Consider the following 72,089-nt stretch of genomic DNA (forward strand, 5'->3'; position numbering starts at 1 on the left):
GTAATAAATTGCTTTTTTTTAATTCATTGAAACTTCAAATGGTTGTTAAGTGATCAGTCATAAACTGAGGATTAACTGTATCTGCATATGAAGAAGGAGATTTTGATCACCCTGCAGAAGAATGATGATAGCTCTTCCAGCCACACCAAAAATCAAACAGGACTGTGTTCAAATATGAGGAAGGAAGATTGTATAATCTGGGGAGTATGGATATTTATTTATTTATCTTCAACAAGTAAAATATTCCATAGAGAGCAACAGGTAAGATATTCCAAATTGTTTCCTCGCTCCTTCCACCTGAATCTCATTTAGGGGGACTCTCAACATCCCTAGAAGTGAATAGAGGATGGATGACTTTTTCTCAGAGTAAGTCATCCATCAAGGACCTAAGTGCCAGCCATATACGGCTTTATCAATAATCTCTTCAATCGATTGACAACCAACACAGTATGTACAACACTGGGGTTATATGAATTTGATGTCCTTCATTTACTAGCAAGATGACTGCTGCATTTTGAACTAATAGCAGCATCCAAGGTGTCTCCAAAACCAGCTCCCTATATCGTGCATTGCAGTAGTCTATCCTAGAGATCATAATAATATGAGGAGGGAGTCTTGCCAGTCTCTTTGTATCTTTACAAAGACCTTCAATAGGAAGAAAGCTTAGGATCTGAATATGAGGAGTCAGCATGGAATTTTATGTGGCATAAAAATGCTTTCAAATTGATTTTGGTGAATCATCAAAAATTGATTCTAAAAATAATTCATAAATGGTACAATAGTCTTTTAAAATTGCAATATAATAATCAAAGGATTTCTAGATTGACTATATTCATCTTTGTTGGGAATGTGTAGGAGAAGGAGTGGCAGAAGTTGGGGGTGGAGTTAAGAGAAGGAACAGTTTAGAGTTGCTAAGTAGCTACAAATGTACTATGTTCAACCCACCATGAATTCTGTTGACCCTTATCTAACTTCTAGCATGTGCTAACCATTAGTTGTGCATAGACATGAGCAATAATTCTGTTTAATTGAAACTTCACATGTAGTGCTAGTCTTTCACACCTGACAGAATATGCATTTAATTAGTCATTTTGATTTAATGTTTTCAGGAAATTTACATAAGTCTTAAAATAATATTGGTGTACCTTTATTGTGCATGCTTTCAAGGATATACAATATGGTACACTATAAAAATAATGTAATTTTTGTTGTTAGCTGCATAATTATTTTAACAAAACATTGGAAAATATTGGAAATAAAAATTATTCTAGTTGTATATTGCTGAATCAATAAAAACTGATGTCATTTACAATAATCAATTTAAAATAATATACCAGCCAATTAAAAGCATAATAATAATAATAATAATAATAATAATAATAATAATGATGATGATGATGATGATGATGATAATAATCAAAAAGTCAAAATGGAACATAATGTACTTTGAATTTTAATTCTGCTGTCCTTTCCAGATAAGAAAATCATATCTGCTTTTATACATTTTTTCTTCTATTTTACATCAATAAAATTTATTAATTCCTAATAAATTACTACTATCTAAGCAAGTAACTATAAATATTTTTGGAATATAAATATTGAACACAAATGTATCTTTTGTGCAGGTTATTTTTTGCCATTTTTATTTTATTCTTATGCTTCTATATCACTTGCAATTTTTTGTTGATCACTGCATATTTTAACAAAACCGGATATCCAGAAGATTCTTGTAGAATTCAAAATAACATAAGAATCTATAAATGTAATAGATCTTCCAGAACAAAATTAATAGGTCAAATGTCATGTTATTTTAAAAAAACCTACAACACATGACCTATACTGTTCGTATAATATCATCTACTGTAGCTTGCCTCCAGAAGCTGTAAATGCTCCAACATTGGAAGTTTTTAAGAAGAGACTGGACAGCCACTTGCCCGAAATGGTGTAGGGTTTCCTGCCCGAGCAGGGGGTTGGACTAGATGACCTCCAAGGTCCCTTCCAACTTTACTAATATGAACATATATGAACCAATCTTGTACCAAGTGTGACATTTCAATTAACTAACTGTTTCTATCTGAATTGTTGCAAAGGTATCCAACAGATTAATAATATTTGTTTCTTGATTTTTAACTTAAAATCAATAAAATATATCTATTATTAAAATAGAAATAATATCTAAAATTCTCCTTACACTAAATGTTTGTGTGTGTGTGTAATGTGTGTGTTGAGAAATGGGTCATTTTTCATAGATGGCCACCCAAATCCATCCAATTCAATTCAGCATTTGGGATACACCCTCGTCTAATACACAAACTGAATAGATGTGTTTCTTTTAAACAACAAAAATCAATACTTTATCCATCTCTATGTATTAGAGCTGTGAAAAATGTTCAGCAGAGATATCCCATGAAGACATTAATGCAAATGAAACATTTCTTGTTGATCTATTAAAGCAGCCACATCTTATGCTGGACTAGCATAGTTGCTTTAAAGCACACATAACACACACAGAGAGAAAAACCCCACTATATCTTTATACTTGGTCAAGAGCAGCAAAGACTTCTGCTGTTAAAACAAAGTAGCTGATTTAACAATTCCAAGATGGTTGTTTTATTCATGCTAATGCAGGGGTGTCAAACTCGCAACGTCACATGACGTGTTGTGACATATTGCGACTTTTTCCCCATTGCCGGCAATGGGGTGGGCGTGGTTTTGGCATGATGTATCCGGCCCGTGGGCCGGCATTTTGACACCCCTGTGCTAATGGATCAATGCTTGCATAGGACTTAAATTTATATGTGTGTTTATATAAGTATGGATACCAACAATATAATTTAACCCACAACAACATTTTTAATTATCTTTTCATTACAAATATTTTGAGTATAATATTCATTGTTTGAATTTTGTAAAATCTAAGTATTATTTTTTATTTTAGTATTTATTTATATCCTACCTTTATTTTTTGATGAATAACTCACAGCAGCAAACATACCTAGTACCCTTTCCTCCTGCTATTTTTCCACAATAGCAACCTGGGTAATGGATTGGGCTCAAAGAAAAGTGACTGGTCCAATGTTATCCAGCCAGATTTTATGGCTAAGGCAGGACTAGAACTCACAGACTCCTGGTTTCTACCCTGATGCCTTAATCACTAGACCAGGGGTAGGCAATCTTGGCTCTTTTATGACTCGTTGACTTCAAGTCCACAAGTCATAAAAGAACCAAGGTTGCCTACCCCTGCACTAGACCAAACTGAAACAGCCTTTTGGAGTTATTCTCCTCCGTACTTTAGCCCATCTTCATGGTTCTGCTGATTTTTATTGAAATGTATTATCTATATTAAAGTAATAGTAACTTTTATGTAAAAGTGTTTATATCCTGTACTTTTAACAGCAAGTCTACAAGAGCAAGAAAGCTGGGAACTTCCAACTGAAAAGGCACACATAGAGGATTGTGTACATTTTTTCCCCCTAAACCAGGAGCAGCCGCTAACAAAGGGAAAGGATAAAAATGTGCTATAGGCAGAGAAACCATGCAAGGTCATGAATATGTCATTAAAATGCAATGAAAACATTACATATTCTGATGTAACTTGCAGCACTTGAACAATTTGTCTTCCTCCCTTGCAACTACTTTCTAAAGTAGTTGATACTATTACCCTTTATGACATCTGACAGCACAGGCAAAATTATGTTATTCTTGGATAAATAATGTTAAAGAATCTTTTTTATGATAAAACTCTGTCTGGGCAGGATCACACACAAAGGTTTATTGTACCATACTTTCCGGCGTATAAGACGACTTTCGAAAGCATTGAAATCGGTGCCGAATTCGGGGGTTGTCTTATACGCCTAGTTGTCTTATACGCCAGAAATAATGGTAGTTTCCGGTGTATAAGACGACTTTCTAGGCATGCGACTCGGCGCTGAAGTCAGGGGTCGTCTTATACGTTGGGTCGCCTTATACCCTGGAATATACAGTAATTAATTATCTAGTTTTGCTTTAATTCACATTCTGTTGAAGGAATCTCATGCTGTTTTATTGTGGTTAATAAAACTAATCCATTAAGCAATGTGATGAAATCTTAACATAATAGAGACTGAATCTGTGCCCCCTTAGGTTGCAAAAGCAATTTATATGTAGATGATACCCATTTTACATCTCTTTTAGTATAATTTAGCATGCATTTTCACAAAGTATAAATGACTCTTTATTTTTCCTCTTGGAGAACAGCTAACGGGTCCAAAATCCCTTTCTATAGTGCGCAATATGTTTTAAGGCAAACTATGATATTCTTTAGGGGTCTCATTAAAGTATGTGAAATGATGTAACTCCAAAGTCATTAAAAATCCACCTCACCAATCATAAGCAAATCAATAAAAATGGATTTTAATAATTCCTCGTATTTATAAGTCATTAGAAGGATAGATCTAAAATATTTTTTTCTGACAGGTTCAATTATATTTACTCTCCCAGGAAACTATCGGTAATAAACAATGTATCTGGGATGGATAATGCACTTGCACAATCCAGCATGTGAGTTTGTTACTAAAAACACTAAACTCTACTGCTTATAACCATATGCAAACTAAGTGTTCAGGTAAATGGCAGCATGGTGAAAAAAAATATATTTAGGAACAACAAACAACATACCTCTGGGACCACACAATACAACCACACAGTTTATGATCTATATCAGAACTAAAATCACAAGGCCTTCAGCATGTGTATATACACACATTATCCTATCATTAAGTAACAGACAGAGAATAGTTCACAATAATAATAGCACAGAGTTTAATGCAATATAGTAGTAGATAGGTTCCAATAAAAATAATAAGATATAAATAACTAAAAAGAAACTAAAACAATTATTTCAAATTTGCATTATTATAATATTATGATATATTATTACCACAACAAAGTCTTGCTCTGTTTAGTTCCTTTTTTCATGAGGCAACTGGACTTTCTTTTTTTCTCTTTGAAGACATTTCACTTCTCATCCAAGAAGCTTCTTCAGAGCTGAAGAAGCTTCTTGAATGAGAAGCAAAACATCTTCAAAGAAAAAAGAAAGAAAGAAAGAAAGAAAGAAAGAAAGAAAGAAAGAAAGAAAGAAAGAAAGAAAGAAAGAAAGAAAGAAAGAAAGAAAGAAAGTCTGGTTGCTTTGTGAAAAAGCACCTTTGGGATAACCATGACCTGGATGACTGAGAATCTCCATGAACATTTAGTGATGTTGTTACCTTTTTTCAAATTCAACAAATTTTAACAAAAAGCATTTGCGTGCTTTCCAGAACACTAAAAAAGGAGAGAAAGAAATAGCAAACTACTAGATTAATTTATTCAGAAGCTCCTGCTGAATGAAAGAAAGGATGCAGACTGCCTATATGTATACCTCACAAAAAATATTCCTCCAGCTGTAATTGTAAATCTGACAGAAAGAAGAGTGACAATAAATGTGAAACTCTATTAGGTTAATTCTGTTCCATTAATTTAGCTAAATGCAAATTGATTTGAATCATTATGATTGTTTTTTGCCTTGAGACAAATATTTCTTTAGAATGGAACTTGAGAATAGCACTCACAAGAGTAGCAATGAAAAACTGAGGTTAGCCTGCAACAAACTGAAATGCTGTATCTCAAAAAGTCAAGTACATCTGAGGTGACAAGGGAAGTAAAAATGCACTTTGGACACAGAAGAAAAAAATGCACCCCAAGATTGCTTTGAAGGTGAAGTTGGGGTTTAATAGAGGATGAAGTCATCTGGTTTTTTTTTTTGTCTTCCAGAATAGATTAGCTACCCATTTTGATGGCAGATAACTACAGAAAGGAGTCCAGATAAGTGGTAAGTTGCCAGCATGATTCCTACTGGTGTCGTATTCAGGAAAGCAGAAAAAGAAAGGGAAAATAAAGAAAGAAAATGAAATTTGCTATCCTGGCATTGTTAATACCCAGTGTGTGATTCTACTGCAAAAAGTATGCTATTGACACCACTGTTGAGAAATGATAAGATCATTGTTTTCTCATCATGGGAGAAAAGGAATAGTAAAACTGTATTCCAGTTTCTTTCATCTAAAATAGAGAGGAGAGTTTTGAAAAGTCATTTTCTCATAATTCTAGGTAGGATTTCAGAAAAGACTCCAAGAAAATGATTTAAGATGGTTTGGGGAAAATATAATATTCATGGATTTAGGCTGTACATTGCTCTTCAAAGTAAAGGAGCAACTGCAACCTTGTTCTGAAGGAAATAATGTCCAAGCACTGCTTGCAAGCACTATATATTATTCCCTGGCTTCCAAGATTCAGTTAGACAAATTGTTTTGTTTTCTTTCTTTTTTGGTCTGCAACCAGAATGGTATATGTTCACTTCTTCTTTTAGAAATAAAAATAAATTGTTTGGGAAGTAGCGCCTATATAGAAGAAATGCAAGAATAGCTAAAAAAAATTATTATCAAGTCAAAGTGTGCAAGGCTGAATAAAAAGAGGAAGTTTTCCTTGCCTTCTTGGTATTAGTGCTTTATCGATGTCACTTTATAGTGGGCACTTTCTGTTTTAATGATGAGAGGATAGTTCTCTCATGGGACACCCTTCCTTGGTTGTTTTAAAGGGAAATGGCTGTTCAAGATATTCACAAAATTTTGAATTTTTTTTTTGTTCCCATATGCTGGTATTGTACTGGTTTTAAAAAAGATGGATAGCAATTTTACAGGTGCTATGAAAAACCATCTGTTCTTGGAAGTGAGAAATTATCTTGTCCTTTCTAATATTCTAAGCAGGTTAATATAATATACATTTCCCCAGAAGTGATGTTCCTTTTCTTAAACCAGGAATTATTCAGAGACTACTGGATTCAAGAAAATGCCCATCAGATTAAAATTCTGATGTTCAGCCCAACAGTTTGGACAGCTGAGGGAAACAAGGCCAGTTGTAGGAAATTCATGGAAGTCATTTGCTTGAACAGGGGGTTGGACTAGAAGACCTCCAAGGTGCCTTCCAGCTCTATTCTGAACTGAAATTGTTCTGCATCTGAGCAGCCTCATGCCATTCATATACATTTCCATATCTTGTCTGGATTGGAAAATTATGGACAAAATCCTTATCCTCTTTTTGCACTCTGTGTGCCCAGATCTTTATGAGAGCCTAGTTTTTAATCATGTAATGTCATTGGCTGTAAAGTAGAACAGAACATTGTTGGAGCATAGTTCTTGGAGAGCTAAATAACCCACAAGATATCACAATTATGTGCTTATATTCAAATTGGCACATAATTACATTTTCTACATTTGTCTTTATGTATTTTTGACATATGCCCTTTTAAACTTGCTAAAAAAAATTGCTGTGATGAAGATGAAAATGTAGACATTACTTAACAGTACTGCTATATTCTGCTGATAAGCTTTTCCAAAGAAATGAAAATGGGCATAGCAGCCATAATCTGCTTAAATACTTTGTTCACTGTTTTGGTTCTTCTTAGGGCATTGCTGTTTCAGTTTTCTTTGATCACTCTAGGATGCCATTCAGATAGCTGACATTTGAATGAGCTTTCCATCTCTCTCTCTCTCTCTCTCTCTCTCTCTCTCTCTCTCTCTCTCTCTCTCTCTCTGTGTGTGTGTGTGTGTGTGTGTGTGTATGTGTGTGTGTGCAGGAATTATTTGGGCCATGGCGAATCAAAACTAATACCTTAACAATTAAAAGTTACCTAAATATATATTTTAAATAATTTAAAAAATTAAGTTCCACCAAACTAAACAGAACAGAGACAACACTAAATAAGAAGAGAAGCAACCTAGAACTAAGGAGAAATTTCCTAACAGTGAGAACAACCAACCAATGGAATAGCTTTCCTTCAGAAGTTGTGGGTGCTCCATCAATGGAGGCTTTTAAGAAGAGACTGGACAGTCACTTGTCTGAAATGGTAGGGTGTCCTGCTCATGCAGGGGGATGGACTAGAAGACCTCCAAGGATCCTTCAAATCTATTATTCTATGTTCTAATGGATTAACTCGGACTACCTAGAGAAGTAAAATTAATGAGTACATTACTGTACTAAGACATTTGGTGGAAAAAGCTCCTTCCTTTTTTTCTCCTGTATTGGGAAAGGAAAAGGAATTTTGTTTGAGCTTACCCAATTCACTTTTCACTGAATTTGGCATGCAATTTACAAGTCAATCCACTTTAAGGAAAAATTATCACAAATGTGCATTATATTTGGAGGAAATAGGTTATAAAAGGTTTGCCAAATAGAAAAATATTGCACAAACATCCTTATTATATACACAAACATATGTATATATATATGTGTTCATGTATGTGTATGTGTGTATATGTGGACATACATACAGAAATGCACACACAAACACATAAACACAGAGCTTTGGATGGAGGCACAAACCAGCTTAAGCACAGTTAAGGGACATGCTTACACAAAATGTAATTTAGCTACAAACATGTCCAGTGACTCCTCCCTCCTAGGTCTACATATAAACCCATTGTTTCTTTCAGACAGAAGAGTCCAAAAGAAGAAGCCATATTTTGCTGAAAATATGGATGCCATTCTCTACCTAGGGATATAAGATTAGGAAAGAAAACTTTCTGTACAGATATCAGTATGGCTGATTGTTCCTAAGTAATTATAATTATTAATGAACAGGATTTTTATAATTTAGGCAGAGAGAGAGGGGGGGAGGGAGGGAGGGAGGGAGGGAGGGAGAGAGAGAGAGAGAGAGAGAGAGAGAGAGAGAAGGAACCCTCCCCTCTTTTGAAATCTAAAATGTCTCTTAGAAAATAACCATATAGGTTTAACTCTCAAGACCCAGTGGGGATAGAGCCTATGAAAAATGCAAATTGTAAACATTAAGTAGTCATTGTGTACATTAATTCTCCATTTGTTAATTTTGTTCCAGGGAAATACAGTGCTTGAGCAAAGTAGAGAGGTTAAAAATGCTTTTAGGAGCTTTCATTCCATTCTCTAGAGTCTTCTTGATGTCTTTATGGTAATAAAACTGCTGTTACTTTGGCAAAAGGAGTTTTATACTACAGTACAAGCCTTCGAGTTATATCAGTGATGGATAAACCTGGTGATAGAGAGAAAAAAATGCATTTAAACATAACTAGGGTACAGAGAAATCCTGCTTCCAAGATTTTTGTCATTATTATTATGATTATTATGGTGGTGCCTATAGCTCCAGAAGTAATTCCAGTCTTAGCAAGTTGAAGCTAATTGAAACTGGTTTATTTTCAAAGTTTTCGAAGGAGCAGTTTGTGAGACAGTTGCATGCAAAAAGACATGTTGAGATGGAGTAATGATGCACATTTAAATTCTCTCCAGCTTTGAGGAAGAAATAAATTGTGGTGTGGTTGCCCTGCATAAAAATGATTAAACTATCTGCTAGCTTCTGATAATGCTGCTGTAATGCTTACTTGTATTAGATGCTTAATATCGTTTGGTTAAAATGTTTAGTTGCAACAAGTTGAAAAATAGTGACTCCTGGGATTCTGTTTTCTTTTGGAAATCAAAATCCTGGAGATGACTAAGATTTAAATAATGTACAAATATCAGACAGGAAACAGAGACCAATAAGCCTTGCTTCCTCCAGGTAGGTAGTTTTGCTACAGTCCAAGATGGTTGCTGTTTGGTTCTCAGCACTTTGCGGTATTTCTACAATTTGTCCAGAATGGTTCCTTTAAAAAAACCCTGATCTTTATATCAGTTTTGTCAAGCTTTTTTTTAAGATAGTCCATGAAAAAGATTCAGCAGCTAGGATGATTGATCTAGACAGCAAATTTTCATTTATCAACAAGGTGACAGCAATAATAAAACATAGGAAACATTAGGTCTTTGCTGCCATCAAGTGGTTCTCCAGATCTTCACAGAATAGAACTAGTAGCCCTAAAAAAAGCTTCCTCAAATCAAATTGCTTTGAACTAGAACTTCCATTTGCCTGCCCAGTATAACCAAAGCATTTAATTACCGAGAAATATTTCCCAACCAACTGGAGATGTCTATTCCAAACAGATGTCCACCTGGTTGCTAAAACTATCTGCTCAGTAAAAGAAGTGGTCAGAGGACAGCTCCTTACAACTGGGCTAAAATTTGCTTGATTGAAATGATGTCAGAAAAGGATTTTAGGCCTGGAATCAAGATAAAACTCATATGACCTTCCTTTTTTCTTTCTTTCTTTCTTTCTTTCTTTCTTTCTTTAACACTCAGTCCTTCCAGACATTTGCAGTCCTGTATCAAGTCTGTATTTGTATTCTTACTGCAGTTTGTATTGTAGTAAATTTGCATTTCATTTGAGACACAAAGTTAATGTGTTGGCTGTTATAAAATTACAACATTGCTATTTTGGGGGTTTTGTTTTGTTTTGTTTTTCCATTATTATAAGTACCTTTATCAAAATATGACTGCTGACAGTAAGGTAGTATAGAGGAAATTCTGAAATGAAGAAGTGAAGAGTAACATTAAAATGTGTTTTTATGGTTGGAAAATACATATAAAATTTTATTTCAGTATTGCTCAGTATCTACTGTTGTTTATACACATAAGGCTCTATGTTACTATTTTTTTTCCTTTAAAATCCAAACTGAAAGACAGCTGGGACCAATCGAGGGCAACATGCAAGTTGCCACAAAAGGCCACATTCAAAGGTCCAGAGAATTAGAGGTTCCAATTTTAATTTAAAAGGGAAGTAATAAAAGTGCTTAACTATATGTCCTCAAAAAAGACTTCCTTTCCCCCACCCCATCCTCCCAGTTCAGTTTTGTATCTGAAACTCAGGCTTTTGGCTTTTCAAAGAAAGGCTTTTTCTTTATAATTTCTAGATATAAAAGATGTTTAAGGCATGTTAAGCAGTCCCCTGATATTGACTGAAACAGTGAGCGTGAAGAGTGATTATCATGTTAATTAAACAGAATGAGATTTGTTTATGTTTTGACTCTCCAAGTTAATGGAAAGTACTAAAAGTGAAAGGGAGAAAAGAGGGCCAAAAGAGAGGAGGGTCTAAGGAGGGAAAAGAAAAGTACAGTACATTCAAAATAACCCAGGCTTGTTTGGTTTCAAATTGAGTACATGAATAAATAAATTCAACTTTGCTTGTCATTTGCCTTACCTTTGGAATATATTTGCTTTATCTGGGACAAAGCGATGGCTTTGGTTGGTTCTTGTTGCTTTGAAGGGCATCAAGAGGGCACATTCAGGACTGACTCCTAATGAAAGGCTCTGCCGGGAAAAATGGGGATGGGGAAAAGACAAGCCAGAGAGATTTGCCTTTTGACTTAGAATTATTTCCTGGGTAATGTGGTAGTGATACTCTCAGGCCTTATTCAGATATGCTTTGAAGAATATCTTCTCTTTTAAAAGAATTGGTTTATATATTGAGGGTCTGTTTTATTTCTAGCCACTAAGCATTTCTCAAAAATTCTTACTTACTGAAAGGTAGATTCATCCTATATATTTATGCAGTTGATATAGTATATTGATAATTATGATTCCCTTTAGGACTTGCATGTACGACAGATGCTTTGCTTGACTGGCTAAATCCTATGTAGACTATAGCAGCAATATTTTCCAACTAGGAGGCTTTCATAACTGCTAGTTGAGATCTTTTTATGCCAGTGATGGGAAATCATCCAATTGCTGAATCATTCCATCATTTTTCAGTGATGAAAGATAGTAGGTCCAGATATTCCAAATAGAACAAAACAAAAAACAAAACAAAACTCCCAAAATGAAACTTCTTCAGCTGCTCTTTCCCCTGTTCTGCACAGTTCTAGTTTATGGAAACACATAAGTTGTGTTTCTTACTGGGAATGCTTGAAAAGAACAATCCTTGTTTCCTCCACCCAAATGGAACAACTGACCAGAAGAAAAGATCACCAGATGGCAGTAAACATCATAATTGCTGGGAAGGCACAAGGAAGGCACAAGTCCTCCTATCTTGCTTATCCCTTTACCCATGCATGTGGTAAGAAGATGACCTTGAACCAGATCCATTGTTCATCCCTGTTTTGGATTATACCTAGGAGCTTCTAAAGCAGGGGTCTTCAAACTTGCCCCTTTTATGACTTGTGGACTTCAACTTCCAGAATTCCTCAGCCTGTGTAATGCACCATATAGTGGCAATGCACTTGCACAATGGTGCTATGATTCTTCTCTATAGACAATTCTGTGAATTAGGAAAGCTAGTTGCTTCCGTAACTTGTTGCCACACAGAGGATATGTGACCAATCCCAATTCTGTGAGGCTGAAGATTGGAGAAAGCCATGCACAAAATAACAATGGCCAGTAAAAAAAAGACATTTCATGAAATTTAAAAAAAAAAAAATACTTTACTCTTATTTTTATTTTAATCTGATTAAAATATGGGAGGAAACAGTCCATCCATTGTTTCCAACCAAGAGCTTTCAATGAAAACCTTTGTATAACAATTCCGTTAAACCAAGTGTTAACCAATTCTGTTAAACAAATGAGTAGCAGGTACTACTTCCTACATTAAGCTTTAGTCAAATTGCTGAAATTATTTCCTCCAAGATGTTGAGCAATAATGATGAATGATAATAAATAATACAACCTACCGCTACATATGACCACAGAAATTAATCCAGGGCTTCATTAAAGGAAAAAAAGTCCTGTTTTAAAAATCATTCTATTTATCCTCTAGCTGATTGGCCCCTATAGCAGGACAGGTGAGAAATTTCCTTCCTTTGGGTGTTTTATTCCTTTGCATTCATTTATAACAGCACTGTTTTCTTTGATTCTTTTAATAAGCTTAGCTTTAGTGCAAAAGCTTTTAATTTTACACTTTCCAAGACAGATGTGTAAAAGAACATTTATCCATCTTCATTTAATTAAAACCCAGATTTCTTTCAGGTGTGGTTTTTCATTTAGAATTATTGACACTAAAATAGTAATAAATATTCCACTTAGAAGCAGGTTTTCCCACAAATCTCAATAATTGAATCAAGTGTGTTGCTTTCTTTTATGATTTTTTTATGTCTTTTTGAAACAAAAACAAAATCTCACAATCATTGATGTCTGATTCCCTCCCTTTTATTTTCATAAATATTTATACATAATTGCATTTCCTTGTAAACAGGATTTTTCCTGCCCAAAGGGAGGAAAAACAATTTGTGTGTTAATTTTTATCTTGCTGGTTTTGTTCAGCTTCAATACCTTTGTATATAAAAGAAAAGATTAGATTAAAGGGGGAAAAGAATACATGCAACCTGAGTTTGCTAATATGGAGAAATTTAATTAGGAAATGTTGTTAATTTTGTAGCAATTCAGTCCCATTATAACCTACCCTTGTGCAGAATGAATATATATGGTTCAGTAATTCAGTTCCCCCATATTTGCCTCTTGGTTTAATCTAGGTTCTGCTGCCCTCTACAGACACTTGGTATAGACAAATCATTTCAAAAGAAGGAACTTTCTTTTGTGATGTATCCTCGAGTATGAAAAATATTACTGTGCAAATTTTATGGGGCAATTGAAGCTTGTCAATGATCTTCTTTGGAGCATATTTGCTTGTAGCAAGAGGAACAGCAGCATGCTTTGAAAAAATTATGTCATTGCAAGTAGTTAAGTGCTTATTGGGCTTATTGCAGTGGTGGGATTCAGCCAGTTCGCACCAATTTGGTAGAACTGGTAGCTATTTTTTTTGTTGCCCAGGCCCAAAATGGACTTCCAGAAGTGGCATCCACACAGAGAACCGGTTGTTCCCATATTTGAATCCCACCACTGGCTTATTGGATTGGGAAATGTCTATTATATGTGAATACTTTTTATTCTGAGGTAGATGTTGGCTTTATTCAGATGATGAAACAAAGATATATTATATTATTTTGAAGCTTAGGTTGTAGCAGCATAGGACAACCATAGAAACTTAATTACCAATAAAGTTACTGAGATATATGACTCTGTCCCATTTCTAAATGAACTGGATAAATTATGCCAATAAACAGGAATGTTCATTGCTTATTGTGAAACACTATGTAAATATAAATTTTGGTCTTTGGGTAGCCAAAGTTCATAGAGAAAGAAAGAAACAAAGAAAGAAACAAGGGTCTGTTTCTAGCTATAAAATATGTAGATGTATTAACATAATCTATGTCTTTCAACATTATTATTAAACAACACAAGTCTGATATTGCACAAAATGTTTTCTGGATAGCAAATTAAGGAGCAAGTTGGGCAACTGATCATGCAAAATATAATTCAGTCATGACAGGACTACCATTTAAGAAAGGGCATATCTCAATTACAAGTTATTATTTCAAAATGCCTATATTTATGCCTGTTTTCTGGTAAACAACAGTGAAAAAAATACTGAATATAAACAAAGGAATTCATCTAGGATTAATTAGTTAGTCAGATAATTCAAATTAATCTTGACTCCTGGCTGTATGGACAGGTGTTCTCTATTTCAACTTGACCCTGAGGACACTATTTCTGTGGATATTTCAGTGATGTGCTCAATCTCATCCATCTACCACACTCGTTGTCTTTCTCTCAAAGCTATTAGTCGTCATCTATTTCTATTACAAGGCAAAAATATATGAGTTTCTGTTTGCTCAAAGGGATGCCTAGTCTTTGATTTTATTGACTGATTGATTTCTTCTTGCAGTCCGTGTACTGGAACTATCTGCAAAGCCATAATCTGAAGGTGCCTATTTTCTCACACTTTCTTAATGTATAGCTTTTACAACCATATCATACCAACAAAAAGCACATTGCTTTAACTGTGCTGATGTTTGCTGTCATAGAAATATGCTTGTCTAAATTTATTGTAACTTCTTCAATAGAAATATTATTATCTTATATATCTGCCATAGTGTGCAACTTTATCTAATCTTGAGACCACAGAAACAAACCTTCATTTCTTTACTAGTAATTGTGTATTTATCCAGCAGGATTTTGGTATTATTTTTTCTTCTTTGTATATAAAATTAATCTGGTTTTATTTCATCTACTTTTTTTTACTTTCCTAATGAACTTTCCTAAGTCTTCCTTATTTTCTGCTATCAAAGAAATATGTATTTGTTTGTTTATAAAATGTATAAGCCGCCCATCTTACTCAAGGTACCTCTAGTAAATATTGGTTACATATCTCAAGTTATTAATATTTCAACATCCAGTTTTGATCCCAGCTGTCATCTGTTCAAATCATATTACATTCTTATATATATTAATTCTACAAATAGCTATTAGGACACAATACATCATTGTCTTCCTTTCTTCCTGAACCATTTATTCAAATTATATTTTTACAGTAGCTTCTTGTTCATTGTAGTCTTCTCAAAAGAATATTCAGGTGTTCTGATACATTCCTGGTATGATTTACAATAAAGCAAAAGTTAGTTTTCCATTTATTTAAAAAAAAACATATGAAATTTTAAGCCACCCCAATCAATCACGCCAGGAAGGCAAAACAAAAACAATTAAAAAACAACATTACAAAAAGCTAAAAAGGAAAAGTCTGGAAAAATAATATAGTCAAGTAAATTAAAAGGCTCTGTCACCCACTCTAGTCCAAGGTCTGGGGGAGTAGCCAAGTTTTAAGGACATATTTCAATAAGATCTCTTGTGGTATCCATTTTTTTATGTTAGTTTACTGTTCTTGTGTATTTCCTTTCAGAAATATTGAACAATTTTCTTTCCACATAGCACTCTGTTCCTTTTTGTAACATCCTAATAACACTTTGTTTGTGAGAGAAATGTTTGAGTAATTTGCACATTTTCTTGCATTGCCTTGCTTCAGAATGATATCTATGCAAGTTTTTCTCATATCTCTAGCACACCCAACCTCATTTCACATTTATTATCCTGTTAGCATTTAAACTGCCTCTTCTCTTGCAGCTTCAAACAATTCAGTGGGTATTACATTGCCAATAGTGCTTCTCTATTGAACAGTTTGTTTGTATCTTGCCTTTATTATTTTTATTAATAACTCAAACAGCAAACGTAACTGATATCTCTTCCTCCTCTTATTTTCCCCACAATAACAAACCTGTAAGGTGAGTTGGGCTGAGAGAGAGAGAAAGAGTGACTGGCCCAAATTCACCCAGCCTGCTTTCAAGCCTATATAGGACTAGAACTTACAGTCACCTGGTTTCTAGTCTGGTGCCTTAACCACTAGGCCAGACTCGCTCTTTATTGCCTCTTGCACCCCATCTTCTAGTGGAGTCACTTCCTGATTCTAAACAGTATTATAAAATGATAAAGACAACCATGACCTGGATGACTGAGAATCTCCATAGACAAAACGATAAAGTGTTTCAATGTAGTCTTTTCATCTTCCTTTAACTTTGCATTTATTAGTTCTCTTCAGTGATTACTTGAATATTCCTAGTTTATCTAGAATTCTCCTAAGTTTTCTCGGATCTACTTAAAAGTGTCTTTCAGTTCCCTTCTCTTGTTATTGTCCTCTGCTAATATTCTTGACAAAGACATTGTCCTTGTCTTTTCTTGCTTGATGTTGAAAGTCTAGATCAGTGGTTCTCAACCTGTGGGTCTGGACCCCATTTGGGATCGAACGACCATTTCACAGGGGTTGCCAAACAATGCAGTCCGCCATTTTTTCCCCCCTTTTCCTTACCTGTGCTACTCCCTTTTATTCTATTGGCTTTTAAAAGCCAATAGGAATTGTCCAGGTTGTCTCTGCCCTGCTGAGCCCGCCAAAAGTCCCATTCTGCAAACGGTGCTGCACCAGTTGAGTAGTCCTTAACTTACGACCGGTTGAGTAGTCCTCGACTTACGACCGGTTGGGGGTTGCGGCATTAAAAAGGTTGAGAACCACTGGTCTAGATCCAGTTGCTATATGTCCTTCTTACTGCTCAAGATTCACCTTCTACATCTTTCTCTGACTTTCATGATAACTTGTGATGAAAGCCAGTTGAATCTTTAAAAAGCAGAATTAGGGATATTTTTTCCTGCTTCATTTTGTTTAACCTATATTTCTTCCTGTGGCTTCTCAGGTTCTCCTTTTCGTAAGTTTAGAGCATTGCATTTGGTGTATGCATGTATACATGTAATTTAGTCAGCCATTGTCTGTCTGTATGTATGTATACATACAATGGCTGACTAAATTACATGTTTCCAGCTTCTCTTTTCTATTAGATAGTTAATTTTCTTCTTAGGATGTCTACCTGGGGACATTTATATGCAGAGTCTTTGTTTTGCACAAAAATGGGTTTTGACAATGATTAAAGAATTCTCTTAATAAAACTCTGTCAACATACCTTATGCATTATTGCCTTTGCCTAGTCTAAGAGCCACTGTGGCAAAGGCATCGTGATCTGAAAAAGGCCTGCAACTACCACTATTAGCCCTTCAAGGTAGTTAACACAAGAAACACAAGCAGGAGTACTAGCTCTATCTTTTCTATTAACAGAATCTTGTAAGACTGAAAGTATTTCCCCTCTCCTTTCCTTTTACTCTCAAGAAAACTAGAGGGAGAGTAACTAGAGGGAGAGTCCCCTGTGAAATGCTTCTCATGCCTCTTCTCTTTCTGTGGACTGAGATACCTCTTACATGCTCATTATTCAATCTGCAGATCTACTTCCTGTAGAGTCATTTCCACATAACATGATGTCAACTTAGGCAGCAGCCAGTTAGACAGAGATCCTCCTGGGAAAGCCCTTGAAACCCCACATTGGAGAAATCAAGAACACAACTGCTTTTCCCCCTATGCACATTGTGTGTCTCTTGCTCCTTTCGAATGTACTCCCTTCCTCCTGGAAATCCAGATATCATTCCATCACATGGATAGTGTTTCTCAACTTTGGTTACTTTCAGGCATGTGGACTTCAAGATCCCCATATGCCGGCTGGGGAATTCTAAGAGATGAGATCCATACATCTTAATGTTGCCAAGACTGAGAATCTTATAAAGAACATAAGGAATGGCTTTGAAGAACCATGGGAAGATTCATTAACAAGGCAACAATCAGACAAATTTAGTTTTAGACTTATACTACATTGGTTTCTTAGTCTGGTCTACCCTATAAGGCTGACAGTTACATGTCCATGTTCGTGATTATTCATTGGCTGAATATTATTATTAAGATTCTCTGCTAATCTAATGTGATAGAATTTGCTTCAATGTTCAAATCCTGAGTGATAAGTCAACTATAATCGTAAATGATTGGTTCCTCTAACCGTCACATACTGTATTTAAAACCTCTGTTCTGTACTCAGATGAAAGCAGCCATTCTAAATAAAACTTTATTATTTCTCCAATAATATCAGCATTGGCTTCCCACAAAGAGCATTGCTTTCTGCACATCTTCATGCAACCTTTACACCCACATCTATACCCACACTTATTTCCACATATTTTTTTTATTTTGTTGAGCAAGCACAGCAAAAGAAACGGTGTGTTAATAGAAAAATTATCCTTCAATATCTTAGGATTGTTCTGTAATTGCTCTCTAAATGTATTTATTCAGGGGTAAATCCTTTAAAGCTCATTGGATTTATTCTTCATTGTGTAAGTTAAATCTTTTAAGTTAAATATCCATACTCCCATCTCTTTTCTTTAAAAAAAAAAGATGCTAAAGATAAAGCAGACCTAGTGAATGAAATTCTTATTTTGTTTTAGCTTCTCCATGATTTTTAAAGTAGCGTTTATGTATGAATTTCTCATTTTCTCAAATCACACATTTATTTCTGGTACACAATAGTAAGATGCATATTCTGTACATCACAAGAATAATTTAACACACAATTATTAATGCTAACAGTTCTGACAGTATATCACAAACCTGACAATTTCCCTTACTGTTTGGGAATGAAAGGAATATTTGGCATTGAAAGGAATTTTAAGTAATGGAATTACTTTAACAAGTGAAATATTTCAAACAGAATGAGATGATAGATGATAGATAGATAGATAGATAGATAGATAGATAGATAGATAGATAGATAGATAGATAGATAGATAGATAGATAGATAGATAGATAGGCAGGCAGGCAGGCAGGCAGGCAGGCAGGCAGGCAGGCAGGCAGGCAGGCAGACAGACAGACAGATAGATATAGAGTCTCAGAGAATTTGAGAGCCTCGTGCAATTTCTCAGCTGTTTCTTTACACTTTTCTGGACACAGAGCTCTGATGTCATTCCTAGGATCTGTTGAAGCCACTCTCCCAGCTTAGGTGTCACAGTTCCAAGTGCTCCTACTGCCACTGAGACTACTTTTGCTTTTATTTTCCACATCCTTTCTAGTTCTTCCTTCTGGCCTTGGTACTTCTGCTTGTCATACTTTTTCCTGATGTTGCTGTCATTTGCACTGCTATTTCTATCATCACTGCTGTCTTTTGGTCCTTGTTTATTGCCATGCTATTTGGTCACCATGATGAGACAAAAGACAATAGAATAATATGTATATGAATGTAAAGCATTGGAATGGAATATGTGTTGTTGACTGATCACAAGAATTTGTCTTGAAACTTTGTTTGAGAAGGACCTGACATGGGCTGAGAAAAAGGGCAGAGGAGTTTTTGGATGTTGTTTTTATCATTGATTGTGTGGAAGAGACCTTGTGGTGGATACCAGACCAATATACCTAGGGCTTTCTGAATAGCCTGGGTAGAAAGTGATTCCAGATTGATCAATGATTGAAAAGGAACTACAAGAGACTGTGTAAGTAAACCAGGTCAATGCAAGAACTGGTGCTTGGACAGTAGCAGGAATAACAGGTCGATCAGATTTTCAGTGGTGGCAGAGACATCCTATCATAGCTAAGGATCCTGTTGATCAGCGGGTGGAGTTTAGTAGCCAAGCAGCAACTGTGGAACTAGATGAAATTGTTGATCTGATGGCATCAACAAATTCAACTACAACATATCCCTTGGGCTGTGATCTTCTGCTGAACAACAATGGAGCTGATGATTCAGTGAGACCCAAACTCAGTGTTTTTGAGTGCCAAGTATCAGACATGAGCTCTATATCTTGCATGAGGCAGCAGGACTCTGTGAGAGAAGAATGCTAGCCATCTGTGTGGTATTTTGATGACACATGTCTGAGGACTACTTTGTGCAGCAGTCAAAGAACTTAGAACTAAAAGGAAGAGGACTTTCAGTTTGTGTTTGGATGGTGTTAGATCATGTTGGTGGACTGAAAAGATTACTTAGGCTTCTCCAGATGAGAAATAAAGAAGGGGCTGTGGAGACTTTCTAGAATGCCCTGGTCAATGGTGAGGATTCTGAGGTATAGATAGCAAGGAAGATGAACTTGACAGAAATGTTCCAGACCTGTTACCAAATTGACAATGGGAATATATGGCTTAAGGCCCAAACATGGAGAAGGTATGCAAAACAGCTCAGACAGTAATTTGCCTAATCCATAAGTATAAGAGGTAGTATGGAGTAGAATACACCAAATTTGCAATATTCTGTTACTAGATTTGGCCTTCTTGTGAGAGGATTTCTTGGTTTGGTCTACCTGGTGAAGCTGTGAGGGCAGGTGGGGATTTAGGAACGTGGTGTGATGGATATATATGTGCAGAGCCACAGTAGCTGAACAATGGAAAGAAGTATTATCGAATGTTCAGTCAGAACAAGACATAGGAACTAGTTTGGCCAATTGGGAGAGATAGCTGCAGCCCTTTAACTGGGAGTAGGATGACATAAGTTAGGACAAATTGGTCTTTTGCAGGGCTGGGGTATACAGTCCCCAGTCTTCTTCAAGTATTTAACAAGCTTCTTTTGTAGACTCAATAAGAAAACATTTTTCGGGTCATTCTCTTCATTTATCTATTGTATTTCCCTTTTAATTTTTAAAACATCAGCCAGTTTCTTTTATATATCCAATAAGGTATCCTCTTTCAAATCATTCTCTTGACCTGTCATTTGCATGTCCATTTTCAGTACTTCTCTGTTTTGTCAGACAAAATTTGCTCCACATCTTCTCATTCCCTCATTAACATCTTTTGGACATTGTCTATCCATTGAATGAAACATCATTACTGACACTATTGATATTGTAGCTATTAATTTCTGGCTCCATTCTTGAAAGATCTTCTTAATATTTCCAGTGTTATGACATTTTGTGTCATTTTGTACAGACAAGTATTTTTTCCCCTTCTACTTAGAATCTTTAGTTCTCTATAGTGTCCAGTTTCTAAAATCATAAAGATACTTATCTACATTATAAACGTAAAATAGTCAAAATAAGTTTGGTTCCCATGAGAAGCTATTTATTTTTTATACTATATTTTATAGTAAAAGTTAATATTTTAAATTTAAATAGTTCCCTAATCCATTTATAACTCTTAGATCAAAATCATATTTAGCTTTTTTCTGTTTATTTCAAATTCTTTAAGTTCTTAAGCTTATAATTTTTTTATGTTTTTTAAGAATTGAAGCTAAACTCACTTGGTGACTTTTCAAATTTGTTCCAAAGTTTTAAGATGATTAGAATCTTATCTGCTTATCTAACATACATACAATTCTAATTAATTACATTAATTACATACTAATAATGTATAATTGTAAATATACTAAACTAAATAGTAAGATGTCTTGAACTGTCAGAAATATTTATATACATGTACAGTAGTTGAAATATGTTTCCTCCTGAAGGTTTTTTTCTTGCATTTTTGAAATTATTTTCTTCAAAAAGGTATTATTATATCCATAGTAGAACAGTATCTAATAGGATAGGAAGAGAGATAGTAGATAGATGATAGATAAATAAATGATAGATAGATAGATAGATAGATAGATAGATAGATAGATAGATAGATAGATAGATGGGTGGGTGGGTGGGTGGGTGGGCGGGTGGGCGGGTGGACGGACGGACGGACGGACGGATGGACAGACGGACAAACAGACAAACAGACAGACAGACAGACAGACAGACAGACAGACAGACAGACAGATAGACAGACAGATAGATATAGAAGATTTACTGGCCACCCATTTTACCTCAGGATAACTCTAGATAAACTTGTGTGTGTGTGTGTGTGTGTGAGAGAGAGAGAGAGAGAGAGAGTACTGCCATTGATGAAGAACTTTTTTACAGAAGGATGGGCCAATTTTTAGTGCCACTATCCTGTCAGTGCATTATATGAGATGCATTGATTGATTTTCCACACTTCTGTCCCACCATCATAAAAAAGACTCTCAGCAGCTTCTATAATATATAAAACCAAGTAAAGTGGCCACTGTATGAATTCCATAAGAATAAAAAAACCTGCACAAAGTACAAAAATACAAGCAGCAAAAATGGAAGTTGAAATTGGCATGATAATAATCAAGGAAGGCTCTTTGGAGAAGATCCGTCTTTGGAAACTTCCCAAACATCAGTGAAGAAGGCTTGATAAGTAAACTAACTTAATCTCTTCTGGGAGGTTGTTCCAAGCATTGGCACTGCCATTGAAAAGCTTCAAGTTATGGCTTCAGCCTCACAAATCTCTTGAAAAGGTGAAGTCAATAACAATTTTGTCCTGTTAGATCTAATCAGTTGGACTGATATCTATATTAGATGGAGTAAGCAGGCCTGCAAATATCTGGGCACCACGCCACAAAGGTCATGTTTGAAAAAAGAAATCCTATACAGATCAGTAGCTGGTGCCTGGAAGATGAATATTTAAAAAACAATTCTTTCTTTGACTATTTATCTTTTCCTGGTGGTATTGAATTTTGTGTGGCTGCTGCTTCTTGTTTGTATGCAGTCCTTCTTCTTGTCATTCCTCTTCAGTTTCATTTGCAATGTCAAATGCAAAATAGAAATGATTCCCTCTATTGTAAAACAAATATGATGAAACAATAGATGTTTGGAGCTTTGAATTCGAAGCTGGATCATGTGATATGGTAGAAGGGAGAAAAAAGGACTGTCTTTTTGAGACACTTGCAAATTAGCCCTTTAGAGAAACAAAAAGAAAAGGAAGAGAAGCATAAACTAGGAGTTAACATGAATAAACCTCAGATCTAAGCAGGCTTATTTATGTACACAACACTATATCTAAGCGAATATATATATTTTTATAAAATAGCCAGAGCCGTCACAATGATAAGTATGTGAATAATCTGATACAGGATTAAACATGTCCTAGCCTAAACAATTCAATCTCCAGTTTTCTATTTTCTTCCATGAGACTCCATGGACCAATTTCTGAACTGTCTTTTATTATTATACCACTAACCATACAAGGACAGGATGCTCCAGATGACATCACTTGGAAAACAATAATTTCTAAGTAGGGCTTGGCCTAAATGCCCAATCTCAGAAATCTGATTTCACAGTCAAGTTATATTTCTTTGAGCGCTATCTTATTCATTTGCAACCATGAATATATACGTATTTTGCGGCGTATAAGGTGACCCGGCGTATAAGACGATCCCCGACTTCAGCGCCGAGTTCCATGCCTAGAAAGTTGTCTTATACGCTGGAAACTACTGTAATTTCTGGTGTATAAGACGACTTGGCGTATAAGATGACCCCCGAATTCGGCGCCGATTTCCGCACTTTAGAAAGTCGTCTTATACGCTGGAAAATATGGTATATATATTTATGGGAACCATTATGTCTTCTTTAATTCACCCTAATAAGAGTCTGTTGAGTGAAGATTTTACTAAACCTTCTTCTTTGCCCCCTATCTAGGAACACAGACTGAGATTTTCCTGTCTGTATTCCTGAAGATTGCTAAGTAGAGCAAGCCTACCCATTTTTGCTATTTTAAACCAACCAACTAGGGGTAAGCAAGTTAAGGCTCCAGAGCCATATATGATCTTGAATCTCTTTCTGGAGCTGAGAATCCTATCTGACTGCTCACTGTCAAGTTTTGATGGCTGAAAATAACTGCTATACAATAACTGCACAAAATATATGGTAAACTCAACACAGTTTTAAAGCAAAACAAAGGCTTGCTATCAGAAACTAAAAGTGAAGAAAATGAAAAATTCTAGGTATTCTTATGCATGGCATTCTAACCTACTGTTGCATTATTATCTTACATTGGTCAGTAAAAGGTTATCCACTGCTGAATAGACATACCAGAACACATAGTATAGCCTTCTTCCATAAAGAAAAAAAAATGAAATCTATATATTATAGACCTTGTGAAATATCCTCTATTGATTTGACCAAAGTTTTCTACACAAGAAAAATGAATGATTCTATTTTGCTATTCAATATTCAAGGGTGGCTTGATTCAGTTTTAGGCATTCTGAAATTAGAGGTCAATCTGGGAAAAAAATAGAGGGTATGGTTTCATGCGCATGCACATGCCATTTTCACAAGTGTAGCTTTGTGTGAATGCATACTCTCCCACCACATCTGTAGCCTGATTCCCAACCAGGCTGTGGACAGGGTGTGTGTGGACTCCTGCTGTATATATACAGAAACCCTGTCAAGTATGGGAACTGCTGGATGAGGTCTCAGAATGAAACAAAGTAAAAAGATGTGTCTGCTTCAGTTTCAAAGGGATGCTTTGCTTATATTCCTCAAAGTGTCAGCTTTGGGGAATATAAAAAACTGGATGCTCTCTTGCATTTTTGTCATTGCTGAATGAGGAAGTATGGTGATGAGGACCTATTAATGTTTCAAAGTCAGCCATAATGACAGTGATATAGGACTGTTTTGCAGAAGAGAAAAAATTGGCATTACAGGAAGGACTCATAACCAAACAGCCTTCAAAAATATTTGGGTTTCTTCTATCATTCATCTGCAATAACCTGTCTTCAACTGTTGTGTGTAATAAAATGAGCATCAGCCATATTTTACTTAATACAATGTTGCTCTTTATATCTGTATAACATTAGAGAAGCTTAAAAATTAATGTCATTCCAAGGCATTGGATAATTGTGTCATCTGCACATTGTTCATGTTGATTATTCATTTAAAAAGAACTTACCAGCCAGGGCTTTTTTTGTCATAGAATGCCCAGAATGGAATTCCGGCACCTTTTTTGGATGGAACCTTGTAGGGTAGGCAAGGCGGGTTGTATGACATGTGAGTTCTGGCACCTTTTTTTTTTTTTTACAAAAAAGCACTGTTACGAACACTTACTATTATAAATAAGAAAATGTCTGACAAGATCATTATGACTGAAAATAGTTACAGAAGAACAAATATTCAAAATGATAAACCAGTTATTTGAAATAAGCAAGACAATTCAATATCAGTGTGTGCATGTTATTTATTTGTATAGAACCATTTAGGCACCTGAAAGTAAGGCCTTGATGAGAGTTTGATTCCAATTCAAACTTGGCTCTAATTTAAATCAAAGCAGCTCCATTATATAACCATCTAGCTTTTACTTTCATGCAGCTAACTAGCTCTCTGGATAGTAGGTTCCCCATCAAATTATTATTTCTGTTTTGCACACATCTATGTACATAGAGAGAGGGGTGGGAGCAAAGTCTGCCTTCCTGTAACTTCAGTTAATTATGTTGTGTCTTCAGCTTATTACTGAGCAAGAATAGATCTTGATTTTCTTATGCACACAATGTTTTTCAGATACATAATGAGGAAATACTATGCTATCTAAGGATATTCTTGAACTGCATCCTATTCTGGAAGATTTGCTTCCTGAAAACCACTGAAATACTTCTGTGGACAATATTTAATATTTATTTGCTATGTATATGTAGAGATATGGGTCTATACATATGTTGTTCATAGTATGTTTAGGTATGTGTCATGTATGTGTTTTATTTGAGAGCGGGCAACTAAATTTCATTTTTGATGTGTGCCATTGTGCCCACAGTATAAAAATGACAATAAAGGTTATTTTATCTTATCTTATCTTATCTTATCTTATCTTATCTTATCTTATCTTATCTAAAAGCCTAATTGGCACATTCTGTAAGAATAAAGGAATGCTCCAGGGAACACAAGAAGGTTCAGTTCCAGTAAATTTGCACAAAACATATTCTATTTCCCTCAGTCTCATCTTGTCAAAAGTAAACATGCCTGGTTCTTTCAATCTCTCTTCCTCACTATCATTCTTGTTACCATTATAAGAACCTTTTCTTGTTTGTCTAGTAACTCTTAAAGCATGAAGCCTATAGTTGTGCAATGTACAATAGAATTGATCTAATACTTCCTGTGATATTGCATCAGCCTAAAATTGTAGATTTGCCACATCACATTGTTGACTCAAAATCAATTTGCTATCAAGAACTATTTCACAAGTCTATTACTAAACAAGGTATCCCCCCCTCACCATCCAGTACTTTAATTTCTATTTCCTGGACAGAAATTTCAAGAACACTTTGAATTTTATTTCTGCTTATCTATTTATTTCTGCTATCCCACCCAATTTTGTATTATGTACCAATTTCCTTATTCCACAACATTTATACAAATGTTGAAGAGTATAAATCTTTAAGTTATAAGGGCCAAATCTGGGCATGGAATGAACCAGGTATTCCCAAGATAGAGATGATTATTATATATGGTAGAAAGCCACCATAACTATCAAGTAAACCACCAAGTATTGCTTAACTCAGAAAGATGGGACAAAAAAGTCAAAAGTTTAAACTTTAGAGCATAGACATATAAGTCCTGTGAACGCTGCTTTGCAATGAGTCATCAACTTCATTCTTGATTGCAATAAATATCTTAATCTAGTTAAGTCCTGTCTAAGAATCTTCTGTCAAGAACAGAATAAAGGTGAAATATTGAGACAGTTATGATTTATTGCCAACTCCTGATATGATGCCTTGCACAGATTATCTTTTGTGGTATCTCCCTGACATAGTTTAATGGGGTTCTTTTTGAATTGGAGGTGTATTTTGCTTTGCAATGGTGGCAAGTGGTATAAAAAACAAGACAGTAGAGGCTTTTATGCTTTTCCCCTATTTACAATGCAGCTATTTTCAAGAAGTATTTACAAAACACAATCCCAGTATTCACCCTATGTCAAGTTACCTCCTAGATCTCCCAGAGACTTTTGCCCTCTATCTTTCTTGCTTGCTTTCTCTCCATCTCTTTCCTTTCTGGGTTTAAGAGGTGAAAGAGAAAAAAGGAATAGGATGGATTTACTGTAGTGTACTCTTGACTTTCTCTTGTATATACTCAGGCTTCTGCTTCATCATTGGGTGAAGAATCTATCTTAGTGTATTCTGCCTAATCCATTCTTATCGAGTTGGCTAACCATGAGGTACTTTGTCCAATACTTTGCTAAAATAAAGATACATCATGCCATTCCCCTAGTCTATAATAAAATGAATCAGTAGAAAGAGAAACAAAAAGACAGGGACAGAGAGACAGCATCAGAGAGTCTAGCAAGACTTCTTCCTGACAAATTCATGGTACTGTCCCATAATAACCACATTGTTTCAAGGTACTGCCTATTTGCCACCTATTGTTAATTTGATAATTTTAGAATATGTATGTATCAGTATCAGTTTGATTGGTATGTTAATTCCATTGATCTTTTTCTCTTTTGCCAAACTTCAGATTTTTATTTTACTAGGATTCTTCATGGATAACAAATAAAGCTCAGCCAGATGACCAGCAAATTCCTTTATTGCCCTAGAAAAAGCAATTCATCTCATCCTGAAGTTTTAAATTCCCTGACAATTATAAAAAAATATTTCCTGACTATTTTACTCTCAGTCTCAAGAACCAGTTGTACCTCTGTTCTTCACAGTTGTCTAATGAATATATGCCCTCTAGCTAAATGAAACTGAGGCAAATAACAAATGAGTAGCTCTACTTTTTCACTGTTACATTTTGCTGTATTTATAGAGCAATTAGTATAATGATTCTTCTCTCTTTCCTTTCCTTTGAATATTCCTAAGGAAACGTTTTCTATATTTTGTTTTGTTTTGTTCCATTCCTCACCAATTGTACCTCATTTCAAACCTTAGCTTGTTCCTAATCTGTCCTTCTTTATATGTCTTGTATGTGTCCTTTTTTGTCTTCATTAAGCTTTTTTGTGAATCCTTCTATTTTTCCTCAGCTGGAACTGTGAGTGAGTGTGTTTTTATAATCTTATTTATTGGATTTCTCATCCATCTTGAACATTTTTTTCCCATTAGCTTTCCCTGCCATGGAACCCTACTTTATCTGTGGGTCTAAAATTATTAAAATTTATTTTTGGAGATTACAGTACTTATGTGGCTACTGTCAGTTTTAGTTTCCTTAACATTAATACAACCAGCTGTACATTCTCACTTCCCCCAAAATTTGTGTTTGTGGGGTCAGTGTTCAGTATGAAGCTAAAACTGTGCATCTATCTCCACTCAACACAAATTTGGAAGTGGTGAATATGATTTTTGAAAGACTTGTTTGTTGAGTGTTACTGAGTACATGTGATGCTTTTCCATCCATGAGAAAAATTTTGACTAATCTGATAATAATATCTCTCTGACCTTTTTTTTGTTTTCTTTTAAATTGAAGACAGAGGGTGGCAGCAACAGAGCTTGAATCTGAAACTTCCTTTTATTTTTTTTACGATGATTCCTTAGATAAACACTACATTCAGTCTCCAGCATTCTGTAATTCCTAAAGATCAGATTATTTGGCTTGGGTTTTTAGAACATGTTTGAGTTAATTTAAAACCCTATATGCTTCTAAATTCTTAGTGGATCCCAAGAAACTAGAATTCACTGAGTTATTTTTGGCTGGCCCATTTTCATTCAAAATGATGATGATTATCATCATCATTCATCACCATCACCATCTATTCCTTAAAATATTTATGTTCATGTGTACTGAGGACATTGTTCTCAATAGTTTCCACAGATATAAGCACTTTTTTCTATATGTTCAGACTTGTTCCTGCATATTGAGCAGTTTTTTTCATTTGTATCCATTAGTCCTGTGGTCCATTAGTCTTCATTGCTTTCGTATCTATCAGCAAAAAAAGAGTAGATTACCTCATTACTGTTCAGACTTTATCTGTATCTTCAATTAATGTTCTTAAAATAATTACATTGTGTTTAGGTTCTAATTAAAACAAATTACAAAAACAAGAAATCAAACAAGATAACATATACTTGTGATAGATTGCTGGGTGAGAACAATATGATATGTTTCTTTAATGCTAAGCAATCAAAGCATTGATGATAAAGATCTATAAAAATGTGTGAAGAGATTTACAGACATACTGTATTTACTAATATAGTTTTACAGTCTAAGCTTCCACACATGCCTGTAGGAAAGGCTACTACATATTTGGCACATTCTAATAATGAAAGTGGTAAAGATACAACATTGGATGGAAAATCTAGCCAGGAGAGAAATACTTCAAAGAGACTTCAAGAGATTAGAAGCACTGTCAAGGAATAGCCAAGACATTCAACTTCAAAGAATATTAAAGGAATATTAAATCTGTCCATGGGAGGGAAGAATGTGTTCAGAGGTATTTGGATAATTGGCAACTTTGATAGAAAGGCTAAATAGTAAATTACAGTTTGATTTTTCAGACATGCCAGGGATTTGGCAATCTCTAGAATTTTAGTTTAAATGAGAAACAAATCTTGCATTTTGTTCCTTATGCATTTACAAATTGTAAAAGAGAAATAAATAGTCACTTCTTCGAGATAGGGTATTCCTTCTAGCCAAGCCCTCCGAAAATAAATACCTGACAACAATATAAATATCCTATGGCATTGGATATTCTAACATATAGTAGTTACATCTGGAGTGAAAAATCCTCTATTCTTTCCTTCCTGTTTTCAATACATCCAATAAATATTAAGATTATTTAATTTGATTCATAGTTATCCAATCCGCAGAACACTATTTAATATTGTCTTGACCTTGAATATTACTATGGAAAAATTCATATATATATATATATATATATATATATATATATATATATATATATAACATGCACACAGCCCAGGCTCGAATCTCAGGAGGGTAAGTTTGGCTGAAGAGAGTTAAGAAACTTGAAATAGCTATTCCATTCTCCCTTAATTCTTTGTTAGCAATCCAAATTTTATTATATAAAATAACAATAGTAAAAACAATCCTAACATTGTTGCACTGGCAAATAATTCATTGAATGAAATTTATAGCAGCCATAGCTGCTACGGTGGGGAATGTGTCTGTCAAATATCGGACAGAAAGACTAAGGGTGTTTCCAAATGAGAGGACATGTCCATAAGGCAAGATTATGCCTCCCCCTGACTAAAACAAAGTTGGTTCTTGGGCTTTGAGGCAAAAGTATAAGAGATTAATTTCATAAAATAAATTGAAAGCTAACAAATGTTCACTAATTTATTCATGGGCTGACTAATGCAGTTCACAAACATGTTCACACAGCCACTTAAAATAAGAGACATAGGAACAGTAGAGTGAATGGTAAAAAATATCTACTGTAAGCCAACTCATGACCAGTTTCCAAGTCACTGCAACAAGAGCAATCAGTGCAATCATTCCAAAGGTTACTATGATTTGGAAATAGATCTGCTGAAGCTTGCATCTGATGCTACACCATTGTCATTTTATCTGTATGGTGCTTCAGTTTACTTTATTGTTTTGTTTTGTTTTCCCATCTCCCTGGCTCAGTTGTCTTGCTACCATTATTTACATTAAAAGAAAATCCCAGAGACATAGGTTGGGTGTCTTTATTCCCAAACGGGAATGCAGTAGGTTCAAATCTGCCTATTCTATCCTGAGTAAATAACATATGTTCCAAATCACCCTGGGCTGCCTCATGCTCTGGCTTTGATCAAATCTGATGGACCTTCCAGTATTAATGAGAATGCATACCTGACATTGCACACAGCATCTTAGTCTCATTAGGTTTCTCCACAGTTCCAAGTCTAAGTAACTCATGATAAAGTGACAATGACATCTTTCATAACCTTTCTTAGATCATTATTTTTTTCTTCTTCATTCTGACCTGACAAGGAATCAAGCCAAATAGGAACTAAGCACGAGGCAGCTGTGACTGATGCCCTGAGTTGAGAAGAAGCATAGACAAGTTGCTCAAGGGCAAATATAATGCAAGGTTGTTGTCAGCATGTTCCTGTCCAGGTTTTATATATATATTATTTTATTTTATTTCGTTTTTCCTTTTTTCATAGCTTTGGAGAGGGTTTTTCTTAGCAGAGCCCAGCAAGGATTGCATTCCATTTCCCTTTCTCCAATATGCCCTTTGAAGGGGGAGTTCAACGTTGATGACATGGATGCTCTGATGTGACTTTTTGAGGTGCTGAAACAGGACTTAGCATTCTTGAAGAGCCCCTTCACACCCTACCACATATGTGAAGAAAATGGGTTTCTAGCCAGCATGTACAATATTCATTAAACTGAAGAATCTTAATATGTTCAATATGAAAAGAAGGATTGGTCATTGGTGAAAAGCATGATTTTCCTATGAACACAGAGTATGAATTGGTGTACACTCACTCCATCATACTATATTTGTTAGGAAGACAGTATTCTAGGCTTCAATTTTGGAGAGGGTTAAAAAAAAAGACTTTCATTAAGTAACTACATTGTGTGGCATTATAGTAGAATGTTTTAAGGGTACATTTAAAATGAAAACCAGGAGACATTTACACTGAAGAATAAATTGTTTCACTGACAGCACTGGAGGCAAAGACAGGCCTAAAGAAGCATAGGATTATAATTCTTCTTTGTAAACATTTACAAATTATAGTATACATGTGATTGTATGCAGCTACCACATATTTCAATAGAGATGATGATGATGATGATGATGATGATTTAAACTTATTTGTTGCCCAACTCCCATTGACTTTGGATAGCTCACAATAATCAAAATAAAATACAATTAATAAAATATAAAAATGGGAAGTATGAACACCAGATAGAATGAAGTGAAGGGTCTTATTCTCTCTCCCTCACCTAGGAGAGGTCTGGGTGAAGAGCCAAGTCTCCAGCATTCTTTTGAACAACAGCAGAGTGGAGGCCAACCAGATCTCAAGGACACTTAATTCTAGAGGAGAGGCCCTGCTAGAGATCCTGATAGATGACATTTTTAATCAAAGGAATACAGAGCATGTCAACCCTATAAGACTAAAGTAGCCAGGCACTATTATTATTATTATTATTATTATTATTATTATTATTATTATTATTATTATTATATAGCTATAGCTATAGATACAGATACAGATATACAGATACAATGTGCCTAGTGAAATCAATCAATCAGAAGAGAGCTGGAAGAACCTTGGAGGTCTTCTAGTCCAACCCCATGCTCAAGCAGGAGACCCTATACCATTTCAGACAAGTGACTGCCCAGTCTCTTTTTAAAAAAACTCCAGTGATGAAGCACACACAACTTCTGACAGCAAGCTGTTCCACTGGTTAAGTGTCCTCATTGTTAGGAAGTTTCTCCTTAACTCCAGGTTGCTTTTCTCCTTGATTAGTTTCCATCCATTATTTCTTGTCCTGCCCTCTGGTGCTTTGTGAATCAGTGAATCAGTGAAGCCATTAGTTATAAACTCTGAGGGAATAGGGGACGATTGCAAATACAATGGAGTTTTGAAAGAACAAAGATATAGCTATTCCATGAACATAGTTTTTTTTCCCTATGAAGTTACTTTCTTTTACTAGCTTCACAGGTAATTCTCGGGTTACAATGGCAATTGGGACCAGGAACTCCATCATTAAGCAATGTGGTGGTAAGTTGAAAAATCAGAAATCCATGCTATTTAGTAATGGCAGCTCCAGCAGCTTCCATTGCTGTTATTAAATGAGGGCCATGCAGATTATTAAACAAGGACTTGGAGGGATTATAATTTCCAAGTTCCTGGTGGCTTTCTCAATGACTTTGCTTGCAGAAAGCCAGCAGGGGACATTCGAAATCACAATCATGTGACTGCAACTCCCTGCAAGCCATAATCATGAACCAGGCATAGAGCATCTAGATCACTATTGTGTGACTGAGGGATGCTACAACAGACAAAATTCCAAGGAGCCATCGTAAGTTCCCCTTATTCAATAGCCTTTGTAACTTTGAATAGTCACTGGACAAATGGTTGTAATATGAGCATTATCTTTAACAGCATTCTTGGTCCTTCTGAATGTCCTCTGGCTCAGTACAGTACAGTTTTCCTGAGAAAGTGTTTTTGTACCATGGTAGTTGCCTGATTTAATACTGTATATCTGAGCATGGACTTTGTTTTCTCTAAAAAATGTCTTTGGGCTAGGGGCTGTAAGTAGGCCCCACAAAATCTCCTAGAACAGTCATGGCTTTTCCTGGCATAGAGAGTTTTTGTATCCAATTTTCCCCAATATACAGCATTTAAAATGTAAATCTCCCCAAAATTCTCTTTCAGTGTACATTTTGCTGATGTTCTCCCACTGTGATGGGCTGCCCACCAAATGTTGTCAGATTGCACCTTTAAATGGATGATATATGTGCACTCTTGCTTAGAGGTTTCATCACATCCTCCTCTTTTGCTGAACATCAAATAGCAAGATTGAGAAAGAGGAAAAAAGAGCCAAATTAATGGATAGGTTTATCTAGTACATTTTTTCTGGAAATATGGTTTTTCATAAAAAGGAAGGATAGCCTTTTCACCTCCTTAGGCATAATTTCTGCTTAAATTAATAGAGCAAATAGGACTTTATCTCTGGAAGAAACCTCATTATATCACAGAATGAATTTTCAGCAGAACTTGATCAGGAACTATATCAATGAAGTCAAAATGATAGATTAAATGATAGCTAGAGAATTACATTTGATAATATAACATTTTTTTCAGAAATAAATGCCTATAAAAATAAGTTAAACATAAAGTTTTCTTTAGGTTGAGCCTATTTCCACATCCATATTTTCTTGGAAAATTAGATGAATAGTTTTGTTCCCCACCAACCACCCCAAATTTCCAATTTAGTTCACAGCCCTGAGATTTTCTGGTGATTACCAATTTTAGAATTAATTATCTTACCTTACCTAAGCTGAAGCTAAGTTGGGTTGGACTGGTACAGCTGTCTCAATGCCACACAATAGTGGACAACCAGAAAAGCCAAATAAACTACATTTTGGAGAAGAACAGACACAGATGGTCCACAATCTACTCATAAATCAATTTGAAAGGTCAGCTGGCTTTCTTTTCTTTTGAATTGCCTTAGAAAAAAATACCATTGCTAGATGACTGGAATTCTGCATGTCTATGGGAACATTTATCTAAACACTCTCTGTAATTAGATTTAAGTAAAGTTCACAAGTTTTGTTTTCATTCAGATAGCATCTGAATAGATGCAAGATAGTTACTAGGAACTGTGTACATTTTGCAAAACCTTATACAGGTAGTCTTTGACTTATCACCATAATTGAGGACACAATTTCAGTTGTAAATTGTGATGGTCATAAGGTGGATCACCACATGACCATGCTTAATTTTATGACTTTTTTGGAATGGTCATAAAGTGAGCACTATAGTCATTTAGCAAAGCCATTGTTTGCTATGAGGAAATTTTGCTGGAAACCAGAAAGTGAAAGCTAGTTTTGGTCAAAAATATTATAAATCACAGTTATATGAAGACAGGGCACTGCAAATCATCATAAATATGGGCCAGTTGCCGAGCATCCAAAATGTAGTCACATGACCAGGTTGGAGGGAGGTTCAGGATGTCAAAATTTCAAAACCAGGTTGTAAGTTCCAATTTCAGGGTTCTGTCAAAACTTCAAACAGTTATAACTGGTCATAAATTGAAGACTATGGATAAGCTTGTCCTCAAAAAAAAAAAAAAAAAAGCTCCTAAATAGAACATTTCATCCTGTTTAGAAGTCTCTTAAAATACAAGAGGATCCACATGATCAAATATTCCTACACCTACATTTTTATTACTGTCCTGTGAGGACAATCAACTAATTCCAGCATTTTTCTGCCTATTATTTCAATTGCTGTTGCTGCTGATGGTGCTATTAACACAGTTAATTAGAAAACAGGAACAAAGTTACAAACATAGCAGTTTTTCTGAGAGAACAAAGGCTGATCAACTGGAAAGATATCTTCTTGGGATTTTGTACAAGGGCAAACTAAAATGAGGCCAAAGTGTAGCTTTGGATCTTCATGGACTTTGCAGAATAATTTTACAAGCTGAGCACAAAAATTCTGTTGTGCCAAAAGCCACCTGTTTTTCTCCATCAATGGGATGGATAAGGAGGAGGAGCAAAAGAAAGAAACACTGATGATTGATTGATTGATTGATTGACTGATTTTCATCCCACTTTTCATTAAAAAATTCAGTGTTGTGTACACAGAACATTCCCCTCTTATCTTTCTCGGCAACAGAAATCCTATGAGGAAGGTTGGCATGATAGAGAGCAGCTGCCCCAAGTCACCCAGTGAACTTCTGTGACTGAGAGCGGACTAGAACTTGGATTCTTCACTGCTGGTCCAACATCTTAACCACACTGACTTTGTCATTAACCACACTGACTCTCAGTAATGAAGACATTGTCCCAGCAACTTTTGGCTCTGTCTCACTACTATTAGTACATATCACACCCATGAGAATGCATCCTTCAACAGAAAAAAAAAAGTGTTTTACAGTCTTATAGAGAATTTGTACTGGGGATGTGTGCATGTACATCTTTGTGTTCCAGGATTTCTTCCTTTTCTTTTGTGATAATTAAATAATTGGTTGTAACCATGCTAGAGGAATTTATACAAGACCATGCATGGATTTAAACGTATTGTGTCAGTTATTCCTGAGTTAATAGTGATTCTTAAATCATGTTTGGAAGCCTTGAATACTTTTTGCAATCACTAAAGGAATAAATACTCAAACACCAAATAGTTATATTCCTTCAACATACCAAAAGAGCAACTTTGTTAAAATCGTTCCATGATTAGATGAAAGAACATATGGGTCTCTTTAAATACATTATGTCTCATTATCATATGTATGTTCTTATTCTGTTCTCTTACTGTTTTTTTCTATTTTTATAGATACACAAACATAAACACAAACTACATCTGTTTTCACATATAACAGAACTTTTTTGCAAGTGCCTCCTTAAGCTGCTAGACTCCCTTGTTTAAACTGATTAGAGGCTAACTACAGGTAGTCCTCGATTTACGACCACAATTGAGCCCAACATTTCTGTTGCTAAGTGAGACATTTATTAAGTGAGTTTTGCCCCATTTTATGACTTTTATTTCCACAACTGAATCATTGCAGTTGTTAAGTTAGTAGCTCGGTTGTTAAGTGAATCTGGTTTCCCCATTGACTTTGCTTGTCAGAAGGTCATAAAAAGTGATCACATGACCTTGGGACGCAGCAACGGTCATAAATATGAACCAGTTGCCAAGCAGCTGAATTTTGATCATGTGACCATGGGGATGCTGCAAAGTTTTGTAACTATGAAAAATGGTCACAAGTCCCTTTTTTCAGTGCTATTGTAACTTTGAACCATCACTAAATGAACTGTTGTAAGTCAAGGACTACCTGTAATAAAATCCATTTCCAGATTTTAACTCTGCTCATTATTTTAGGTAAAGCGATAACCAGATGTTCTGTTTGGACTGCATTTACCACAGACTTTGGTGAATTTTCTTCTACTGTATTTTATCGCTACAGGTATCAACTTACAACCACAACTGAGCCCAAAACTGAGCACAACTGAGCAAGACAGTTAAGTGAATTTTGCCCCAATTTATGACCTTTCTTGCCGCAGTTGTTAAGCAGATCACTGTGGTAGTTAAGTTAATAACACAGTTGTTAAGTGAATCTGGCTCCCCCCCCCTTGACTTTGCTTGTCAGAATATTGCAAAAGGAGTGACCCTCGGGACACTGCAACCCTCATAAATACATGCCAGTTGCTAGAGCATCCAAATTTTGATCACATGACCATGGAAATGCTGCAACTGTCATAAGTGTGATAAACAGTCATAACCAGTGGTGGGATTCAGCCAGTTCGCATCAATTTCAGCAGAACTGATAGCTAATTTTTTGTTGCCCAGGCCCAGAATAGACTTCTGGAAGCAGCATCCACACAGAGAACCAGTTGTTCACATATTTGAATCCCACCACTGGTCATAAGTTCACCTTCTTCAGTTGTTACTTCAAATAATCACTAAATGAATGGTAGTAAGTTGAGGTCTACCTGTAATGGGGTAGTTTAAAAGATCAAGAAAATAGAATAGCTGTTTTTCTTATGATTTGTTTGTTCCTGCCCTTCAAAAATCGTCCCATACTCACACTGAAGGAAGCTGACATCCAGATCAGCTCTTAGCTTCAAATGTGCATTTGATACCCAACTGGTATCCAACTTTCCCTAATCAATGCAGTTTCCTATTTTTCTTCATATTTTTTCTTTTCTTCACTCTCTATCTTTTTCTTTTTCTCCTTTTAGTTTGTATTAGCTTTTATTGTAATTTTTAATAAAATTATTTAATAAATAACAAAATGAAAAGTCCTGAATCTGCTATTTCAGGTCTTTCAACAGTATAAATGTTAAGGTATATATCATTTATTAAGGAAAAAAAGATTTAAGTAATTGATGAAAATCCATTTTGACAAGGTGCAGGCCAATAATAGGCTAACTGGATTTATAATGTATTATTTCTCTCTAACATTTTTTGTGGGAACCCAGTTGGCAGTGAAGAAATACACATTTATATTACACTGATTCATTTAATAAAGCGTTTGGGGGGGGGGCGTGTTCCAAGCATGTCTACTTCCATCTTTCCTTGCCAAATTGTCCAAAGGGAACTTCAATTTCTATAACTTCATAAGCTTCTATTCCATAAAAAGACTTTGTTGCATTGTTTACTTACACAGAAAGTAATTGTCTGAAATGATAAACCCTTGAGGTAAAATGTTTGTTTATTCATTTTTCATCGAGAGCAAAAAGGAAGGAGGGAAAAACATGGAGTAATAGCTACCATGCAGTTGCTACTGAAAACAAAAGGAACTGGAATTTATTAAAAGGATAAAATGATTAGAACAGATAATGGCACAGCAAAAGTGGTATGGCATTGTAACAACCATCAAAAGGAAATAATAGTAGTAGTAGTAGTAGTAGTAGTAGTAGTAGTAGTAGTAAAGTTGGAAGGGATCTTGGAGGTCATCTAGTCCAACCCCCTGCTCAGGCAGAAAACCCTACACCATTTCGGACAAATGGCTGTCCAGTCTCTTCTTAAAAACTTCCAGTGTTGGAGCATTTACCGCTTCTGGAGGCAGGCTGTTCCACTGATTAATTGTTCTCACTGTCAGGAAGTTTCTCCTTAGTTCTAGGTTGTTTCTCTCCTTGATTAGTTTCCACCCGTTGCTTCTTGTCTTGCCTGTTGTATCATATCATGTAACCTGTTGTATCACATCACGTATTTATATCATCTTCACTATTTTTATTATTATTATTATTTATTCGTTCATTCCGCTTTTTCTCCAGGCTGTCAAGGTGGTGTGTATGCTTGGCTCACCTGTCCTTGCTTTGTTCTCTTGCTTTTCATTCATTCATCTGATGTAAAAGTCTCTGTTAAGTCTGTGTTTATTGCAGATTATCAATACAGATTTTAACATTTACTAAAGCAATAATGATGCTCAGGAGGATTATGGGACACAGGTTTAGAGTTAGAAGCATGCAAGCAACCTCACATTCAAATGGCAAGCAGGGGCCACACAGTCATGTTATAGATGAAAATTGCTCACTGGCCACTTTAGACCATGCAGAATTTATTGCCCCTGTCAACTTGCTTGCCTGGGATTTCCACTTGTTCTCATTTACAATCTACATGGTCCTGGCATTATGATGGCAGTTGGGATTGTAGGATTGCTGTTACTAAGTCAAGAAGTTGTGTGACATTGTGCTTTATGATAGCATAATTTAGCAAAGGAAATTCCAATCCTAATTGTCCTCATAATCTGAGGGCTACTGTATGCTGAACTGAACCTGGAAATGAACTGGTAACTATCATAGGTAACACAGAATGATATATCATAATCTCTTCTTCCTAGCATTATTCCTGTGATATAGCAGGGCCCACTTTGGGGCACCTGGATGGAGCTGAGAATTTACTAGTTGGATGCCCATCTTGACACCAAGTGAGTTCATAGCAGATATTTTTTCTTTGTGCCATAGGAAAGAAATATCTGGCACTACCTAGGATTGAACTCTCAACCTTCTGAGTGGGAGGTGAACCTGTTCACCATTAGGCTACCATGCTGCTCAGAATGATATTTCATAATCTAAAATATCTTATTAGCTATGTGCTGTCATTGTTCTTGGTCTGCTGCATATTCTGGAGCATCTTCAAGAGCCATATCCTGAACAGTGCATTGTCAAGGTTGATTTACTAGTATAAGATATTCAAACCAAAGGAAAAATAAGAAATTGATAGTAAAGAGAAGATAGAAATTTATGGAATAAAGGTGCTATCAGTTACAAAGATAGATAAATGAGATTGCTAAATAAACAACATATTAACTTTCCTTAGTATTTAACCATTGCATCCGGAAATGCACATGGGCATTTAATCACACAGAAACAAATTTGAACCATACCCACTGGCCTTATTCTTTCAGCCCTTGAACTGCTACACTGACTGCAGGATATTATTTGTGTTCAGTGGGACACAATACAGATAGTCCTCAACTTAAGATAATAATTAAGATGGTAATTTTAGTTCTAGTTCATGACAGATGTAAAGCAGATCACCATGTGACTGATTTTACAAACTTTTCTGTGGTGGTTGTTGAACGAACATTTGCTGAAGAAGAGATTTTGCCAGAAAGGAGAACTAAACATCAATTTTCAATAAATATGTAGTAAATTGTGGTCATGTGACCATAGAATGCTGCAAAGAGTTATAAATGCAGGCCACTTGCCAAACATTTGAGATTTGGTCACGTAACTACAGAAAGGGGGATGGATGTTGGATTTTTGACTCAAGATTTTAACTAGTTTTTTTTTTCCATATCTGTCCTAACTTTAAACAGTGCCTAAGGAACTGGTAATAAGTCAGGATCACCTCTGTGGTAATGAGAGTCAGGCAGAAAATGAATTCTTCATAGGAATATGATTCATTTTCTCACTGTGCTACATTTTGATTAGGATCACATTTCCTATACTTACTGTATATTAGAAAAGTGAAAAAAAGATCTAGCTGAAAAGATTTTTAATATTTAGTTTAATACATAAACAATTATTGATAGCAATAAGATCAAGTGTGAAATCTTCCAGCTATAGTAATTCTGTTTTGGCATAGAACCATCAGTCTAACAGAACAATTGATCACACACCAAATATAAAATTCTCCTAACACCAATATACTGACTTAAGAAATACGTGCTATTATTAGAGTTGGTCATTTAATCAATTATAGATTGCCAAAATAATTTAATAACGTGACAATACATGAATGTATTTAATGAATTTGAACAGCTGTATAAAATTTATGTTTAATTTGGTATCATGTTCCACCAGAATGATGCATAAAATTGTCTCTCTATCTACTTCATCTCCAAGGGAAAACTCAAATCAGATAAATGTAAATGTTGTAATATTATGCTTCCCACATTTTAGTAGAAAAGTAACTATATTTTGTTAATTTACAATCTGCTGTGCCGGCATCTGATTGCATTTTTATAGAGCCATGAAAGCAAATATGATGGATTTTTACTATTTGTTTTGCACATCCAAGTATTTAAACCCAACATGGATCCAGTTCCATAGTGTTTGCTTTATCCATATCCACAGGTAACTAAATGGTCATTGACCTAGCCAATAGGTTTCTTTAGTAATTCATACATCTTTGCTTTATGATCCTAAATCCCTGGCAAGTGTTAAGCATGTTTTGTCTTGCAGAAATTAATATACTAAGAATAGAGACACTTTTATAAACATAACAGCTATTACATTTTTTAAAAACCATCACATAGACACACACATACACAAGAATGTGAAATGGTTCTATGGGCACTATTTATTTAAAGCTTGATGAGAATTCCTTTCCTTTACTAATTTTTTGGGTATAATTAACTTTGGGGAACAATTCTTATCCAGAATAAATATGACGCAAATGGATCCGGTGTCAGCTAATATTTTCTAAATGAGGGGGATGCTGGAAATCCAACCCTCTTTATAACAGTTCTCTCTCTCTTTCTCCCTCTCTCTCTCTCTCTCCCTTCCTCCCCCTTCTCTCTCCCTCTCTCTCTCCCCCCCCTCTCTCTGTCTCCATGTGAATGTGTTGATGTTGACCTGAGAAAAGAGAACTGATGGGTCATATGATACCCCTTTTCAAATATTTAAATGGAAGTTACATAGCTGAAAGTCTTTCTTGTTCCTCTGTTCAGAAGATCTTGGCCAGGAGAAAATATTAATCTTTGTAAAATATATTATAATATAAAAATTGTGATGTTTGTGAAAAAGAATTTCTCTTCTTCATTTTGGAGCTAGAGATGACTCAGTATAGAAGTTTCAGGAAGTATAGGTTTATTTACATGAAAGTATCTAATTTGTATGTAAACTTAGGTTTGTAGTGCTAAGCACATGATCATCAAATGTTCTTCTATAATAATTTAAAATTGTTTTATTATAAATAATAAATTAATAATCAATTAAACCAATTGGCTTAACTGATTCTTTATAAGGAGAAAATATTAATGAACACTTTAAGATTTAAGGAACAGGAAGGAAGATTCTGAATATTATAATATAGAGAGAATTCCTAACAGTAAAAGCAATTCAACACTAGCAGTAATTACTCAGAAGGTTGGAGGCATTCCAGTTAAACAGAGTGGAATACTTTAATTTGCATTTTTGCACTAATTAAGGGAATCAGTGTCTTAAATATCATGTTTCATCTCTATGATTCTTTGATTCTGAGATTTTATAAGGAAATCTGATTCTTCCGATCTTCTGTACTCCATGTATCATTATAAAGTAGAGAAAAATAATTAATCAAAATCCAGCAAAGTAATCTTCAGAAACTAAAAACTCAAATATAAAATGATATAGTGAAATATATAATCTAATAAAATAAATACTGATAAAAATTATAAAAAGACTATAATAATTTCTTGTTGGGTTATGCTGGCCTATGACCATAATAAAGATTTGATTTGATCTGATCTCAGATTGGTAAAAATAAAGAGATATAAATCTTTCCAGGTGAAAGCCTAAATAATAATAGTGTCATATTAAGAATTTAAATTAAATACATATTAAAAATACTAAACTAAATGAACAGCCGGCCATCTCTAGAGGTAATATTTCACAATATGGGATTCAGCAAGGAAAAGGACCTCTCTCTCAATACCACACTTCCTACTATGAGGTCAAACTCAAACAGCCTGAAGTCAATGTTTTGATTCAGTATTTGAAAAACAGAGCTATGAAGGGCTTTGAAGCCACACTTTTCTTCAATGAGAGTATGAGAAAAGCATTCTTTCAAATCTATTTTGCAAAGTACTTTGGATCCCATATTTCTAAAGGTAAAGACAAGTGACAATATTACTTTGCTCTCTTCTGCTTCCTCGTTGTTCTACAGCAGCCTCTGCAGGTTTTTGCAAGTGTTCAAAAATTGCTAAGAGGTAAACGTGAGGTGATCCAACCCACCACAATTTCTTCTCAGAAACTACTGTCTTTAGCAAAAGTCATAATAACCTGCTGCGTATGTTCTTAATCTGCTTGCAGGAGGCAAGAGACTTCCCCTTAAATTAAAAAGAGTGTAGCAGTAATTGGTGTAAGGGAAACTTGAAACAATGGCCTTCATTGTGTATTTAGTCTAAAGTTGAGTAAGAAAACTCAAGCCATCCCTGCTGACCTTTTTCTTTAAGGTTAGGGTTAGGGTTTTCTTGGCAGCAAAGACTGAAACTATCTAAACAATCAGAACCTGATTAAACAGAACTCCAGCTTTGCTCCAGAGAAATGTCAAGGAAAGAAAGGGATGGGTGGCCATCATCCATGACATTGAAAGTCAGAGCCTGATAAAGCCTATAACTTCTAAGATTCTAAAATAGTCAAGGCTTCAAGGGCATCAAGAAAAAAATGTTCAGTTTGTACGTCCTTTCATTACCTAATTAATATTTTTTCACATAACCCATATCTCTCCAGAATTTCCCCCCACTCATTTTCTGTCAAATATGCTACAACTGAAGATGAGTTAATATCTTATAGGGAGAAAATAGAAATATTTCCCTCTATGTATACAGTAATTTTTAATATACCATCAATTTGAAATTTATCAGGTTTGATTCCCAAAGGGAATGCTGCATTTCCTAAAATGTAACATCACCATCATCCTTATACAAATATTGAAAACCACAATATCAACCAGAAAAAAATACAAAAGTTTGCTATTCAGGGAAGGAAAAAAAATTTAGATATATTACAATAAATTAAATGTGACAAAAAGGGCGAGAAGCCTGATTAACACAAAAAAGGAAGAGGAAAAATAGATCTAGGTAATACAACATCCATAGGTATTGATTAAAATTTACTTTTAATTTTAAATTTTAATTAAGCTCTCCTTTTTAGTCATTCTCTTTAATCAGTCATTTTAGCTTTCTCATTTTTAGAACACAAATATTTTTCAAAAATAAGTAACACATATCTTTAATCCATTCTTCAAAATAAGGAGAATAAGTTGCTTTTCCATTTATGCAAAATTATCTTCCTTACTATGCCCCAAGCTCAATACAAAATTCTTCTTGGGCAATAAATTCTATGCTTTAGGAATATAGCTCAATATCACATTAAAATCTTTAACTAGCTGAAAAAAGGCTAGATAATATGAGTTTTAAAACCTTGCTAATGTGAGTTTTAAATATCTTACAATACTACTAAAACCATATAAGATACAAAGTTCAACCACTTTTAAAAGAATTTTTAATTTCCAATGAATTAATGTAATTTTTAAATTTTCAATCATCGATATATTTTAGATTTCTTAATAACTGGCCAAATAATTCTCCAAAATTTGATAGCTCAATTCCTTTATATATGGCTATAAATATAGTCCTATCTAACTAACAAGATTTTTTTGTTGTTAATTCTTTATAAAATTGGATGATTTGTTTCTGTTCAAGCACTGTATCTCTTACTGATCCTAAATTTACAAGTATTTTAAAACATTCAGAATCATGATATTTGATTGCAACATGTTTCAGTTGTATTATATTGCCAAGTGGAAAGTCAGGTAAGTCATTAAAAAAACACTCTCTTTAAAACAACCATTAGACAGTAACTGATGCCTTATTTGGCCTAAATGTTCCAGTAAACTATTTCCCCTGTTATTTTCAAATTTACATTAATCTCAATGAATATTCATTTTAATAACATTAATCTTAATCCATATGTTTAATGGAAGTTTTAATCATTGTGTTATGCCTACTGAAATTACGCCTGGTCATTTACACATATTTAATTCAACATATTGTGTTATAGTATGATATACTGAAACACTCATGGTTTAGGTTCTTTTGCAACACAGGTCCATCAGAGTTCAAAAAAAATGTTTCAAATTATAATAGGCACACTAGCTAATACACTGAACCTTTGGTGCAACATGAAATATTTGAGAGGAATGTAAAACAGTCTTTCTTTGGCTTTGACATGCCTATTGACTTTGAAATCTCACACATGATATCTATGCAGAGGTGTAGAACTCCAGGTGTAGAACTTTTGATTAAGTAGTGATGCTAAATCAAAGAAGTAAACATAATGCAATTTATCTGGACCTGAATTGGTGAGATCTGCCAGCCAAGTTAGTAGCCATCATTCTCCATTCATGGATTTGTTTAGATACACAATTTTCAATATCCTGCAAAGAACTGGAAAAGTGGACTATGTAAAAAGTGGGAGGAAAAAGCTTATCAGTAAACTCAAATGGAATTTCATTTGTAAGAGAAGGCCTTTTCACAATTTTAAGTATTTGGAGAAATTGCAGATGATGAACACCACTTGATTGAATGTTCCACTCTACAGATATTTGAGGTGGCCATGCTTTGCCTGGATGCAGTGCTTCATAGCTGAGAAGACTTGTGTCCTGAGAACCAGAGGAGGTCACCAGAGTGATAGTTCCACTGTTTTGCTTTAATTTTAAAAATGGGGGGGGGGCTTGTTGCAAACAACTTGTGAAGAGTGCTTCACATAATCATTTATCAAACTAAAGCAGTGTCTCAGAACTTTTAGAGACCTAATATATATACCCCTAACTTTCTGCGCAAATCTAAGTAGCAGAAGTAATAGCAAGCAGCATGCCTTGTTCTTAATGTTATGTCAATATTTTGTTTAAATTATTTCTCAGACTGGAACCCTATGCCTAATATTCTGGATAACAGGAATATATCACTATTTTCAATTGTATTATAATACCTACAATGTAACACCATCCAGATATGAAGTCTCAAAGCTATAGACAAAAGAAGACAGAACTGTTTCCATTGTAGTAATGTAAAGCTTCCTGGATGTCTTTCACTGTTTAATTGTCTTTAAAATGGGCATCCTTTCTTCAATTTATCTAAAATTGACAGATATAGTGTTGTTAGGGAGTAGCCTAATTACTTCAAATTTAATTGCATCTGGATATAAGATCTCAAGGATGTAGAGGGAAGTATACCTTGTGGCCTCCTATTGAAAATAATGATATCTGGAAAAACACTAGAAAGCCAAACAAAAGAAAACAAAATTAAAACAAATGAACCAATTCAAATGCAAATGAAGGGGTTTTTTGAAAGTAAAATAAAGAACATAATTTTAAACAGACCAAAGAAGGAAGAATTCATTTAATTTTGTGTATATTTAGAATTGGTACTCATTCAGGTCTTCACTGCAAATTCATGGAGGCAAAGTAAACAAATAATACAGGTAAGTCCTTGACTTAGCAACTGTTCAAAGTCATGACTTTGACTGGTCCTTATACTTACGATCATCACAGCATCCCCAGAGTCACGTGATCAGACTTTGGGTGATGGTCATCCAGTATGTATTTATGTCAGTTACAGCATTCCATGGCCACACCATCTGCAACCTTCCCATCTGGTTTCTGACAAGCAAAATCAGTGGAGAAGCTTAACAACTGTTGCACTTACTGTTTGCATCCACACATATATACTACACCAATATATTTTTAGGAAGAGCTTGATGTGTAAGGAGGCCAACACTAGCCAAAGATCTAGCACTGTGATTTTGCATTGTTTTGCATATAATATTAATATGCAAATGTGAGCTGGGAGAAATCTTTATTAGAAACCTTATCATGGTTCTCAGAATTTCAAGAATAGTAGCTGCTAAATATATATTAATATATAATAACTCTTAGTTATAGAAGTCATTTTTTTTCCCAAACAGAGCCTCTGAAATGTTACTATATCATCAAATCATGTTCTTCAAATATGGATATAAACAGCCCTCATACTGTCTGTTTCCTGGCATTGGGAGCTTATAATACTGAACTGATTGCAGTACGGTAGTTTTCCAGGTTTTAGTTTTGATTTATAAAGCCTTTCACGGCTTGGCACTTTGATATCTGCAGAACCAGCTACTTCAGTCTGGCCAATTATTATAGGACAACTAGGGAGAGACTAGGGAGAAATCTCACATTTTCAAGAGGTACAGAGGGATGAGATGAAAAGGCATTGATTTTCAATGGTCCAGAGCCAACAAAAATATTGGAGATTAAGCTAGCTTCCTTTTGCGGACATTTTGGAAACCGTTGAGGGTGTTCTTTCACAGGGCTTTCTCTGATATCATGTTTATTTTTCAGTTTTATTGTTTTTAGTTTTTCATTTTTGATTGGTTGCTTTTATTGTTGTCATTTGTGAAGTCCTTATTGTCTTACACGCTATCTTGGACATTTCAAATTATTCTTTTATATTCTACTGTACATAAGCAGCTTGCTAATTGTGGCAAAGTAGAAATGTATTAAACTATGCTTATTAGGGAAAGTAACATACCCAAATGAAAGCAAATATACATGTCCCAGGATAATGTAAGATCCAATCTGGGACAGTCATTGGGACCAGATTTTTACTCTTCCTCTGGTCCCAGTTACTGACCCAGATTGGATCTTGCAAAGTTACATACAATTTTTTTCTTCTTCACTTTGAGATTTTCAAAATCAGATTCTCTACTGTATATTTTAATGTGCATATTTTTTAAAGCATGGTACAAAAATAAATGCCAATTGATAAATTTCTTTTTTTAAAGAAATCACTGTGGAGAATAGACCTTTACATGTAAAACTGGTAGACAGGTAGATGGATTCATCGTATTTAAGTGTAATGAATCCATCTATATGTTTTGTACACAAATACGTTGCTTTTCATTACTAGGTTCTGATTCCAGATACTTAATAAAAGGGGCAACAAAATTGTATTTACCACTTTCTAAATTATGCTGATCAAAATAAAACATTTTGGCTACCCACTTTCATACTAAACAAATTCCTGGATCTAATTTTTTGGGGGGTGTTAATATTTGATCTCTAATAAAACAAAGTTGATCACAAAATTCTTCTTTTCTTTTTTATAATCAGAGACCATCCATTGTGAAACATAGTAAAGATCCATATATATATATTTAAATACCACTATGAAATAGCAAATAGCTTTACTAAATAGATCTAGTGCAACAACAATCGTTAATAGAGTCTATGGCTGCAAGTCACATCTGCAGAACAAATATTACTCAAATTAGTGAAGGAAGATTTGATTCAGAGAGAGAGGGGGGAGAGAGAGAGAGATTTGTCATGCACAGACTGAAACCAATTTCTTTTGTTGTGGCTGATTCATCTTTGACTATGCCAATGACGTTTATTGCTTGTCAGCATCAAAAACTCTCAAATACTACAGAAGCCTCACTAGAGAATATGGGGACAATTTATGAATTTTCTATAGGCTTAGAAAATATTAATTTTCTAAGTTTATGAATTTTAAAATGGGGAAGGAAGGAAGGAAGGAAGGAAGGAAGGAAGGAAGGAAGGAAGGAAGGAAGGAAGGAAGGAAGGAAGGAAGGAAGGAAGGAAGGAAGGAATTTCAGCAGTATATATTTTTAATGTATGTATCAAACTAAGATTTCAAATTACTGCCACAACCTTATCAGAAAAAAAAGCACTGGGTTATATAACAGAGAATTCATCTTACCTTAACTATTTTTTTAAATATGAGCAAATTAAAATAGCTCAGGATCTGAGAGTTTAGCTTCCCAGAGTTTGCAAACTCTAATGATGACTAATTTGGCTTGTTATTTCACTTGTGCTCAAAGCAGCCATGTTTTATCAGGAAAGGGTCAACTTGAAATGGCAATTTTCACTTTCATCTGTCAATGTCATGTATTCTAACCAGAGCTGAATGACATTTAAGCTTGGCTCATTCACCTGTGAAGTAAAGTCAAACCTGCTTTTGTGTCTCCCCTTAAAAACAAGAGAGACTTAAAGGAAAATCCAATTCCACATAACAGGCTTTAAAAAATAACAACAATCAAGCGTCTCATTTTCTAATAAAATCTCCATTGTTATGAAGTCTTTTGTTCATTTAGAGTAGTCCTTTCATAAAATGTAGGCCAATAGCACACATAACTTTCCATTGTTTGGAGTCTATTGTCAGACTAGCCTGGATATCTTCTACTAGTTATAGAGAGCTGTATCACACCTGTATTTATTGCTTACAGGATCATATAAGCAAGTTTAGCACTTAACTGACCAGCAATTGAATCCAGTGGACACAGAAGTAAGGTTGCCAAGCTGATGCAACAAAGCATATGACTCTGGGGAAAAAAGCATTGTTCACATGTATGAATGATCTTTGATAGGACTTTATGAGATAATTTTGAGTGAGAAGGGCATGGCTCAATAATGGGAGAAGGTCTACTAATGCATAGCCAGGAAATATACATTGAAAGCATTGCAATCTAGTGTAAATTGTTGAACTGAGAACAGGAAACCATAGTTACTATTATGGAACTGTTACAGAGATAAGAGATAACATGAAGAAAGAAAAGCAAGGTATATGCAATATTTAATAAAGTATTAAGCTTTAATAACTTGACATATGTATCACATATAATTTCTCAGGGGCAGCATACAGATTTTGGATTAAAGGTTTGATGAAAAGAGCAAATTAAAACTTTCTCTTAAAACCATTTATATCATACAGCTTTTTTAAATCTGGAAAAACACTTTTGTTGAAGATGAGGGCAATATGTGAAACCACCCCCTGTGGTTTAGCTAAGATACTAAAATTACATTTTTGTTCAAATACAACAAGGAAAGAGTTATGCTTCCTGATTGAATAGAAAAAACCACACTAGCAAACTTTTCCCCCATTGGTTTCCTCATCATTTTTCACTCAGAATTCATTGAAAAATGTTCCATCTTATTCTGTTGACTGCCATTACTCACAAATGTATCAAGACATCTCAGAAGCCAGTTTTAAAAAAAGAAGAGGGAAAGCCAAAACAATATCTTGACACAATGACAATATTCATCACGGAGACTCTCCATTTTTTTAATAGTTTGGGTGTAATTTTAAAGCCAATCCTAGATTATCTTTAAATGAAATCAGTTGCTTTTGGTAAGAACTTTCTGATTTAGAAAGTATTATTTGATGCAATTTAGATCCAATTTCCACATTGTCAGTTAATTTCTTATTGAGAGGAACTCTATAGCAATTCATAAGGCAATTATGTTTATACAAAATGCTGTCAAATATAGGAAAGATTCTACTTACTCAACTTTTGAATTAATATACCACTGAGATGCAGTAATCAAATAATGGCCAAGTAGAACCAAAATAAACCAAATAGTTATCTAAAAAGACAGGGAAACTGAACTATACTATTAAAGTATTAATAGTTCTCAAAGGTGGAATCTTTACTCAGTTATGAACATTTTATGGGCTATAAAAGCGAATTTAGACCAGAACAAATACAAATGACAAGCAGCACAGTACATTGCAACAGTGACAGAAAATTGGACTGTCTCTTCAGTGAGGAGAATCTAAATGACTATTAATTCTACCTTTAGTTTTTATAAGTGGACATTAACCAAAATCTCAGCTGTTCATAATTTCAGCAGAATGCTTTATAATCAACAGTGTATCTGATACTAACATTATACTAATGGAGGAAAAAAATCAATGTTCTAACTTACCACTGATTTTCTAATAAAAAATGATTTTCTGTTTAAAAGAATGTCTAAGACACAGTGTAGTTTACTGGTTGAAATCAGACTGATTCACCATTTTTTTTCCTTCAGTCCAATCTACATGAGAAAGTTGCTATTTTGAAAATTAAATTAAGTCTCGTTTGTGTGGCATTGAGTTCTCAGAGAAAATGTACAGTAAATGGATGGATGGATGAATTTGACGGACGGACAGACAGACAGACAGATATGGATCAAATAGATACCGTATTTTTCTTTGTATAAGATGCTATTTTTTCCTGCAAACACCCTATTCAAAAATCAGGTGCATCTTATACAAGTGCAGCGTCTTATACACGGAAAAATAATGGTAACCTCTGCAGCCCAGGGCATGCCTATGTGGGTTGCCATGCCACCTGATGCAGGTGTCAAGCCCCTGTGGGCTTGCCACTAATGGGAGAGGGGGAAAGATTGTCAGCTGGCGGAACCTCCAGGTTTGCCAGCTCAGCTGTTTGGCACTCCACCAAACAGCTGATCAGCATGGAGAAACTCACATGCCAGAGCGTCTTATACAAGGGTGTGTTTTATAGATGGAAAAATATGTAGATAGAAACCACTTCAAAATAAGGTAATCTATTCTCAGCGAATTTCCAGTTATGTTCAAGCACACTGGTCTATAAATAGTGTAATCCTTCAATGCATGTCCATTCAAACCTCTGAACAGCTATTCCCAACTAAATATATTTTGCAAATGATTCTCTCTCTCTTTTTTTAATTCTTGAAACCAGCAGGCAGTTCTATCATGAATGCCATTCAGGATCTAGGACATGTTGAAAGCACTGGTCTTAAACAACAGTAAAAATTTTAATAGCATTGATGGTGTTGAATAAGATGTGATACTAACATAAATCAGATTTACCTTGATTGAAATATTCTCCCCTCTTTCCCCCAGTTAGTAGATGTTTAATTAAGCATACAGTCCAAGCATATGTTTAAAAATGCACACAGGTTTTATTTTTTTTCAGTTAGATACATATTAAAGTAATATATGGTTTCAATTAATAAACTCTTGTAATTGTGGAAACACATCTGAAACGATAGTGCTACCTGATGCTACCACTAAACAGGAAAACGGGAGCATTATAAATTAAACCTGTTCCTGTGAATACACTAAACAATATATTTGTCTCTCCAGCAGAAAGTTCTACAAAGATCAGGAGGAATTTTTCCTAAAGAAGTAAAGGGATAAGCTGTTGTTTTATGGATACATTGTCTCTATACCTGATACATAAAATAACAAAAACCAAGCTTCTCTGTGTGTGTTTGTGTGTTGTTTTCTTTCAATAGAAAGGGATTACAACAACACTGTTCAGGATTGTCCCAATAGAATGAAAGTGGGTTTTCTCAGAAGAGCAGTTTTGACTGAGAAAGTAAAACCTTCATTCTGAGTTGATCTTGCACTATCCCAAGAGAACAAGATTTGCTCTATTAGAAAGAACATTTCTACCATGTGGTTCTATTGCACTAAAAAGAACCACATGGTTCACAAGATGGTTTTTTTCCCCTTTATTTAACTATAGTGTTTTTCTCCTTGATTTCATTATTTTTTACTGTTATAATGAAACCGAGGAAGAGTGTAGTATAAAAAGCATGGTGTCAAACCTGAGGTTCTGCAAAGAACATTCTCCTATAATTGATTCAGCCCACACATTTCTCTTAAAATCTTCATTAGGAACACCATAAAAGTGATGTCTAAAACCACTTTTGTGAAAGAGCAGGTGGAAAATGTCCCAGATAACAATTTTACCTTAATCGAAATGCTTTGGGCTGAATAAATTACAGTTTACTTCACCTTAAATAATCTTTCTCCTTGCAGCACAGCCAGAGCATTGAAAGAATGGCACTGTGCAGGAAAGGAAAAGGGTAAGTAGTATGGTGAAACAAGTGATCCCACATCTAAAATAAAGATGGCTGAAGATTAGAGCAAATGCTAACTGCAGAAAATGGATATAGTTATAACTGGGTGATAAGAGATGAAATTACAGAATCACTGGGTTGAAAGGGACCTTGCAGGGTTTAGCCCAAGGGTAGGCAACCTTGGCTCTTTTATGACTCATGGACTTCAACTCCCAGAATTCCTGAGCCAGCCATGCTGGCTCAGGAATTCTGGGAACTGAGTCCACGAGTCACAGAAGAGCCAAGGTTGCCTACCCCTGGTTTAATCCAACTCCTTAATCAGTGAAGGAATCATCAGACCATTCCAGACAAATGCTTTTCCAACTTTTGCTTGAAAGCATCCAGATATGGAGCAACCAAAACTTCAAACATTACTTATAATCAAGAAATTTCTCCTTATTTTAACTTTGGATCTTCCTCTGTGACTCCTTGGTGCTCCCTGAGCTTGGTTGTTTTCCTTTTTAAAAAAACAATTTATTATTTTATCATAGAATATAAAATGTAATACAGTAAAAATAAACAAACAAAATGAAACAAAACAAACGCATACATTCAACTCTAATAACAACAAAAAAGAAAAGAAATAGTGTACAAAAAAGAGCAAAAAATGGTCAATTTAATTTAACATTTAACGTGCAGGATCCACTCTGGCTGAATGCTGAAAGAAAAGAAAAAGCAATAAATTCTCCTCCCCTTTTACATACATAGATATGTACATACATACATACATACATATCTCCAGTGTTTGGCAAGAACAATCCTCACAGCTGTCACCACTTGAAGGTATAGCACCCCAATTTGCCGTTAATAACAAAATCTTTCAATGGAAATGGATCAGGGTCTCTAACTCGAGGTCCATTTCCCACAGTGAGTGGAACTAATAGTCTGATCTATAATAGTCCAAAAAGTTTATTCCAAGGTTGCCTTTGTTGCAACAACAATTGAAACTTGTTGCAATTTCAGTCATGCATGCAGCTGTCAATTCTCAATATTTTGTCTGGACTGAGTTCAATCATATCCTTCCTACGTAGCAGAAAACCTGCTGTTTTTTGAAGTCATCAACTGGAGCAGAACAAATCTTTCATACATAAAAAATTTATTGGCTGTTAACCTATTTTATTGTCTATATTTATAACAGCAGTATTGCCACACACAACCCAAAATGTTGAGAATAACTCTCATTAACACATATTTCTATTTTCTTCTGTTAAACATTTTTTAAATCCTTTTGTAAAAAATAATAATAATAGTTTATAATCAGTACAAAAAGCAATGTCATTCAAGGTAGCTAGCACATCTTTTCAAATCTCAAAATAAAACAAAAAAGTGAAAAACCTCTCAGGTAGATGACTTTTATCTTATTCTGTATTACATTGCAATATGTATATAGCTCAGCTGTCTGCATCTCATGTTTGAGGCCCATTGAACAATACTGAGCTTTCTAGTATAACATAATTACATGAACACCTGGACTAAAATAGTTTTGTCTTGATCACTGTGAAAATGTGCAATGTTCAACAGCCCTGAAAATTTCTCATTTCTTACCTGTGGAGTGGCACATTGGCACTCGTGTCTTGGGACTCTGATCCAAGACCCATCTAAAAATAGCTGTTTTCAATATATAAGGTTATATCTTGCCCATGGGGTTATTTTTCCTCCTATTTTGTTTCTTATTAGAAGCACTAGTCTGTTGTAGAGGTAGGATGAGACTTACTTTTGACATTCAAAGCAAAAAAAGTATATCAAGGGCTTTTCATGCTTAAAAGGAAAATATTAATGGTTAAGAATTTTATGCCTATATATGAAAAGTTCTCTTAGAGACCTAAGAGTTGGAATCATTTAAGCCAGGGGTATCAAACTCACAACATCACGTGATGTGTCACAATGTATCGTGACTTTTTCCCTATTGCTGAAGGTGAGGTGGGCATGGTTTCGGCATGACGCATCAGGCCCACAGGCCAGCAGTTTGACCCCCCTGACTTAAACTATAGCTTGGTCTCTATCTTCATGTACATCAGATGTGTCAAACTGCTGGCCCGCGGGCCGGTTTCATCATACTGGAGCCGCTCCCACCCTAGTGCCAGAAATGGCGAAAAAGCTCTGATACGTTGTGCGACGTCACTTGATATTGCAAGTTTGACATGTCTGATGTACATTGTGTTGTTTTTTTTAAAAAAATCAGCTAATTATTATTACCCAATAGTAACCATATTATAACCTTGTCCTAACAGAGAACAGCACAGACTCACATTTCAGGAGCTCACCATTTCTTTCCTTCTCCCAAAGTTTAACTCAAGACAATTTGGAGAGGATATCAAAAGTAGAATGATAAGGGGAGAAAGGGGAAAATCTTAGTTTAACTTATATCCAACTTTGAAGCTGAGAGATCAGGAATTTAAGGTGTATTCAGATAGATTTTCCATTTTCTCCAAGCTGTGGAGCTAGTTACGGTAGCCAATAAATACCAAACCAATATTGCAAATAGATGTCCTGGCCAGAGGTTGGTTCAGAGGAGGAGGAGGAGGAGGAGGAGTTGAAGCTGGGACCATACGACAGGGAAGGGACACCAGGGGCTAAGGAGGATGCTGTCCCAGGCCCCTTAGCCACTGGGGGAGGTGGTCAACCAGACGAAGAACTACCTACCTGCACAGACACAAGGGAGGATCAGCTAATAGCCAGACAGCTCCTCCGTCAAGAAACAGTTGCCTGCTTCACTGATCCAAGGACAAGGAGAGTGGAACGTAGACAAGCTCAGAGAAGGCCTGCAAGGTTAATCAGGAGGAGGTTGCCCCAGCCCTCCTCACAAGGAACAACTGGATGGGAGTAACTTAAGGAGAAGCCGTGGTGAGTTAGTCTTTGCCAGGAACAATTGTTTGCTTTGCCTTACACTTCTCCAGCTTTTACTTGTGCCTGTTGCTATTTGCCTTGCTTGAAAAATTGCTCTTCACGTTTTATTTTGGATCACGCCCTTTTCTTGTGGCCTACATTTGGCTTTTGCTTCACTGGGGTTTTGGATCTTTTCTTTGTATTGAGGACTGTCATTGTCTTGTGCCTGCTTCCTGGTGGATTAGTCTTGGAACCCTTGGGCTTGCCCTGTGAGTGTGCTCCTACTCTATGGATTTTCTTGGTACTATAGTGGCTGCTTTCTTGGTACTATAGTGGCTGCTATTTGGGGGACTAAGGGTGGCTGCCTTTAAGATAGCATGAGAGTGGAGCCTTATTGTTGTTGAAGGGTCATTGGCTGGAACTTTAAGAGAAATAAAGAACTCTTTACAGGCCTGCCTTGCATTGACCACCTATGTCATAACAATAGTTAGTTTTGGAAAAGCAATTATTTACTTTCAAATATTCATAAACAAGGTTGAAACATATCATGCCATTCTAACCTTGATTAGGCAAGCAGTTCTCCCAACAAAGTCCAAAACTATATTGTGGTTCAGAGGAAGAGATACATTTCTAGGCACTTCAAATAAAGAGGAAAACTGGAGGCTGCTTTGCAAGTAAACTCCAAGCTTATAAATGATAATAAACAACACTTTTTCTTAAGGTGAACAATGCAACATAGAGATTTTACGAGCATCACTATTTCACTGTATCCTAATGCCAAAATATCATTAGAAGAGGAACTACAACAAGGTACCTGAATCAATTCACTGCATTGATAGCAATTGAGTTGCATAATATATTTAGCCAAGCCATTTGTTTTGTCAACTGAGGAAAGAAATCTCCAAGTACTTTTCTCTCTTCACCAATTGTGAAAGTAAGCTAATTTTAATTAGCTTGGATCCTCTTTGAGGGAAAGAGAACCAGTAAAACTAATAAGTATGAAGCCATGATTTTACTGCACCTAGATTCAAATTAATGAATTCTGCCTTTTAATAATATCAGAATTTGTTGCCTGAGGTAACCTCTTCACACTTGACAAGAAGAGTTATTCAGATTAGCCTGAACCTATTAAAGAATAAGTGGGATAAAAGTACAATAAATAGAATGAGAATATTCTATAGATTTTTAAAAAGCATTTGATGTCCCTATAAACTTACCATTCACATAGATTTTATGTATGCAAATTCATTCATATACTGCAATGAATACTGGGAAAAATTCAGTGACAAACCCTGTGATACTTTGTATTTTCAAGAGGAAAATTCTATAGGAGACCCAACTGCGGGATTCAACTAAAATCCAAATTTTACTAGTCATAATGTATAATGTACTTAAAGACTTTTGAAATGTTCATTAATTGCAGCCAGGTGTTAAAAGCCAACACATGCAGAGGGTTGCATTTCAATGGAAACAGAGAGAGCTAGAGAGCAAACATAAATATTCACTGCTCCAGTATTCCAATTGTCCATAAATATATTGATGACAACTCTTTTTAGAAATAGATTAAATATGTTGGATCTCAAAGATTGATGATGGAATGGATATAACTAGAAATGAAGCCTAGCTATTGTTTGCTCTTTCTTTAAAAAAATACATGGAAGAACTCCATTTGCTTGAATTACAACAAGAATGAGAAACGTGATATCCATTCTCAGCTCAGTTTTGCCTCAGTTTCAGCAAATCTTAAGTCTTATTTTTTTCATGGTAAAAAAAAATCTCATTTGGGGAAGAGAGAGTACTATCAGTTAAATGAGGACTTTATTTTGGGAAAAGCTGAAGCATAAAAAATACTTCTTCATGCTCCATTATCTCTGGCAGAAAAAGATGATCAAAGCATCATTAACATGAACAAGGACTATATTACCCTATAGATATTGCTGAATATTTTGGCTATGCTTGTGGGAGCCCCTTGGAGGAAATGTACAGCAGGTGACTAGTTCCCAAATCTCTGATTTACAGGTAATAAGAACTGTGATGGATTTGAGAGGATAATAATTCCCTCCATCTTATCTACTTATCTACTGAGGATGATGTGCTTTTTAATCCAGTCACATAATCCCTACTAGGGATAGAAGGTTGAACTATAATCCATTCATCTGTATCATAACTGCTGAAGCCCTTGTCCTCATGGTATATATGCTCACTACCCCTTTTTTTCCCTTGTGAATAAGAGAAGAGAAAAGAGACTGAAAGAGACTTGATATGGTTCATTCAAGACTTGAAACTGAATGTTTTCATGATCAGTTCAAAGAATTCCAAATGCTCATTTAGGGAGGTGATAGATGAAATATGAATCTGATCAGGAAAAGGATTACTTAGGATATCCTTGTAATTTGCAATTAAGGCAGAGGTGAAATAATAAATAACCCATTTGTTGTCATTTGCCCAATGGCACATGCTTCTTTTGCTTTGCTAGGTTGCAAAGACATACTTTCTTCACACCCCAGTATAATAATTATTAGATAATTATTTCCCTGGCAGTATTGTATTCAGTATTGTATTTAGTATGAAATGATATTTGAGGTTTTTTTTTTTCATTACTACCTCAGGAGTGATTTGATAGACCTAGGGCAGAGCTGAGGAATTATGGCCCCTTTATGATTTGTGGACTTCAACTCTCAGAATTCCTGAGTCAGTTGAAGTCCACAAGTCATAAAAGGGCCATAATTTCCCCCCCCCCAGCCTAGGGTAACCCCCTCCCCCCAAAAAATCTTATCTGTTGACAATGCTATAGAGTTGAAAGACTCCCAAATGTGTTCCTTGAAAGAAATCTAATCAGGTTCCATCTATGTACTGCACAGTTGAGGAAAGAAAGTTATCAGGGTACAAATAAGAAAGGCCAGAGTTTGTGTGATAATGTTCAAACTATATTTTGTCATTCTTTGTGGTTTGTTCTGGGTACACATCCTTTTATATTTTTCTTCTCCGAAGTTGTAGGGCATTTTTTCAGTTGATGTATTAACTACTGAATGAAATGTAAATCAAAATATTAAAACTAGCAGAAGTTTTGCTTGATTTGTGTCTTGAGCACATAAAGAGAATTATGGTCCTTTTCCCATGTCATTCTGCTCTGAATGTTAATTATAATTTCCACATGCAAATATAGAACGTGAATAACTGCTTTCCTCTGTGTGAAGGTAGATTTGCATTGATACGTTTAAACTTACCAATTGATTATATTTCTTTGCTATTTGTTTGTTGTTTGCTATACCTGTTATGCTATCAATGGCTCTTGATTTTTTACCCTACATTAAATAAAGTTAAAACAAAAATAATTAAACCCAAAATGAAAAGTTGTTGGTAAAGATCTTTGGGCACTTTTTAAAAATGTTCAATGCAGGGCAGTGACAATGAAGATGACTTCAATGAGCCGGGTGATTTTTACAGAAACAATCATTTTCTCAAGTAATGTACTGCAGACCTAAGCCAAAGATAATAACCATCACTTCACATTTTACCTGGAAATAAATTATCTACAAGTGCAGACTTTTTTTTTATTAAAAATTTTTAAATTTTACAAAACAAATCCCTTCCCCAAACCCCCACCCTCCCATACCCTCCCCCATCTTCCCCAAACCTCCCAAACCCTCCCTCAACCTTCCCAGAGCTGAGTACAGGCTTACTTAAAATTTTCAAAGAAAATAAAAAATAGAAAAAAACTTAAAACACATATAAATCCTAAACAAATCTAAATACCTTAAATTAAACAAATTATCTTCTCTAAAACATAATAGTTGCAAACATTAAACACACATTATAATATACTTTAAACATTTTCTAGTATTGTACTTATATTATTATCCATCATTCTATATAGAATCCCCAAAACACGAATTTAAACATTATTTTCTTTAAATATCCATACCTACAATATAAGATCTAATCTCCCTCTTTCTTTACTCTAGAGCACAAAAATAAGCATATAAACATTCATTATACCATTAAGACTGGATACTCTTTTGAATAGTTAAACTAAATACTTATATTTAAACTTCTTATCTAAAATTTTCATTCAATCTCCATAATCTTCTCTCCTATCAAGAAAAGAAAAAACTTAAAAAACATATAAATCCTAAACAAATCTAAATACGTTTAATTAAACAAATTAGCTTCTCTTAAAAATAATAATAATAGTAGATCCCATAAACATAACTTAAAACATTAAAATTCCCTTATACCTGTTTAAATCTTTACCAATAACAAATTCCTCCACAGTAAACACATTCCTTCTCTTATCCATAAACCTCTTAAAGGTAATTCCCAAAAAGTTTCTAATCTTAGTTCTCCCGCAATCTCAATAGTCTTCTAAATACTTAAACTAAATACTTAAACTTAAACTTCTTATCTAAAATTTTCATTCGATCTCCATAGTCTTCTCTCCAGTAGCCAGTTCCATCCACTGTAAACACAATCCTTATCAGTCTCTCTTGTCCATAAATCTCGAAAGAAGTACTTTAAAATCTGCCCTTAAAGGTAGCTCCCAAAAATTTGTAAGTCCTGGTTCTCCCACAAACTCAGGAACCAATACTTGTGAGGCTTCCTTAACCTCCTTCTTCTGTTGGTCTTTCTCTTTACGTTTATATGTTGCACAAGTTGTCCTCTGCTCTTTCATCTCGACTTGTTGAGGCCCCTCAAACTGAAATTTCCCATTTTTAATTAATATAGGCTCTTCACACTGCAATTCTGCCCTTAAAGGTTGCTCCAAAGAGTTTATAAATCCTACTTCTCCCGCAGATTCAGGAACCAATACTTGTGAAACTTCCTTGACCTTCTTCTGTTGATCCTTTTCTTTACAATTGTATGTCACACCGGTTGTCTTCTGCTCCTCCATCTCTACTTGTTGAGGCCCCTCAAACTGAAGTTTCCCAATTTTCATAAGTGTAAGCACTTCAGATTGCAATTCTGCCTTTTTATCTTCCAAAGCTTTAAACGTGATAGGTGGTGATGAACATACCCCCAGGACCGAAGTATAAAAGTCTTTTGTTTTAGAAACAGTATTAAGACTATAACGTATCCCCAGGTAATTCACCACCATTCCAGTCGGAACATCCCATCTAAACAAAATTTGTCTCTTTTTAAGTTTGTCTGATAAAAAAGCAAACTCCTTTCTTCTTCTTAAAATTTTAGATGGGATCTCCTTTAAAATTATAACATTTTGTGAAGCAATTTGAAACCTCTTCTTATAAAAAGCTTGTATAATTTCATTGCGCAGGGATCTTTTCCCAAAGTAAATTACCACATCTCTTGGCAAATTCTTTTGCTCTGCCACCACAGAATTAACTCTAAATGTCTGTTCAATTTCACTAAGTATTTCCTCTTTTTCTCTATTCAAAATCACAGCAAAGTCCTTTGCAACCATCTCTCTCAGATCTCCTTGCACAGACTCACCCAAACCTCTGATTCTTAAAGCATATTCCATTTGTTTATATTGAAGCATAAGAATCTCATCTTGAAAATTTTTCATCTCTTTTTCCATACTTTCAAATTTTTCCTCCATCAATTCCACTTTTTCCACTACTTCTTCTACACGAGAATTCAACTTTTCAAGAACAGAGGCAACTCCTTTTAAAGCCAAAACTATCTCTTGCCTCAAAGTCTTATTGTTTTCCTCTAGAATCTCTTTCATTTCTCCCCTAATTTGAAGTATAACATCTCCCATCATATCTTGCAAATCCTTCACCATTGTTGACTGTGGCAAAGAAGAAGATGAGGCTATTAATTTAGGTTGTTGCGCTGATGATGACACCGAAGAAGAAGCCACTTTAGAAGCTGTAGGGATTACTGGACGCTTTGGAGCCATCTTAAAAAAATCTTTACTCCTTCTTAGAAATTGCAAAAATTAAACAAAGGAAAAAAAGAAGTTAACTCCATAAAATCAAAAAAAAAATCCTTCAAGAGGAGATCATTATAATAAAAAAGGAGTTCAAAAAAAAAGAAAAGAGAGAAAGAAAAAAGAATAATTAAATAGAAAAAATCCATTCCATTTTTTTAAAAATACAAACAGTACAAAAAACAAACCAAAAAAGTACAAAAATAATAATACTAACACTCCATTCCAATCATTAAAAAAAACAAAAAAAGGAAAAGGGAGAGGGAAAAAAGAAACCCAAAAGCCTGCCGATCGCCATTCTGCCTTCCGAAAAAAAAAACACCGAAAGGCTTGCCGATCGCCATTTTACTTTCCCTTTCAACAAAGGAAAAAAAATAAAAAGAGGGAATATAAAAGTAAAAATAAATCTTTGAACTTAAAATCCAAATAAAATCCAAGAAAGCAAAAACTAAATCCTCTACTCAGCTCTGTCCGCTTCTAAAAAAACTCACCAGTTAACTTTAATCGCGGAGGTGGTTGCAGCGGCTTGTTTTGTCCCTAGGGACAAAAGCAGCTGGGAAGTGGAGACAGTCTGAACTTCGTGGGAGCACTCTTTTCACCCCCCCCAAAAAAACTTTGAGGTGCATAAGAGGTTCTACCACTATTCAGACACCTCTCTACCCCCCCTTTGCCTGGGAGGGGGTTTTTGAACCGCTGAACAGCTGATGTCCGCTGTTCATAGCGATTCAAACACTTACTGCGCCGCCATCGCGCACGCAGATCCACCGGAATTGCAGACTTTTGACATAATGTTTGTTCAGAGACCAACCTGACTGTACAAACTGATTCCAGGCAAGTAAAAGCAGCAGTATGTAAAATATGTTATAGTAGTAGTAGTAGTAGTAGTAGTAGTAGTAGTAGTAGTAGTAGTAAAGTTGGAAGGGACCTTGGAGGTCTTCTAATCCAACCCGCTGCTCAGGCAGGAAACCCTATACCATTTCAGACAAATTGTTATTCAATCTCTTCTTAAAAACTTCCAGTATTGGAGCATTCACAACTTCTGAAGGCAGAATGTTCCACTGATTAATTGTACTAATTGTCAGGAAATTTCTCCTTAGTTCTAGGTTGCTTCTCTCCTTGATTAGTTTCCATCCATTGCTTCTTGTCCTGCCTTCAGGTGCTTTGGAAAATAGCTTAATTCCCTCTTCTTTGTGGCAGCCCCTGAGATATTGGAACAATGCTATCATGTCCCCCCTCATCCTTCTCTTCATTAAACTAGACATACTCAATTCCAGCAACTGTTCCTTATATGTTTTAGCCTCCAGTCCCCTAATCATCTTTGTTGTTCTTTTCTGTACTCCTTCTAGAGTCTCAGAAAAAGTACAGAGAAAAGTTTAGTAGTTTAATGTCGAGCATAATAGAGATTGTACTACTACTATTTGCTTCCTTTTGGACACTGTGACCTCATTCAGAATGGTGAGATCCACTTCTCCAATGCCTCCTATTTTCTCCACAAAACATCCCCATGAGGTGGAATGAGCTGAGAGTTAATGACTGGCCCAAAGTCACCCAACTTGCTTTCATGCCTGAGGGAAGCCTAGAACCAATGTCTCCTGCTTTCTAGGTCAGTACCTTCACCACTGTAGCAAATTGGCTCTCTAAAGAAATCAAAGGAAAAATGGACACTCAGTTAGGTGGTCTGGAAGATACTATGATCATTGATAGCCAAACCACTGCAAGGTCCAAAAAACTAGCAAAATCATAACATTTCTGTCAGTCCCATCAAGCCAACCAAGGCAGTCTCAAATTCATAGTGCACTACAAAGCCAGACTGAAATGCTTTCTTCATTACAGTCTGCAGTTGAGAAACCACTACCATCTCAATCATCTTCCCCAGTGTAGAAGGCTAGACACTGTCCAATAATTGTCTAGCTTCATAGAATCTAATGAAGCCTTTTAAGTAAATCCTTCTTTAAACAAGAAAGAGCTTGCCCTTCCTCAAAGAGGCATTTATGATATTAATTAATTAATTAATTAATCTCTAATAACATCTAACTAGAAGATAGTAAGCCAAGTCTCAATCCAAAAGACAAGTAGAGGAGCATATTGCTTCAAGCAGCATGTTTCTTTCCTCAGGTGTCACAAATTAAAAATGATCCATTCTAGCCACCATATATGAGTTAACAGACTCTCTCTTGATAGGCTCATCTCTTCCCATTTCTTGCACTTACACGCTTCCATTTTCTGAACCTTCTTTATTCCTCAAACCTTCATATTCTTTGGATTATAAATATTTTGCTCTTGAGAATTCTAACCTTTGAAGTGTCACAAAGCTAACAAACATTTGGGGTTACATCCCACATTGCAAAAACAATTCATCCAATGCAACTTTTCCTTCTACATTTCTTCCTCCTACATCTCTCTGTTCTGAAGTGTTCCTGAATCAGGCAGAGTTTTGAGGAGACCTGAGACAGAAGAGAATAAATATCTCTAACTTGCAGATCAGCCATAGCGTGAAGGTTTTCTATCACATATTCAGAACAAAGCCTTGTATGGAAAAACACCACTATAAAACAAATACTTGAGTCTGAAATAAAATTTTCCCAGTGGGGAATAATACTTATACTACTATTTCTGAAGTACCCCTTACTTAAAAGAAATTTAAACTTCCTATATTTTCATTCCTATTGAGAAATACTAGGGTTACAATTAGCAAGACAGGGAAATTGTTTATTTAAAATAACATTTAGGTATCAACCTTTCTTTTAATATCTGTTAAGGAAGCTCTGAACAGTGTCAAGTATGTAAAAACAAACTATTCTTTATTTAATATTATATACTATATTATATCTGTTCGTATAGTAACAAGCTAGGGAAAAATGAACAAAACAAATTTAAAAAATATCATATTAACATGTAAAGAAATAAATGAATTTAATTTACATTTACAGACAATAACTTTACATATCTATGGATATGTATATATACATGGATATCCACAAAACATAGATAGCATTTTTTCACATATAAATTAATGAGACAGCACAATAGGACATATAGCATTCTTATAATTAGTGGAGCAATTGCATGTAAAATAATCTATGCTACACTTTGTATTAGAAATCTATTTGGTAGAGGTGAGAAAGAATTGATAATAACATGTTGTTTAAATAATAAACACCAGGCTGATGTTTCAATTCCTAATTTGAAGAGGGATTGTTTTAACATTTAACATTTAATATGATATTTTCACAGATTATGGTTTCTGGCAAAATGTCTTATAGGATCTTGTTATTAGGACTGCTCAAATATTCCATTGCTTCAGTTTCCCTGAAGAATTTTCCTCCTTTAAAAATAGGGAAGAATTTTATGTCTTTTTTGGGAGGGGGGAGTTTCTCCAAAAAGTTTGGGAGGGAATTACCATTTGTTGTGCATATTCATTTTAAGGTTCCTTCTCCTTTAAAAAAACAAAAACAAAACTGGATTCCAGATGGGATTCACAGTGCTGACCTTTAAGGCCCTTCATGGTTCTGGATTATCTAAAGGAGCACCTTTTCTCTTATCTACCTGCCCATCCAACCATATGAAACAGAGCTAATTGCCTCCAGGCTCCATCTCTCCAAAAATGCTATTTGTCAGGATTTAAGAGACAGGCATTTTCAACTGCTATCCCATGCTTAGAAATTCCCTTGGCAATCCAGTCCAAGAAATCTTTCCTTTCTTGAGTTAGAGGAGACAAGCTAAGACTTGATTTGTCCATCTAGCTTGGAGTATGGCATGTTTAAAGGATTGGAATGCATTGATGGACAGATGACTTTGTATTTTTTTATCCATTACAATGCTTTTGAAATTTTTATGATACTTATTTTGGGGGTGGTTTATTTTTAATGAGATTTTTTTAAACATAATTTTTCTTCTATTGTTAGCCACCAGAACCTTTGGGAATGAAGAGCATACAGATATTCCAAATAAATAAGCAAACAAACAAATAAACAAATAAATAAATAAATAAATAAATAAACAAATAAATAAACAAATAAATAAACAAATAAATAAATAAACAAATAAATAAATAAATAAATAAATATAGTAAAATAAATATAGCAAGACATCAGTACCGGCTATACAATATATACTACAGAGATATAAAAGAGATAGAGGTAGAGGTTAACAATGTGACAAAGAGGTCCCCAAATTAAGCATCTCCTTCTGATAGTTTTGTGAATCCATATCAAAGATCAATATGAGTTGCAAGGTATGAATTACAAGAGAAAAGCAATATTCAGTGGAAAAAAGAAAAAAAAAACAAATGGTGTACTGAGTTATCATGCAAGCAATATATCACAGCTGAGGATATATCAATACGCCACATCCATACATACCATATTGATTTTTTCTTTCCTTTTCCTTAGAAGCTCAACCAATATATCATGGCTGATTATATAGTGATAAAATATTCAGTACTGCCATTATTCCAGTACAGTATTTTTTTTCTTCTCCTTTGTTTTCAGACTGCAAGCCATGATTTTGCCAGTTACTTCCACCCCTAGGCTGAAACGTTGTGTTTGGTTGCATGAGTGTAACTAAGTTTCTTTTTTCCTGCATTTTCAAGGAAACAAGAGAGTAAAAGTTTCGGAAGTTAAGACAAAAGGAATGACATTCTGGTGTGTAGAATATATTATGTTGTTCATAATGATGAAGGGAGTCTAAAAGGCCTCTTTTCATCAGTGTTCTTAATAAAATCAGTAAAAAGGCTTCTACCACAGGCTTTGAAAAGAGGTCCATGTATGTTTCTGGGAAGCAGTGCATTTTATGGAGTAGAAAACAAGGAAGAATAGTAGTGTTGAAGAAAAAGTCTTCATCAAGGCCCAGTCCAAGCCGGGAATAAACCACATGGTGACTGCTTTAGAAAGGAGGTTGTAGTTTATTGAAGAGGAGAGCCAGACAGAAAGATGGCTCTGGAAAAAGAAAGAGTGAGCACATGTAGTAGGGAGTGGGTTTTTATACCCTCTTGGGCTTTTGTTTGGAATTGTTTCCTGTTCCTGTTTGAGGCTTTGCATTTCCTGTGTCATGTACTTTGACCTGACCTGAGTCTGAGTGTGCCCTTTGGCATCTGTGGGTTAATCCTATTATGTCCTGTCTTAGAATTTGGATGGGGTATATAGATTTTAGGTATCTTTGTCTTCCAACCTTCCTGAATGGATTATTACATCTGTATTCCTGCAGAGCTGGTTTCTGCTTGGGGGAGGGAGACTTGGGGCTATTAAAAAAAACTGGGCATGTTTTCTGCCTCTTTAAGAGCCTATGAGAAAATATAATATTCTGCCCTTTTAATATTTCCTTCTCTGGGGGGGAACTGACTTCCCACAGTAGCTTGAACCTATAAAAATGCCCTAAAAGTTATATTTTTAATTTAGCAGTGCTATATTACTGTCTTTCGTTGGATTTTCACAGATCCGAGAAGGTTCTGGAACTATGAAATTATATATTACAATTATATTCTAAAATTAATACTTTATAAAGTCAGTTATTTCCTGACCATATGCAGTTTTTTCACTGTATCTGATTGGTTGGAGCTTACTTGGCAGCTCTAATTTTAAATGAATGGGTGGTGATAAATACAAGCATTAAGATCATGCAGTTAGCTCAGATTTACTCTTAGTGCAAATACTCCATTTATGCACTCTATATTGATTTATTAGAATGAGATCAGTCAATACATTGCCATGATGCACAAGTGCCATAAATAACTATTTCCAAATCTGTGGCTCTGCCAAGTAATTGTAAAAGAACAATACCTTTCTATAGAACAGGATAAAAAAGATCCAAGGTATTTCGTGAGATGCTTTCAAAAATATATCATGACATAATACATAAACTTTGTTTAATTCATCTAGAGTAAATTGCCTTTTACTTTTTTCATGCACATGGCCACTAGCATGGGTTAGAATAAGATTATAGGATGTTAAAAAAAAACTACCCAAAACATCTTTCAAAACTCTTAATTTATTCTTGTATTCAGAGAGATAGGATGAGGGCTAGCATGATTACCCATCCCCAATGTTTAGTTTGTTGCTGGGATGAATTAAGAATCATATTTAAAAAAAATTGTTTTGTAAAACTGATGCCAAGATGAGAAGTTGAATTATTTATTTATTTAATAAATTTATATGCTGCTCATCTTTGTACTTTGCTTTTCCTACAGATTCTCACAGTTTTTAATTATGCAAGAAAAAAGGTGATACCTATTATGGCACTTTCATGTCATATATTTAGTTTGGAGTTCTTTCTAAGAATTGTCAAATCTATCACTTTTCCTCTTTGTTCTATATTTGATTTCTTTTTTACTCTCCAAGTTTTTCCAGTCCCTTTTAAGATTAAATAAATGGTATAATATATTGTTACCGATGGTGGATTGAGCAAAACTGACACTAATGCAGATAAAAAATGATTGGTACAGAAATCTATATTTTCACTAATCCATCTGGTGCGCTGTACCCATAAGCACCATAAAATACAAATGGTGCTGGCTGTTACCCAGTATTGTGTTTCTAAATATGCTTCTTCCCATATTCCACAGGCTATATTTGAGTTTCACAACAAAGAACATGGCAAAAAGGATAGCACGCAAGACATAATCTCAACTACAGAGCTAACAGCACCACAAAAAGATGTCTAACAGCAGGTCCTGGATGAATGTTGGCCATTTTGAAAGCATAACCAACAGGCCTAGAAGCCAATGTCTATGTGAACAAATATAAAAATATTCTCTAGAATTCATCCTCAGATAACCAAATTTTGCATTAGCTACAACTGCTAAACTGCCTGCAAGAATGATCCCAAGAAATGTAGAGTTTTGATAGATTAAGGGCTTGCTTTTAATTCTTAATACTAATAGTATTTTAATACAGATAGTCCTTGACTTAAGATCACAACAGAGTCCAAAATTTTGGTTGTTAAGTGAGTTTTACCCTGTTTTATGACCTTTCTTGCCTCAGTTGTTAAGTGAATTACTGCAGTTGATAAGTTAGTAACCCGGTTGTTAAGCGAATCTGGCTTCCCCATTGATTTTGCTTGTCAGAAGGACACAAAAGGGGATCACATTATATAACATGGGACATAGCAAAGGTCATAAATGTGAACCAGTTGCCAAGCATCTGAATTTTGATCACATGATCATGGGGATACTGCAAAGGTGCTAACTGAAAAACGGTCATAAGTTACTTTTTTTCAGTGTCGTAACTTTTCACTAAACGAACTATTGTAAGTTGACAACTCCCTGTATTTTCATTAATAGCCATGCAGATGAATTTTGGAATCTCCAGACTGATCCCCTCAGAAAAATGCAATTTTGTTTGCTGTTTAAAAAAAAAACCCAAAAAAACAAAACCCTATTAATATACAGGTGAGATTCCTATCAATAGTTTAAGTGATACAGATCATAGAGAACATTTGGATATAGTTCAAAATCTCAGCAATATGAAAAGATCCATTTACAAGGTTTAGCCAGATTTATTGTGCACCTGGAACTGATTTCCATTCTACAAAGTGCCTAAGGTAGGTGAAATGAATTATGGTGCTGTTTGGGGAGATCAGACTCTAAAGCAGAAGTCTCCAATCCCTGGTCTGTGGACCAGCATCAGTCCACGGTATGCCAGAAATCAGACCATGCAAACAAGGAAAGCCCCATCTGTGGGATGCAAAACCACGCCCCCTCTTTCCCCATGGAACCGGTCACTGGTGCCCAAAATGTTGGGGACACCTGCTCTAAAGCACTGTTATGATAACTTAACAATCTTCGATCTCTGTTTCTGGGAGGTATCTACAGTTAGCCCATAACTATGATCTACCTTGTCCTGCATAGTATGACTTTTCCTGAACAGAGTTAGTGAACTTCTTTCTCACACAAATACATTTCAGGCGAACTACCTAGATAAAAAATTGCCAAGTGACATGCAGAAATAACTTCCACAATGCTAGTCAGCGGATATAAATTGGGCTACATCTTTGCAATCTTGGTAAGTTTGTCTAAGTAACTGTTATTGACACAAATAAAATTTATATCTGAAGTGTCTGATGTTATAATTGAATTGCAAGGCAGGCACTTGTGCTTAAGAGTAACATCTTGAGATTCAATGAATTAGGTTGAATTGCTTTTTTTTTAAGAAATTATACTAAAAACATGTATTTTCCTTTACTACATTAAAAATGAGTGTGATGAATGTAACTTGTAAAGCTAGAAAAAAGCCATCTTGAATTTGAATGATAGCATCTAGAAATACGGTTATTTCATATAAATGGTCTCTAGATAGGTAATTTCTATGCTCCTATGAACAAAAGCAGTCTTAAAGGGGTGCATTATCAACCATCACTTCTTTATCTATAAAGAAAAATATATCATAATTTCTATTCTTGCCCATATTCCTTTCCAACCCTTAAAAGTAGTAATGTGGCATCTGTAAGCAGGATCACATAAACATTAAGATTTTAACATGAACAATATGGCTGGTGGGACATTATTATCCAGATGCAGAAAATTAAAACTATGATTCAAATCATTCAAATCAAATCAATCATCAAGTTTGTTTTCAGAAAACAAACCAAATCATCTTTTTAAAATATACATTATTCTGTATATCTGAGATGGTTAGTTACTAAAATGTACAATACTCATCTGAGGTAAGTTTAACATAGAAGACAGAATAACAGAGTTGGAAGGGACTTTGGAGGCCATCTAGTCCAACTCCCTGCTTGAGCAGGATAATCTTTACCATTTCAGACAAATATTGTCCAGTCTCTTCTTGAAAGCCTCCAGTGATGACCACCCACAACTTCTGAAGGCAAGCTGTTCCACTAGTTGATTGTTCTCACTGTTAGGAAGCTTCTCCTTAGTTTTAGGTTCCTTCTCTCCTTGATTAGTTTTCATCCATTGGTTCTTGTCTTGCTTTCTGGTGCCTGGGAAAATAGTTTGCCCCCTTCATCTTTGTGGCAGCCCCTCAAATACTGGAATACTGCTATTATATCTCTCCTAGGCTTCAATATTTATATGATTTGCTGAGGAAATAAAACAGCAGTTTTCAAAATTAGAGAGACTAACTCAGAGGTCTTCAAACTTGGCCCTTTTATGACTTGTGGACTTCAACTCCCAGAATTCCTCAGCCAACGTGCCTTTTACATAGGAATGGGACCATACCATGTTTTCCCCAAAATAAGACCTACCCTGAAAATAAGCCCTACTTATTTGCTAAGACACAAATTGAGGTGAGGTGGGGTAAGGAGGCAGCTGCCTCACATGCCCTACACCCACTTACTATGCTGTATGGCTCCTGCTGTTGATGTCACTGCTGCAAGGGACATTGCACTGCTACTGCCACTGCTGCTGCAAGGTGTTTCCCACTGTTGCCACTGCTGCCTGAAACATGTCCTGCTGCCATTGCCACTGCTGCAAGGTACGTGCTGCTGCTGTTGCTGCCACTGTCATGAAGTGTGTTGCAGGGCGCACCTCGCCATGGTGGAAACAGCAGCTGTACATGCCTCAGGACAGCAGCAACAGTGGTATGACATGCCTTGTGGTGGCAATGGCGGCTGCACCTGCCTCAGGGCGGTGACTATGGCAGCAGGACATGCCTCGCAATGGTGGCAGCAATGGCAGTTGGACATTCTCCAAGGATGCAGCAATGGTGGCGGGACATGCCTTGCAGTGGCAGTGACAACAGTGGTGGGATGCACCTCAGGATGGCGGCAATGGTGGAAGGACATGCCTCACAGTGGTGGCAGCAACAGTCACAGGATGTACCTCATGGTGGCAGTGGCAGCAGTATGACAGACCTCATGGTGGCTTGTGGCAGCAGCAATAGCAGCAGGACATACCTCAGGGTGATAGCAACCTCAGGGTGAGGTGGGATGCACCTCACAGCAACGGCAGTGGCTGCAGCATGGCAGGCTTCATGATGGCAGTGGCAGAAGGAGCCCTGTAACACAGTAAGTGGATGTGGGGCGCATGGGACAGTTCCTGATGCTTCTTTTGGAGGCAAAAAATATTACTTTTATCCTATTTTTGAGGAAACATGGTATAGGTAGTCCCCAAGGTATGAGCCTAATAGAGCCTGCCCATTAGGCTTGTAATCATCAAATGAATAAGACTCAATATTACAACATTTTAAAATCAAACTCATTAATTGAATCAAATGGGCCTTTAAATGAACAAAGATTTGACTTATTATTTCCTCTGATGGCTGCCTGAACTGAGAGACTTTTCCTTCCGCTGCTGCAGGATGTTTCTGGCTGCCAATCAGCTGTTTCAGGTTTCAGGAACTACAGTATTGTAAATTGCCTCCCAAGCAGGCAGAGCAGGTTTTTCAGAGGGGGTTTGGAGAACTCTCCAAATTGCAGTTGCCATTAAAGTAAGTACCATGTTTCCCCAAAAGTAAACCCACCCCCCAAAGTAAGCCCCACTAATTTTTGGGGGGTGGGCCTAATATAAGCCTTCCTTCTGAAAGTAAGCCCTACTTAATGGCCTGCACGGATGGCCTGCCTGTGATGAGGCGAAGCTGATGGGGGAAGAGAATCTGACCCACGGTACCAGTATACCGGTTCCTCACTGCCACCCGACTTGTTCCACGGCCTCATAGCAGGGGCATTGGGCAGGAGGCGGCAAATGGTTGTTTTTGGTGTGATGTGGCCATTTGCCACTGGCCGCAGCTGTTTGCTGCCTCACGCATCACACCCAAAGCCGCTGCCATGAGGCCTGGTGAATCCTCTCCCCTTCTGAGACACATGCCATTATACCAGTTCCCTACCACTGCCTGGCTTGCTCTGTGACTTCATGGTAGCGGCATTGGGCACAACACATGAGGCACCAAACAGCCAGTTTTGGCAAGACATGGCTGTTTCCTGCGTAGCGCATCATGCCCAATGCTGCTGCAACACGGCTTAGCGAAAGCGGCCATGGAACAAGTGGGGCATGTTCCCCCCTCACCTGCCATTCTCTTCTCTGACAAAGAAAAGAACTTCGCAGCTCTGTCTAGAGAGCCACCAAAGCAGCAGGTGCAGTGCCAGAGGCTTGAGAAGGGAGGGTGCCAAAGTGGGCGGTCGGGCCATTGGCAAGAGCAATATGGCTCAGTGGAAAGTGGCCTCGGAACAAATGGGAAGGTAAGGAAAGAAATTCTCGCTCCCTCTAGGAATTGCCTTTCTTTCCTTACCTGACTCCCAGCCCCATGCCATTTCTCTTCTGCCATCCATTGCCGCCACGTGCAGGGAAACAAAGGAAGGTTTTTTTAACGGAAAAAAAAAGGTCAATCCATCAAATCCAACTTCACGAGATTTTTTTTAATGAGAAGTTGGAATTGATTGATTGACCTACAGAGGCCTGTTTTTGATCACAATTTTGAATTTCTAATGTAAGTACCCTTTCTGAATAACCTCGATTTTGTGAAATCTCACTAAATAAATGCTCGTTTCT

General features: G+C 35.5%; 1 long non-coding RNA gene across 2 annotated transcripts; it reads right to left on the reverse strand.

Moving 5' to 3' along the window:
* Positions 1 to 22,109: 22,109 nt before the first annotated feature.
* LOC120311852 lies at positions 22,110 to 52,791 on the reverse strand. Of its 2 annotated transcripts, none has more exons than XR_005557745.1 (3): positions 52,666 to 52,791; positions 45,764 to 45,882; positions 22,110 to 22,859 (listed from the first exon to the last, which is right to left on the reverse strand). It is a non-coding gene; the product is annotated as an uncharacterized LOC120311852 (long non-coding RNA). The 2 variants fall into 2 exon arrangements; XR_005557744.1 differs by lacking the exon at positions 22,110 to 22,859 and adding an exon at positions 28,434 to 28,801.
* Positions 52,792 to 72,089: the final 19,298 nt, after the last annotated feature.

This window comes from Crotalus tigris, unplaced genomic scaffold (genome assembly GCF_016545835.1).
Source record: "Crotalus tigris isolate CLP2741 ecotype Arizona unplaced genomic scaffold, ASM1654583v1 scf7180000018371.15429387391:27106975, whole genome shotgun sequence".
NCBI classification, from domain to species: domain Eukaryota; kingdom Metazoa; phylum Chordata; class Lepidosauria; order Squamata; family Viperidae; genus Crotalus; species Crotalus tigris.